At 37.7% G+C, this 71,449-nt stretch overlaps 5 protein-coding genes across 8 annotated transcripts in view; 4 read left to right on the plus strand and 1 right to left on the minus strand.

The window, feature by feature from the left end:
• Positions 1 to 1,925, plus strand: part of LOC136219859 (putative E3 ubiquitin-protein ligase RF298) — a 5,480-nt gene extending 3,555 nt beyond the window's left edge. The window contains exon 3 of one of the 2 annotated variants that reach the window (XM_066007417.1): positions 1,222 to 1,925. In XM_066007417.1, coding sequence (XP_065863489.1) covers positions 1,222 to 1,764 — 543 coding nt within the window. In that variant the 3' untranslated portion in view covers positions 1,765 to 1,925. Of the gene's footprint in view, positions 1 to 1,097 lie in introns of both variants that reach the window. The other variant, XM_066007418.1, reaches the window with a different exon arrangement.
• A 4,695-nt stretch (positions 1,926 to 6,620) lies between these two features.
• On the plus strand, positions 6,621 to 18,092 carry LOC136219860 (pyruvate, phosphate dikinase, chloroplastic). 2 transcript variants are annotated; one of them, XM_066007419.1, is made up of 21 exons: positions 6,621 to 6,636; positions 6,872 to 7,285; positions 8,063 to 8,119; positions 8,914 to 9,147; positions 9,283 to 9,420; positions 9,617 to 9,779; positions 9,908 to 10,143; positions 10,249 to 10,377; positions 10,560 to 10,739; positions 10,844 to 10,981; positions 11,115 to 11,279; positions 11,359 to 11,520; positions 11,612 to 11,701; positions 11,979 to 12,117; positions 12,349 to 12,526; positions 12,927 to 13,056; positions 16,633 to 16,761; positions 16,854 to 16,991; positions 17,090 to 17,167; positions 17,581 to 17,672; positions 17,766 to 18,092. In XM_066007419.1, exons 2-21 carry the CDS (start codon positions 6,980 to 6,982, stop codon positions 17,806 to 17,808), a joined length of 2,925 nt encoding a protein of 974 aa, XP_065863491.1. In that variant the 5' UTR covers positions 6,621 to 6,636; positions 6,872 to 6,979; the 3' UTR covers positions 17,809 to 18,092. The 2 variants fall into 2 exon arrangements, with proteins under 2 accessions (XP_065863491.1, XP_065863492.1); XM_066007420.1 differs by lacking the exon at positions 6,621 to 6,636 and adding an exon at positions 6,751 to 6,871 and having other exon boundaries at positions 6,966 to 7,285.
• Positions 18,093 to 22,032: 3,940 nt separating this feature from the next.
• Positions 22,033 to 24,931, plus strand: LOC136219863 (uncharacterized). The gene is made up of 4 exons (XM_066007423.1): positions 22,033 to 22,562; positions 22,634 to 22,735; positions 23,020 to 23,146; positions 24,188 to 24,931. Exons 1-4 carry the CDS (start codon positions 22,356 to 22,358, stop codon positions 24,394 to 24,396), a joined length of 645 nt encoding a protein of 214 aa, XP_065863495.1. The 5' UTR covers positions 22,033 to 22,355; the 3' UTR covers positions 24,397 to 24,931.
• Positions 24,932 to 25,055: 124 nt separating this feature from the next.
• LOC136219861 (uncharacterized) lies at positions 25,056 to 29,526 on the plus strand. 2 transcript variants are annotated; one of them, XM_066007422.1, is made up of 5 exons: positions 25,056 to 26,798; positions 26,879 to 27,086; positions 27,156 to 27,285; positions 27,372 to 27,479; positions 29,396 to 29,526. In XM_066007422.1, the coding sequence occupies exons 1-5, from the start codon at positions 25,918 to 25,920 to the stop codon at positions 29,419 to 29,421; spliced, it is 1,353 nt and encodes a 450-aa protein (XP_065863494.1). In that variant the 5' UTR covers positions 25,056 to 25,917; the 3' UTR covers positions 29,422 to 29,526. The 2 variants fall into 2 exon arrangements, with proteins under 2 accessions (XP_065863494.1, XP_065863493.1); XM_066007421.1 differs by lacking the exon at positions 29,396 to 29,526 and having other exon boundaries at positions 27,372 to 28,981.
• Positions 28,626 to 29,384, minus strand: LOC136219864 (protein DMP2-like). The gene has a single exon (XM_066007424.1). The coding sequence runs from the start codon at positions 29,361 to 29,363 to the stop codon at positions 28,806 to 28,808; it is 558 nt and encodes a 185-aa protein (XP_065863496.1). The 5' UTR covers positions 29,364 to 29,384; the 3' UTR covers positions 28,626 to 28,805.
• Positions 29,527 to 71,449: the final 41,923 nt, after the last annotated feature.

The following is a 71,449-nucleotide window of genomic DNA, read 5'->3' on the forward strand; positions in this document are numbered from 1 at the left end:
AACGAACTCACGCAATTTTCTTTTTTCTGTAGCACGCACATGTCACCTCATCTGTCAAATATGACAAATTAACGATTTTGTGTGCAGGAGTTCCAAATGAGCCAACTATAAGTGTGTAATAGGTTTTTAAAACCAAATATAGGTGTATTATAGGTTTCTAAAGCCAAATATAAGTGTGTGATAGGTTATTTTAAAAGTTCAGGATGCCAATAGGCAAAACTTGCAAGTTAAGGGTTTAAATATGCATTAAGCCAACAAATTGATATCCTAAGCATATGATGTGGAGCTATGTTATGTGGAAAAGGAAACGGATATGGAATGCGAGAAACGATATTTGTAAAAAATATAGGAGTAGATTACATAGAAGAGATTTTTTCATTTTGAAAGTTTGTAGAAGATGATCTAGAAACTATTAAAGATTTACTAAACATGTGATTAGCATCGATCCACTTCTTAAAACACATTACAGCTAAGGAAACAAGTTTCCAAATTTTAAGAAAAGGGTTTCTAATTTTTTTTAAATTATGGAAACGTGACCCGGAACGTTTTGTAAAGTTTCCGGGAGTTTCAGTTTCCGAAACGTTTCGAAAATGTGAAATGCTTTAAATTCAAAGTTCCATGCAGCACAGTTACTCAGCATGTGCAGTGGACAGACGGTATAATATACACCTTTTCGTAGAACAAATTGATAATGTAAGCATACACATCTGGAGTTTATATTGGCGACTGCTTACTGCTTCTTGCTCATATAGATATAGGAGACATTTGCTGGTAAAAGAAAAGTGACATATTTTTGTTTCTGTGTTTCTCTTTTTCTTCTTCTTCATAGTCTTTTCTTTTAGGTCTGTTCCTCTTGTCTGTTATTGCATATGCATTTCCAAAACCTATGAGGGGCATTAACAAAAACGAGTAGTGAAGAACACGGCTGCTTGGCTGGCTGCACCTTTTTCTCAGTCTTCACTTCAAATTAGATTCTAGGCTCTTTCGCAACATTTCGTCTTCATTTTCATCTTAAATGCATTAGAGAGCAATTTAAATTTTGTACTTTCTTCTTAACATGTGCTTACTATCAGTAGAATGAACCTTAAATCATGCAGTTTTGAGATACACTTTGTATTAAGGGCTCACTCTATCTAGCCTCCAATATATATACTTTCAATGATTCAGACTTTTGTTACTGGTTCATCATTCTCATTGAAAAGGAAAAAATATATATTATAGGCTAGATGGCAACAAGAAGAGAAGGGAATGGAAGAACTACTTTTGCAGGCCAACTCATTAAGAAAAGAAAGAGAACAGAATGATGTGTCAGCTAAATCTAAGGAGAATATGATCAGATTGAAAGCAGAAAAAAATCTGCACAAGTACAAAGAAGATATTCAGAAGCTTGAAAAAGAAATCTCCCAATTGAGGTTGAAGATGGACTCTTCAAAAATTGCAGCACTGCGGAGGGGCATCACCGAAAGCTATTCGAGTAGAGTCACGGATGTTAAAAACGGTGCTGACCAGAAGGAGTTCTCAACTGTTTATTTGTCGAAAATAGTTGCAGATCTTCAAGAATTCAGCGAAACAGGAGGCGTTAAACGGGAAAGAGAATGCGTGATGTGTCTTTCGGAAGAAATGTCGGTGGTTTTCCTCCCTTGTGCACATCAAGTGGTATGCACAACCTGCAATGAGCTCCATGAGAAACAAGGAATGAAGGATTGCCCTTCTTGTAGAAGTCCTATCCAGAGGCGTATTCCTGTACTTTTTGCTCACCCTTAATTCAAAATATGAACTTGAGTGGTCTAAATAATTAGCTATGGAGCTTTATTTGAGCTGAATAAATGGATTTGAGTTGTATCTCTTGAGAGTTGAAGACAACATTCATACTGTTTCCTTACAAAGAAAGATTAAATGTTCTATGGGTGCTTTTTTGATCGTTCTGTTACCTTTTTTACCAATTTTCTCTTTCAAGTTCACATGAGGTTTGATTGCACCTACAGCTTGTGCAAGTATTTGATATGTAATCAAGAGTTGTTTCTGTGTTGATTTTTCTTTTAAAATAGCTATCAATATTTGTTTTCTATTTCTAACTAAAAACTTTTATACCTACCAAGGGATTAAGTATCAAAATAGGCTTATTGTTTTTAGGGAAGTATCAATTTAAACTCTACGTATAAAATAACACAAATATGAGCTTAAAGTTTAAAAAATGGTACCAATTTAGGTCTCGATAACAAAATGCGATACGTCATTCATAGTATTACGTTAAGTTTTGTCTTCTTTCAGAATTTAATGGAGTAATATGAATGACGTGTCACGTTCCGTTATTGAGGTCTAAATTGGTATCATTTTTTAAACGTTAAACATATATTGGTGTTATTTTGTTCGTTGAACCTAAATTAATACTTTCTAAAAACTACAGACCTATTTTGGTACTTTATCCCTATCTACTAGAAGAACTATAAAAAAAGTGAATCCAACCCGTAATAATATTTTCATTTCCTAGTTTTCTGTTAGCCATAAAAACTATAATGCTCTTAAATTGAGAATTATGTTGTAACCACCAAGTAATGGTCCGATTATGCCACGTGTATGATTATTTGGTATCCGATTATGCCACGTGTATTTGATTATTTGGAAGAAGATCGGCACATGTCAAATTTATGTGGTTCATCACTTCTACTTATGTTAGACACAAAATACCAATTAAAACAAAAAAAAAATCCACGCTTTTCCAAAATGCATCAAACATTACAAATAAAGGCGATTTGACATAGTTAAGGCAACTCATCCTAATGATCTCACAATTATACTTTTCTATTTTTTTTTTATTCTCCATAAACTCTGGCTAATTTAAGCATCAAAGTGCATGCGCCAGATTTCAACTGTTCTTCTCTATCTTAATGCATGTCTCACTTACACAAGTCACATAATAAGATATCATTCTTAACTTTTAACTACACAAAATTAGTACAATGAATGTGGACTGAACATAGTATCTATGGCTCACAACCAGACCCCATCAACTCTTCTTTTACCTTAAGCCCATCCACAAATATCCTAAACATTCACGAGAATGGATAATCCCACTTGACGCTAATGGGCAACATGTTACCATCCAAGCCATTACCGTCGAGTTAGATGAACGCTTTAATGAATTTTTGGGCTCCTTGGACCTAGAAAGAAGATGATATTGACGATATCAAAAAGTAACTCATTTATAGTGTGGAAATAGTCCAAGAGACCCACAATGCTCTCTAGCGATAGCAACTCGAAAGATTCATTAGAAGAAGCAAACTTCTCCTAAGCCCCCACTGCGGTTAACGCCATGAATACTAACTATCACAAGAAGAATCTATTTAAGGAGCTCACCACATGGTGATTATAGTCCTTTTCTGATCTCATGCGATGGTCTTGAGATTTTGTAAAATAAGACATACATCGACTTATCCATTGTTGAACGATAAAATCCTAGAGGGAAACCAACATCACGCAACGGAAGACATGGATAGAAGGAGATAAAGGAAACATCTCGAATATGAGATGAATATTAATTTTGTAATTTTTTATTTTTATAATTTTACAATTTTAATTTGCGTAATTTAATTAAAATAATTATTTATTAAAATTAATTGACAAAACTTATCTAGATATATGAAGGAATATGAGATGAATATAATATAATCTTTGTCATAAGAAAGGGATGATGCTGACGCAGGGAAGGGACAGAGAGATAAGAGGAGAGAGCAGGGGAATTTATATTAGGCACCCGGCTCTCCAAATCATATAAAGACCTTCCATTTATATTTCGACACCTGTCACTTAAATAAATAATTTTATTTTATTTTGAGCATTTTTCTGTAAAAAAAAACTACCCACAGAGCAGAAACCAAGAACACCATCTCCACCGATCTCCATCACCACCATGCTCCATCACCGTCGGCCTCCATTCATTGTCGTTCCGGTATCCACTGTCTCCGGTGATATCCACCAATAACGATTTGTGTTGCTTTTTTTTAGATTTTTTAATATAAATACATAGATATATTTCATGGGTTGATTGAAGTGTAAAAATTACTTTTTTAATCTACAGAGAAGAAGATGGATACTGTTTTTCTTTTTAATCTATTAATTTCAAAGTTGTCTTTTGCCTTCCTTTAGAAATTAAAGATTGTATTTGAAAAAACCCAAAATTGTTATGAATGCGATTTCTGGTTTCCGATTCAACATATAGAAGAAGAAGAACAACAACAACAGAGGCGGCCAGAGGTGATAAAGAGGCGGCCGAATTTCTGGTTTCCGATTCTTTTTCTTTCACTTCAATTTTGGTGAAGAAAAAAGAGGCGGCCGGAGGTGATAAAGAACAGAAGCGGTGGATATTGGAGCGGAACGGATACCGGCGGTGAAGGAGAACTACTGTGTAGATGGTGTTTTTTATCTCTTTCTTTTCTAGTACTTTGTCGTTTATTTGATGTCAAAATAAAATAAAATTATTTATTTAAGTGACAGGTGTCGAAATATAAATGGAAGGTCTTTATATGATTTGGAGAGCCGGGTGCCTAATATAAATTCCCGAGAGCAGAGTCTCCTTTATGTGTTTAAGGTTAGGCCACGTGGCATAAATTATTGGATTCACAGTATATTCCATTACCAGTAAATTAGCCCCCTTCTGTCCCACCATTAATATTCTTTATTGTTTCCTCATGGAGTCTCGGCCTGCTTGAATTCGATGAGAAATACCGTCGAGTTTTTACATTAAGGACCGTTTAGTTCGGGGTCTTTAGGAATGAGAATGAGAATAGAAAGGTTTCATTCCCTTTGTTCTTGTTTGTTTTAAAAAAAAAACTCATTCCCTTTACCCATTTTAGATTATGAGATTACCCACTTTAGGTTAAGCCATTACCCCAAATCCTATAGGGAATTAGATTCCCTTTACCCTATTCTCTTTCCTAAACATATCCAAACACATAGGGGGATTAATGCTTATTCATTTCATTTTCTTTAGTTTCCCTTTCTTGATTCATTTTCTCTTACCCCGTGTGAACCAAACGCCCCCTAAATATTTGGATTTTTAGAACCGTGTATTTTACATTTAGATATATGTATTATAATTTTACTGAATGAATAAAATAATAAAACTCCTTAGAATAGACATAGAAAAATAAATCCGTATTATATATATTAAAATATATATAGATGGTCTTTCAATAGAAAATCCAATGTTTATAATAGTTTATCCTATTTATCTCTTGAATATCTGGTTAGTTTATTAAATATTTGTATTTTTTAAATTTATTGTTTTTTCTTCATTCCATTATAAGGTCTTTTCATCCATTATTAAACTCATTAATACAAAGTTTCAATGAAAAAAAGAAAAAGAATTACAGGAACAATGGAGGTTTACGGTACAAGAGGAAGAGGGAGACCTTTGGGTTTCCGGAGAGAAGAAGAAGAGTTTGTCAGGGAAGTAAATGAGTTTGGATTACCTAAACTCTTATCTTCCGTAAATAAAAAGCCAAATTGCTTGAAGGCAGTTTGGTCATTACAACAACAATAAGGGCGTCATGGTAATTTCCCATTGATAGCACATTCTAGAAGTATTCCACCTCCTTATGATGAACCACCCTTACTTAATCAAAGTCCAAGCAAATCATCACTATCCATTTTGATCAAGGTCATCATAGAGCTCTATTGTGGACACTTATCTTGTCCTTTATTTTCTTAATTACCAAGTTTACTTGGTGACCACACCTAGCAAAAATATATAAAACAATGATTGTAAATATTAATTCCTTAATGAGAATATGTTAATCTTGTGATTCACTCATTCAAATTATTATCAATCTTTCGAGTTTTTTCTATTAAAATGCTAATGTTGTACTTTCCAAAAAGACGAATTTACCCTTCCTACATTAATAATGAATTTAATGTGATTGTCTGGAATTTGATAATAGGAGTTCATGCACTACTCAAATCTATAATATACTAGTATTTATTTTCCTTTTATTGCTGAAAATAGTCTAAATATAGCTTTCATTAGTGATTTAAAATTAAGTCGCTAATAGATGTTTGTTACACTTCTGATAGTTGAAAGGTAGTTTTTTTTTGTTTATAAAAATAGGAATCTCAACTTTTTGAAAAATAGTAATTTAACAAACAATAAACCGTAACAATAGTAAAAACAACAATAAACAGTAAGTAAATCAAATTGTTTGATCAATAATAAAATACTCGATAAATCTACTACTGTTTGCTTGCTGCTACTATTTGCTGGTTTAACACAATGCCTTAAAGAATAAGACCTAAAAAGTTGGAACCACCATTAACAGCAATTTTTTTTTTGACTAGCAGCAGCCATTCTGAACATTATCAATCTTATCATAAACTATTTTGATTTTCGCTTGATTAATGAAGTACTGTTCCAAAAAAATCAAATTCTTCAATTAAACGACAAGACGTAGGCAAACATTCATTTGCGTGCCACTCCCACAAGGATAAGTTTCCGATTTTACCCCACAATACGAGCAATTCTCAAATGATAATAGTTTCATCAACCGTCAAGATATGCATATCCAGAATAACACGCGGCGTACAACGCTTCTATCAGCAGAGCCACTGATGCTGCTCGTAGCGGGAAGGAGGGCATTATGGGTAATCCACGTATTTCCTTTGACTTCATTTACTTAAAGGTCAAACTATTGTTTGGCTCCAAGACGAATCAGTTATAACCGTAGTTTCTTGTCCACTCATCAAAAAGTTTTCAACCCTGTTTTTCAAATTATTATATTTAAATTACCAAAAAACGCCAACCGCCATTTCTCTTTTCAAGAAGCTTTGATTGGCTATTCACCACTGTGCACACTCCATTTTCTTTGGAATTTTTCAGGTACGCAATTTTGATCACAGTCTCACGGAGACAACACTTCTGTATATTATCGTGATTTGGTGAAATAAATAAAGCAAAAGCTATACATAATCAGAGGTGTGAAAAAGAATGCCATCGACTATGGAAGGATTGCTTATCAGTACCGCACCGGATGTGTGCAATAATAAGCAGAGAGTGTTCAAAGGGAAGTATGTGGATCAGAGTGATGTTCTTTTTCGGGAAAACTGTTCGATCTTAAGCTTCAGTCGTGGTGGTCGAGTTTCCGGCGGTGCTGTTCGGAATCAGGATAGTCGTATCTTCTCTAATGGATTCGGTAATTCCAGGTCTAAGAGATACGCCGAGCCTTTAAGCGGGAGAATCCGAGCTCAGGTTCTCTCTCCAGTATCTGATCCAACCGCACCAAGCACCAAAAAGGTACCTCGGTCACTGGACAACTATTTGAACTTCTGAGAGAGAGTGTTTTTCTTTTTTCTTATCCTTCAGAATTTGTAGTATAAGTGAAAAAAAATTCAAAGTCGATGATATTGTTAGCTGCAGCAAAGCCATAGAATAGTAGCTGGAAAGTGGAAGGTGAAGATTAATCGCTTTGGCTTCGCTGATTACATGATCATTCGAGATCGTGGATGTTATTCTAGCTAGGAAAATCGGTTATGGTTTCCGAAATTTAAATAGCTTTCCGTGTTCTGTTTTTGTGTAACAGTGATCGGAGATGGCAAGCTGAATACCTTAATTACTCAATTGCCAAAAAAATTTAGGGCGTGTATAATTAGTCTATTAGAAAAGCAGTAGGAAAGGGCAATATCATTGACATTGATTCTGATAACAATTATATAGCATGGGAATTGGAAGGAGACTACAATAATAGCTTCCCTATATGTCTAAAACAGTTTGTTTTGATTTGAACGACTAAAATTATCTCAACATCAACTCTAAAATTTACGTAATCCAGATCAAACAATGATTTGTAGCTCTGTACTCATCTAGCCTCAAGAGTAGAAGCTGCAGTATCAAATTTCAAATGTTCAAGAAATGATATTTCAGATTTTTATTTTGTGATAGACAGACAGCCTCCTTACTAATTTGGAAACTCTACATAGTCGATATTTTCCAGCTGATAAGTGCCTTTGAGTGATCAGTGCGCAGCTAATACTTCTTAATGAAGACTTATACTTTTCACCTCTTTTTACACAGAGAGTATTTACTTTTGGCAAAGGAAGGAGTGAAGGCAACAAGAGCATGAAGTCCTTGGTAATTCTCTTTCCTCTCCAGATCTAAGATTCCGGATCAAATTCAAAATATTATAAAAAATAAAATATTAACCATATTGATGTATTTAATTTGTGTAATGGAAGAGAGGAGGAGGATTTTTGGTAATGAAAATCAAAAGAAACTAGAAAGACAAAAAGTAGAAAATCGGAAAGAATGGAGAGGAGAAGAAGAAAATAAGTTAATAGCAAATAAATAGAAGAGAAGTTATGAAATTTGTAAATAAAGAGTCATAATACATTTGAAACCTTTTCTATTTCATAACTTCTGCCGTTTTTTGTGTTTTATAAAAGTTGAAGAGTCATTTGTAAATACAAAAGTTCTTTCTATGTACGTTTTTCAGTTTTTTAAAATTGAATTTTTTTTAATGATTCTATGAATCGACCGAATCGGATGACTCAGCCGATTTGGCCGAGTCACCACCGATTCGGCTTCAGGAAGGTTTGGAGTCGTACCATAGATACGACTCGAAATCTTCATGAATCGTATGGAATCATACGAGTCGACTCGTGACTCGTAGTATTCTAACAACTATGGTGTTTGCTGATTTCATAAGTTTTGATTTTCTCTCCACTTTTGTCATGCTAGTCAATGAGTACACTGGCAGTAAGCAGCTTGTCCAAATGTCATAATTTCCATATCTCATTGAATAGAATGTGGTTGAAAGCAATTTTGAGTGTCTTCAACAGCTGTTCAATACTTGTATTAACTTGAAAATATATATAATTCAGAAACCAGTTTATTATTGATAAGTTGTGCATGCGTGATTTGTATAGTTGGGAGGGAAGGGAGCAAACCTGGCGGAGATGGCAAGCATTGGGTTATCAGTGCCTCCTGGACTTACCATATCAACAGAAGCATGCCAAGAATATCAACTGATTGGGAAGAAGCTGCCAGATGGCTTATGGGAAGAAATATTGGAAGGCTTGCAAACTGTGGAAAAGGACATGGGAGCCGCCCTTGGCGACCCTTCCAAGCCTCTCCTCCTATCAGTTCGCTCTGGTGCAGCGGTAAGAGTGTACAAATATATAGAGCAATGACTCCTGGTACCATATGGTCAAATTTGGTGGTTAATATGGACATATGTAACTTTTCGAGTGTTTAGACCGATGTGCATACTAATTGAGTTTTCGTCCTCGTTGTAGATTTCTATGCCTGGCATGATGGATACTGTCCTTAATCTTGGACTAAATGATGAAGTGGTTGTGGGATTGGCTGCGAAAAGTGGAGAGCGTTTTGCTTATGACTCGTACAGACGTTTTCTAGACATGTTTGGGGGTGTTGTAAGTGATTCTTATCCATGCTGCTCGTAGATAGGTTTAGATTTTTTCAACTAGTACTCTTCATTTCAATATAATTCTTCAGGAACTCTAGGTTGACAAAGCTTTCGAGTTGTACCATACATATTCTTTATATGAAGTAGACCTGTCGCCTTTATCACTGATCTGACTGTAGAAACTTTATTTTTCTTTGTTGAAGGTAATGGGAATACCACACTCATCATTTGAGGAGAAGCTAGAAATCATGAAAAGTACAAAAGGAGTTGAGCTTGATACTGATCTAACAGCCTCTGATCTCAAAGAACTCGTGGAGCAGTACAAAAGAGTATACGTTGAAGCTACTGGTGCAGAGTTTCCTTCAGGTACCTAGAACACAACCAATAACATTTTTTTTTTCTTTTTATATTCTTTTGGAGGTACAATCGATGATATCCTATGCATACATAAATGAAACAAATGTTAACTCACTGGTAACCTGCACTGTTTGTAGATCCAAAAAAGCAACTGCTGTTAGCTATTCAAGCTGTTTTTGATTCTTGGGACAGTCCACGAGCCAATAAATATCGGAGCATTAATCAGATCACTGGCTTGAAAGGAACTGCTGTAAACATTCAATGTATGGTATTTGGTAATATGGGAAATACTTCAGGAACTGGTGTTCTGTTCACTAGAAATCCCAGCACTGGTGAAAAGAAGCTCTATGGGGAGTTCCTAATTAATGCTCAGGTTATACATATTGTTCTTGTCTATATCCAACCCCCAATTTCTACATAAAATTCTTCTGATATTTTGGAGAATTTTCTAATGTTTAAACACTGTGGCTTTGTTTAGGGGGAGGACGTGGTTGCTGGAATTAGAACGCCGGAAGACTTGATTACTATGAAAAATTGCATGCCTGAAGCTTACAATGAACTTGTGGAGAACTGTGACATACTAGAGCACCACTACAAGGACATGATGGTACAGTCTTTGTCAGGAGATTTCTCTTTATCATTCAACCATCTGTTACTAATTATAGAAAATTAAGTTAAATCTTTTCCCAACCGCTATATAGTGCCTTTTGAGAACATTTCTTTTAACTTCTGTGTAATAATATTTAAAAAAAGAATAAAAAGAAACTAAGTCCTCCCTGCTATATACAGGACATTGAGTTCACAGTTCAAGATAATAGGCTATGGATGTTGCAATGTCGATCTGGAAAGCGTACTGGTCAAGGAGCAGTTAAGATAGCAGTAGACATGGTTAATGAAGGACTTGTTGATACTCGTTCTGCAATTAAGATGGTGGAGCCTCAGCATCTTGATCAACTTCTTCATCCCCAGGTGCATATTTTATTGTGACCAATATCTAACATGACAATATTAGCTCTCAAAAGACATGAGAAAATGAGATATCTAACTCAGGGGACTAAAATTTTGTTTGACAGTTCGAGGATCCTTCTGCTTACAAAGACAAAGTGCTCGCCACTGGTTTGCCAGCATCTCCTGGGGCAGCAGTTGGGCAGATTGTGTTCAGTGCTGATGATGCAGAAGCATGGCATGCACAGGGAAAAAGTGCTATATTAGTATGTTCATTCTCCTTAGAGTATTAATGTCTTAGGCTGATGTATTCCCACAAATTCTAGGCAAAAGCTAGCCCATTTTGATTGCTTATTATAAATGAATGAAAGAGGATACTTATGAATCTGTATGCTTAAGGTAAGGACAGAGACAAGCCCCGAGGATGTTGGGGGTATGCATGCGGCAGCTGGAATATTGACAGCAAGAGGTGGAATGACATCTCATGCTGCTGTTGTGGCACGGGGTTGGGGAAAATGTTGTGTTTCTGGCTGTGCTGATATTCGTGTAAATGATCCTGAGAAGGTGGTTCTCTCAACACATGATATTCATTTCACTAAGATGAATATTTCTAAATTGCAAGTTTACTGTTTTGATATTCCAGGTTGTTGTAATTGGAGATATGGTTATCAATGAAGGGGAATGGATTTCACTCAATGGATCTACAGGTGAAGTGATATTGGGAAAACAACCACTATCTCCTCCTGCCCTAAGTGGCGATCTAGAGATATTTATGTCATGGGCAGACGAACTGAGGCGCATCAAGGTGCTATATTCCCTCAGCCTATACAAGTTTGCATTGCATTAATGTTTCTTAATATGAATCCTCTCTTCTGAATACGAATATGACGTTATAGGTAATGGCGAATGCTGATACTCCTGAAGATGCATTAACAGCAAGAAATAATGGTGCGCAAGGGATTGGACTATGTAGGACAGAGCACATGGTAACTACTACACTTATGCGCATCCTTAGCGGTTTATCAGAACAATATTAACAGACACATTAGACTCTACTTTTTAAAATGTTGCTGAGCATGTCAAAGTCTTTCTCAAGGTTGACCAAAAGTCTACTTGCATTAAACACTTGTCAATAATGAGTCATTCTTGTCTTCCAATATCGTTTGTGCATTTTCAATCAAATCCTTTCCATAGCTTTAGTATTATGTATCTTGTTATAGAAAGTATGACATCTTTTAACAGTTTAGTGTTGGAACGTTTTAGTTCTTTGCTTCAGATGAGAGAATAAAGGCTGTGAGGCAGATGATAATGGCAGTAACACAAGAGCAGAGGAAGGCAGCACTGGACCTGTTGCTACCTTACCAAAGATCAGATTTTGAGGGGATTTTTCGTGCAATGGATGGTATGTACTGATATATAATTACTTTTGGAACCAGATGTAGGACATAACTTGGATAGTGGATCATTGTTTTTTTGTTGCTTAGAAATTGTTTGATTATCGTTTTCACCTTCTTATATGTAATTCATGGTGCAAAAGAGCCTATAAGGCTGAAGTTCGATCTCATCAGTATGATCCTATCTTTTGATTTCTGTTTTTTTTGTTCATGTGTAAGATTAATTTCTGGCATTGCAGGCCTCCCAGTAACAATCCGACTCTTGGACCCTCCTCTTCATGAATTTCTTCCAGAAGGTGACATAGAACAAATTGTAGGTGAACTAACTACCGAGACTGGCATGACTGAAGATGAAGTTTTCTCAAGGATAGAGAAATTATCTGAAGTAAATCCTATGCTTGGTTTCCGAGGCTGCAGGTTGGATGTTTTTCCTCTGAGCTTATAAATCTAGTGTTTTATCAAAAATCTTTAATGGATAACTTGGTGAGAGCAGTCCAAAACATTGGCATAAAAATTGGAATGCAATCGGTGAGAATGCATGGTAGATGTGAAACTGTAAATTGCATCTCCCTATTAAGCGCTCTTTGGCAATGCTTCAGACTGTAAATTGGTCCTTATACTAAAGCCAGTAACCTATACATAAACTATTTTAGTAGTATGTCCAGTGTTATGCTTACAAGAAAAGATAAGCAGGAATTACTTGAGCACATAAATCTACATGGATATCTAACCAAGCTTATGAGCTTGAATAATTAACCCACCGAATCAAATCATTTGCTTTTTTTAAATAAGTGCAATTCTTTCAATCTGTACACAGGCTTGGGATATCATACCCAGAACTCACTGAAATGCAAGCACGTGCAATCTTTCAGGCTGCAGTGTCAATGACCAACCATGGAGTTACTGTTCTACCAGAGATTATGGTTCCACTTGTTGGAACACCTCAGGCATGAGTCTATTATCTCTCCTCTTATTTGCCTTTGTGTTTATTTTTAACACTAGTCTAAAAACCTTTCAAGTGTAAGATTCTAAAGTCTCAGTAATTCAAGTTCCACTTCATAAATGTCCTGAAACAAGTTACATGTAGGGTAAATTACATTCATGGCCCCTGAACTATAACGCTACTAATATTATGGGTCCTACACCTAATTTTTTGACATAAAATCCTTAAACTTTACATCAACAACAACAACAACAACAACAAAGCCTTAGTCCCGAAATGATTCGGGGTCGGCTAACATGAACCATCATATAAAACCGTGAAAATCAAGTCGTGTCAGCGACACAGATTCGCTCCCTCCACTCCGTCCTATCCACTACCATATTTTCCTCAATTCCCAATAAACTCATATCACTCTCGATCACCCTCCAAGTTTGCTTAGGTCTTCCCCTACCCCTCACCACTACATCCCTTTGCCACTCTTCGGTTCTCCTAACCGGCGCATCAAGCGCTCTACGTCTCACATGGCCAAACCACCTTAGTCGGTTTTCTCTCATTTTATTCTCAATAGATGTAACCCCTACTTTTGTCCTAATTATTTCATTACGCACCCGGTCCTTTCTCGTGTGACCACACATCCATCTCAACATACGCATCTCCGCCACCGACATCTTATGGATGTGGCAGTGTTTCACTGCCCAACACTCCGTACCATATAACAATGCTGGTCTAATTGCCGTCCGGTAGAATTTTCCCTTCAATCTATTAGGCATGCCGGGATCACAAAGGAAACCCGTAGCACTCTTCCACTTCGACCAACCAGCTTTAATCCTATGGGCAACATCTCCATCTACTTCTCCATCCGTTTGGATAATAGATCCTAAATACCGGAAGCAATCCGAGGCCTGAACAACTCTCCCATCTAGGGTGATTGTCCCTGCCTCCCTACTCCTACGGCCGCTAAACTTACACTCCAAATATTCTGTCTTACTTCGACTCAACTTAAAACCTCTAGATTCTAGAGTTTGCCTCCATAGTTCCAACTTCATCTCCACTCCTTCTTTCGTCTCATCAACCAACACAATATCATCTGCAAACAGCATGCACCATGGTATACCATCTTGAAGTGAACTTGTTAGTTCATCCATAACGATGGCAAAAAGAAATGGGCTTAGTGCGGAACCTTGATGCACTCTAATCGTAATAGGAAACTCTTCAGTTTTCCCAACACTAGTACGTACACTCGTGCATACTCCCTCATACATGTCCTTTATGATGTCAATATATTTCCGCGAAATGCCTTTCCTTATCAAGGCCCACCAAAGTACTTCCCTTGGTACCTTATCATATGCTTTCTCCAAGTCAATGAAAACCATATGCAAGTCTTTCTTCTTATTTCGATAGTGCTCCATTAATTGTCTCCATAGTTGATCTTCCCGGCATAAAGCCAAACTGGTTTTCCGAGATCTTCACCGTCCTCCTTAGCCTTTGTTCAATCACTCGCTCCCAAAGTTTCATAGTGTGACTCATTAATTTGATTCCCCGATAGTTGGCACAATCTTGGACATCGCCTTTGTTCTTATACAAAGGGATTAAGATACTTTTCCTCCATTCTGATGGCATCTTATTGTTTCTCCAAATTTTGTTGAAGAACGTCGTCAACCATTCGATTCCTCTTTCTCCCAAACATCTCCAAATCTCAATAGGGATGCCATCAGGTCCTACTGCTTTCTTCAACTTCATCTTACTTAATGCCATTTTGACTTCACCCTTTTGAATTCTCCGCAGGCATTCATGATTTATCATATCGTGATGGATACTTATATCTCCAACATCTTGTTGGCGATCTCCATTAAATAAGTCATCAAAATAGGACCTCCATCGTTCCTTGATATCCTTATCTCCAACTAGGACTTTCTGGTCCACATCCTTCACACATTTAACTTTTCCGAGATCTCGCGTCTTCCTATCTCTCATCCGAGCAATTCTATATATGTCTCTTTCCCCTTCTTTCGTATCCAATCTTGTATACAGATCCCGATTCACCTTTGCTCTAGCATCTCGTATGACCTTCTTTACTTCCCTTTTAGCCTCTTTGTATTTTTCGTAGTTCTCGTCACTCCTACATTTCCCCAATAGTTTATAGGATTCTCTCTTACTCTTTACTGCTTGTCGTACTTCTTCTGTCCACCAAGATGTGTCCTTACCCGGTGGCATGCTACCTTTAGATTCCCCTAGAACTTCCTTCGCTACTTCCCTTATACTATGCTCCATCTTATTCCATATCGAATCTATATCTGAATCCATATTGCAAGTCCAAATATCTTTTTTGGTCATCTCATCCACAAATTTTTGTTGATTCTCCCCTTGCAATTTCCACCACTTAATCTTAGTCTCTACTTGAGGTGTTTGTTTTCTTATACATTTCCTACTTCGAAAATCTAGCACCACTACTCTATGTTGGGTTGTCGTACTCTCACCAGGGATCACCTTACAATCAATATAACTCTTTCTCCAAGCACTCCTTACTAAGAAGAAGTCAATTTGGCTCGCATTACCGCCACTCCGATAAGTCACTAAGTGGGATGTTCTCTTTATAAACCATGTGTTCATGATACTCAAGTCATAGGCTGATGCGAATTCCAAAATATCATTTCCTGCTTCATTCTTATCTCCAAAACCATACCCTCCATGAACACTCTCAAACCCATCTCGCCTAGAACCCACGTGTCCATTGAGATCACCCCCTAGTACCATTTTTTCATCCCTAGGAACCTGTTGCACCACTTCCTCTAAGTCATCCCAAAAAGCTTGTCTTATAGACACATCTAATCCTATTTGTGGCGCATATGCACTAATGACATTCACAACCTCATCCCCTATCACTAGCTTAACACTCATAATTCTATCGCTCTTCCTAGACACCGCTACTACCTCATCAATATACTCCCTATCAATAAGAATACCTACTCCATTTCTACCCTTATCCTTTCCTGAGTACCAAAGCTTATAACCCCAAGGAGCTATCTCTCTAGCCTTGGCTCCAACCCACTTGGTTTCTTGTAGGCATAATATATTTATTCTCCTCCTCTTCATAACATCTACAATTTCAGCTAATCTTCCTGTCAAAGAACCTATGTTCCATGTCCCAAAGCGTAACCTACTACCCTTACCCCTACCATTACCGTGGACTAGCTTATTTACCCGCAACCCTTGCATATTTGACACCACCCCTGGGTCCTGGGGTGGCGCGCCGCTTCGGGGCGACGACCTAGCAACCCTTGCACATTTATCACTACACCCGGGTCTAGGAAGTGCAGCGCGTCGCTGAGTAGGGAACGCCCCAACGGTATTTATATTATGGTTCATGTCATAAGATGTGGCTAAGTTTTACGCTGGCCGCCACAAACCTACCGCAACCCTCCTCCTTTGTCCGGGCTTGGGACCGGCTGTAAAGGCCACCAAGTGACCCTCAGAACATTTTTTTTTTTTTGAAGAATTACTAATTGTATTATATGTCTTACATGTATTCCTAGTTGGCTTCTTGTGATAAACTATAACAACTGGCTTTTACCATTAGCAGGAATTAGAACATCAAGTGGCATTAATACGTAACGTTGCAAAGAAAGTATTCTCTGAGATGGGTGTTACGTTGAGCTATAAGGTGGGAACAATGATTGAGATTCCTAGAGCTGCTCTGGTTGCAGATGAGGTATGTTAAGTTGAAGGTTACAAAGGAGTAACCGGCAGACCAATGAAGCAAAACAGATTTTCCTTACTATTTCTTCTATTTGATAATTATAGATTGCGAAAGTAGCAGAGTTCTTTTCCTTTGGAACCAACGATCTAACGCAAATGACATTCGGGTATAGTAGAGATGACGTTGGCAAGTTTCTTCCTATTTACCTATCCCAGGGCATTTTGCAAAGTGATCCATTTGAGGTTAGTAATAGTGTCATACAAGTCATTTAAAGGAAAAAACAACGAAAGCCGTTTGCTTAATAGCTTAAACATTAACAATACTGAAATTTTGTTTGCAGGTGCTTGATCAAAAAGGTGTAGGTCAACTCATCAAGATTGCTACAGAAAAAGGCCGTGCAGCTAGGCCTAGCTTGAAGGTTAGTACTTCAAAATATTGCATTTGCAAGTAAGGGTGTCAAAATGGATTGTCATATCATACTTAACATTGCGTACTCATGTTAAGTGATATATATATATATTCATGATATATATGTATATTTCATACGACTATATATGATATTAATACAACAAATGGATCGTGTGTTCATCATGTCATAATCGTGACCCTCTATAAATCGTGTTGTGGTAGGTAGCCTTATTTGCAAAGATTTATTAGTGCTGGAGCAGACACATTTCTGCCATCAGTGATGCAGAGAAAATATATGATAGAGATTCCCTGACAATTGATGACAATTCATCACATTTTATGTAATTAGGCATGGATAAAGTAGCAGTCCTAGCAGCTAAATAGTTCGAGTCATATTTGATTGACATAATGCAATGACAATAGGTTGGAATATGCGGAGAACATGGTGGGGAGCCCTCGTCTGTTGCATTCTTTGCAGAGACTGGACTGGACTACGTTTCTTGTTCTCCTTTCAGGTCTGAATTTGCCATTTGTGTAGTTAGAGCTGATACATATTATAGACAGAATTAGGCCAAAATCCTGATTTCTATTCACTTGATTCTGGACAGGGTTCCTATTGCAAGGTTAGCGGCGGCACAAGTTGCTGTGTAGAAGAGAACTGAGGAGTAGCTTCTCAGCCAGGTCACTCGTCTCTTTGTGCAGTTGTAAATATCTATAATAAAAGCAACTATAGTTGAATAAGAAAAGTTATATATATATGTACAAAAGAAAATAAGAAAGAGAAAGGAAGTGAAAATAAAGATTTGACTCCTCATACAGGGCCAGAGAAAGCCCTTATTCTTCTGTATATTTATTGTCAATGATGTGACAAACTGATAATTGATGTTGAAGAGAGGTATGTATATGTAATGTAAAAGCACTCTGCATTTTGTACATATTGTTGTTCATCATTTCTCTGTAGTTTTGAAAACCAAACTGGACTGGGTGGGTTTAACTAGATTTGACTCGAATTGATCACTGGTCCCGAGGATATAAATCCGTTCAATCCTTTCCAACAAAACCAAGTGAGTATTCAAGGCGTTCCAGAGGACCCGAGAGGATGAAAGGTGTCATCAGAGGAACATCGAGAAGCAAAACAGGATCCCAACTGACTGGTGCCGACCCGCCCACATTCTGCCTTCTGCAGAATGTTTGAGATCACCGATCTCAACCTACTCCAACTGGTGGGAATTTTCAGCCCAGCCACAAGGCCTCCATTTGTTCTTCCATTGAGTTAGAATTTCATTATCTTCATGTGGGCTCAACTTTATTTTACTTTCTAAAATTTACAAGTCCGCCGTTAAGTTATATTTTTAAGGGTAAATTCCAAAAAAAAAAACTCTTGTGGTTTCACTTATTAATAAAAAAGGATCTGTACTTTTTCTTTTGATAAAATGGAGATTATGTTTAAGACCGTTAATCAAAACGCGGAAAAACAGTTAACCCCGTCAATTGGGCTGACGTGGCAGAGGGTATTTTTGTCCAATTTTTTTTTTCTTGGATAAATTAAAAAAAAAAACTCATGTGGTTTCACTTATTGACAAAAAAGGATCTGTGTTTTTTCTTTTGACAAAATAGAAATTGTGTTTAAGACCGTTAACCAAAACGCGGAAAAATAGTTAACCCCGTCAACTGGACTGACGTGACAGAGAGTATTCTTATCCATTTTTTTTTCTTTCATATAAAAGGCCTCCCTTCCCATCAACAATCAATCATCAATTCAATTTGGGGTTTTTCCCTAATTTCTTCATAGATTGGACAACCCTAGAATTCAAATCCTTAAAACCATTCATTCTACTGCATTACAAACCAAGATCATGAGTTCAAGCTCTAATTCATATAACTGCAAGCACTTCGTGGATCAAGGGCATGAAGTTAAATGTTTTTGCGGCTTCAGAACTCCAATACGAACGACATGGACGAAGAAGAACATCGGAAGAAGGTTTAGAGGATGTGCAAGATATCCAGACTCATGTTCAAGTTGAAGGAAGGCCTTTTATATGAAAGAAAAAAATGGATGAAAATACTCTCTGCCATGTCAGCCCAGTTGACGGGGTTAGCTGTTTTTTCGCGTTTTGGTTAACGGTCTCAAAAACAATCTCCATTTTGTCAAAAGAAAAAGCACAGATCCTTTTTTTGTCAATAAATAAAACCACGTGGGTTTTTTTGGAATTTATCCAAGAAAAAAAAATTGGACAAAAATACCCTCTGCCACGTCAGCCCAATTGACGGGATTAGTTATTTTTCCGCGTTTTGGTTAACAGTCTTAAACACAATCTCCATTTTGTCAAAAGAAAAAGTACAAATCATTTTTTTTTTGTCAATAAATGAAATCATATTGGTTTTTTTTTTTTGGAATTTATCCTATTTTTAATGCTATCTTTCCTTTAAATTTCTTTTTATATCTTTGCTTTTCTTTGGGAGTCAAGAGTTTTAATGTAGGTTAGAGTTGGGGGAGGTAATGAAATAGAAGGGGAAGTAATGGAGATGCACTTTAAAAGGGTTGATGGAATGCAAATAAAAGTTAAAAGGCTAGCTTTTAAAAAGTTTCTATTATATCCATTAACTCATTCTAGAGGTGTTTTTTTTTTCTTCAAATAAAACACTTTCTAAACAATTTTTATTTTAAATTTTATGTTGTCCTAAAATATTGTTTCTTTTTTTTCCATTTGAACTAAACTCAACTTCGTTTTTAATTTTTTAGAGACATAAACTATAATCGACATTCTTTTTATTTTGAAGCAAATAATTTTTCAAAGTCTATACGATAAGAAAAATAGCATTAAACTATAGTCGAGTCTTAGGAGCGGTCTCTTGCCAAATAAATTGGTAGGGGAAGGTTTGCTCCCAGTACACCCTTGTGGTGGGACCCCTCCTCGGACCCTCGCTCAGCGGGAACGCGTAGTGCACCGAGCCGCCCTTTTTTTATACGACAAGTAAAATTTCTTCCGGAAAAACATGTGGTATATGGTTGTTATCATCTGGATATTGATTATCATCATCTTCCATACTTTTTTTTTGGTAGAAAAGGAAAGGAAAGCAAAGCAAAACAAGCAACTACACCGGGATTAGCTTAGGAAAGCTAACCCCAATCTTCCATACTTATTACTCCTTGACAAGATTAATAAATTTAAATAATAATACACAATCATTAATTAATTGTTTATTTATTTTCGTTACGAAAAAAACTAATTGTTTAATTTGAGAAATATAATATACAAAATAAAATAAAAATTATTCTATAAATTAATAAATAAATTTATCAATAAATATTAATTTATCAATAAATTAATAAAATATTCATTTATCGATAAATTAATAACTCTGTATCAGACAATAATATCCATTTATAGAGATTTTACTGTACTAATAGATTTTATTGGAACTGACAATTATCGTGTTGGAGTCGTGTTCGTGTCGGTTCGTGTTAAAAAGAGTAAACCCAAACCCAACCCAAAAACTTTCGTGTCACAATCGTGTTAACATGTTCGGGTTAAATGTCAATTTCGTATTGTGTTTTGTGTTTTCGGGTTATATGCAATTTTATTATATATATTAATGATAACTTTTAAAAATATAAAAAAAATATGGTACTATTTTTAAATACTTTATGTCATTTTTAGATTAGTATGTTAACACTAACTATTAAAAGTCCGTTATATCATATTATGAGATCATGTAAAGTGTTTATAACAATTTAGGAGGTTGGAATCATATTTGCAAATAATAATTATAATTTTATTATTTTTATTGATAAAGTGACATATAAAAACACAAGAGAATATAATTTTAAATATTCATGTTATTTCATGTCATTTTCGGGTTAGCATATCAACCCTTACCCAATCCAAAAATTTGTATGTCTGTTTCGCGTCAACAAAAAAATGACACATTATCTACTAAACTAAAACCAAACACTGAAATTACGTGTCGATTTTGCGTCGTGTGTATTTTTTCCACCTCTTAAAAGTTTTACTATACTATGGTAGGTTTTAATGTACTATCTTTTCTATTAATAAAACAATTTACATTTGTAGTTGCTCGAGCCTTGATGATATGGATGATGGGAATTGGCTGGTGCAGATTATTGGTATTGCTGGTGTGAAATATGTGAAGGATCTGGCGCTGGTGTTTTGGACGGTTTGGACTTAACGGAACCGTATTATCTGGGAAGGCAGGTGTAGTGACCCGCAAACAGCTATGACAACAACCTGACTTATATTTTCTTCCAGTGAACATGCGAGGGTGGTCAAGAGACTTCAGTTAAGCAGGTCTACTTTTCCGAGACGGAACAACTAGACGGGATGGCAGCGACCAGATGCGAGTTGGTGGAAGTGCAATCTAGACGGGTTGGTTTTTGCTGAGACAAGCAGGTGCGGCCTGGGTGCTATTATCAGGAACAACGAGGGTGAGGTGGTTTCGTTTTGCAATGCTCACTACAATGGGGTTTTTGATCCTGGGATTGTGGAGGCCATGACACTTAGACGCACTTTGATTTGGCTCGCCTCATTGCACCTTCATCAAGTGGTGGTGGGGATGGACGCACAATTTATCATACACAAGTTATAGTCGAATCAACAGGATATCTCTGATTTGAGAGGTATTATCAAGAGTGTAGGGATCTTTTAGCTCAAAACGGTGATTTTCATATAGTTTTTATTCCTAGACCTGCGAATGAGACAACTTATACAATTGCAAAGCAAGCCTGCAGTTGCAAAGCAAGCCTTATCCTATATTAGCTGCTATTCCTCCTCTTCTATCCTATTTGGTTAGAAGCAATTCTTTGTAAGGATTTATCGGGTATTGATGAATAAAGTTGTATTTCTTTACCCAAAAAAACAGTTTACATTTTTTCTGAAAAACTAACACTATACGACATAGTTTAGAAGGTCAAGTTACGAGGGTCACGGCTTCAACAACTGGCAGCCTGTTGATTATTTGGCCACTTCTGATCTAGATTCTAGCATACCATCTTGGCATTTTCCACGAAAACGATGTCGTCCCGTCTGTGATTTCGTCCTCTACCTGCTTCATATTTGAACACTAAACCCTAGAAGACGAAGAAAACAGCAAACCCCTTTCCGCGCATCTCTTTCCTCCAGTTTTTACGGGGGTGAAGACTGAAAGCTAAGAACAAAAACTGAAAACGGAGAAAAAGAATGGCGATTGAAAGTTATGTAGTGGTGCACAATATAGCAAAGAGGCACAACGTTGGCACATTAGCGCGAAGCGCCACTGCCTTTGGCGTGACGGAGCTGATACTTGTAGGCCGCAGGGACTTCAATGCCTTTGGTAGTCATGGTTCCACATCTCACGTCCGATTCCGCCACTTCCACTCTCTCCTCGACGCCCGCAATTTCCTCAAGGTTTATTTAAACTTGCAATTTCTGGTTTCTACTTTCTTATTTCGGATTGTGATTGTATGCGTTATTTACAGGAGAAGGATTGTGATATTTGTGGTGTGGAGATCGCTGATGGTGCTTTGCCTGTCAATGAACATCCTTTCAAAAAGAGCACAGCTTTCCTCCTTGGAAATGAGGTGATCAGATTTTGGATCTAATAATGATTTCCTTGTTTTCTGTAATAATGTCAATTTTGTTCTTCATTACTCCAGAATACTTCAAAACTGAATGTTTGATCTTGGTTGGTTTGCTGCGCTGCAAATTTCCCATTTTCCCATTTTATTAAAGAAATGCACTTATGCTACTTGTCTGACTTAATGAATGACAATCGCACATTTGAATCTTTCATTTGAATTTTTGTTGAAGAGGATATTCTGTTTCAGACTTTCAGTTACACCATTTGTATTATTCACTTCTTCAGGGATCAGGCCTATCTGCTAAAGAATGTGAGATATGCGACTTTTTTGTGTATATCCCACAGTATGGGTGTGGCACAGCCTCATTGAATGTTACAGTGGCAGCTTCCATTGTTTTACATCAGTTTGGAGGTAACTTACTGATTAGAGCTTACTAATATGACCAAGTTATAAGAAATTTGTATATTTGTTTATGCAGTCAGTAAGAAAATTGACTTTTGCATTGAATTTATGAGACTGCTTCATATAACTTGCTGAAAGAAGTTGCACTCCATTTATGAGGTTTTTGTTTGTCTTGTCCAACTTACCCGTGTTTGTTTGGAGTCTTTTTTTTTTTTCTGTAAAATCTAGTCCTGATTGCTATGCTTTTGTTTTATTGCTCAGTGTTTTCATTTTGTAAGCAGAGTTGTCTCAGATTATTGCTACTGCATTTTTCGCATTCAAAAGTTTATTGCTCTCTTAATGTAATGGCATGCGATGCTTATTCAGAGTAGTAAAAATTATCATTTAGTTGTTAATAACTTAAAAACCAAGTTTAATGCCAATGTAGTTGTGATCAACTATTAGGATCCCTTTTCTTGATTTTCACTATTTTTTAGTTCCATTCTTGGGATCCCTTTTCAATTATTTACCCGAGTCAAATAAGGTCGTCCTTTCATTCTAGTGTAAGTGTGTAACCTGTAAAATCTCCTACAGAACTTCCATGGTCTTGTGAATTATTAGCTATTTTGCTGTTAAGAACATGGATATACATCTGATAGCTGCTTTTGTTTTGAGGTACGATAAATATCCAAAAGGATATTCAGTAAATAGTATAAGTAACACTTAATTTCTAAAGACAATTCAATAATTTATAAACCATTCCTGATGTGGCATTTGTAGAAGTTCTTTATTACCTATGTTAGGCAGTTTGTACATTTGGTACAAGTTTTTGAATTTTACTCTCCAGTACAAGTTCATGCCTTGTTACTTGTGTATTCAGTTGCTCATGTCTACATTTAGGCTTTGCCTTCTGTATCTGTTTTTTTTTTCCTTTATATTTGTTAAATATGTTTTGAAATAATCATACACATGTAGTAGGCAAGAAGCTTAAAGAGAAATAAATAAAGGAAAAAAATAAGATTATAGTTCTGTATGTAATTAGTCTAAAGTCTAACTCATGGTTGCATTCAGTTTGGGCAGGGTTTTCTGAGAGAACCCGGGAGGGAAATAAGTTCATTGTGGCAGATAGACCTATGAAACAGGGGAAATACTGCACAGAAACAGAGGAATCAATCATTGAGGAGAGAAAATCTAGAAAAGAACATGACGGATTCTTTGATGAATTGAGAAATGGGGATTCAAACTCTAATCTTCTAGATGTTTTGTTTACTGATGAGTAATTGAGTTCATAGACGTCATTTCCAGCCTGATAGAACTCAACAATGTTATAAAATCCTGGTGTTGTGAAACCGGTTGGTAGATCTTGAATTCTCAGTTGTTATGGGGAAGCTGTGAGTAGCAGCACAGCCAGTCAGTGGGGAGAAAAGCTCAAGTTTGGTGAAATGCCATTGATTTACCCCAGTTAATGGAATTTTGATCATGTAGTTTGAATCTTACAGATTAGCTTGTCAGGAAGAAGAACCTTAATTGTAGCAAACGGTAGAAACTGTGTATAATCATGAATATCCAAAGAAAGTATTAACAAATCAATGTGCATGTGCAAGGGAGCATTTCAAAATATCTCCAACTCAGTAGACTGAACTTCATTGTTTTCTTCCTTCTCATCTATTACCAATAAATTTTGATAAGTGTCTCGCCTGTTTGTATAGCCTGCAAATTAGACACCATTATAAACACACTTCAGTATATTTTAGGGGGGAAAAGCCTGATTAGGCACCTGTATTTGTGCATTTTTAGTGTACTTTTATTTTGTAAGATTCATTTTCTGCAGTTTTATTTATAAGATTTCCCTTTGTGAACATTGCCCCTCTTATTAAAAGGGAACCTTTTTTTTTTTGACAATTTATGTTTTATAAAGGTGTAATATCTATATCTGGTTACAATGAGACTCACCTGTGAAGAAATGTCTTTATCACCCGTAGTTGAGGCTACAATAGTGCACGTCTTATTTTTTATTAGCTTGCCCATAAATAAAGTAAAGCATGTGTACTTATCCCCCTTCAAGAGAGCAGTCTAATTCCACTATTGCATGCCAGCAAAAGTTCAAACAGTTGTAAAATTTTTATGGATGTATTGCACTCAATATCCAAAAGACATGTCACTGTCACTCACCTGTTCTCCATTGAAGATATAGTGCACTTGTAGTTGGGCCCTCATTCTCATTATGGACAAAAATTCTATTAAAGGTATACATAAAATATTCTTAATTATTGTTCATTTCTTCATAGTCAACCTGGTTATGTATTATTGCTTCATCTTTACATCCCAAGTCAACATTTTAAATTTTAGGTCTTTAGGATTTACATCAGATCTAGACCTACCAAAGAAAATTTATTCAGTTGTATTCATACGCAAAGCAATTGTTAAGTCATTATAGTCCAAAGAGACTATGAAAAAGTCCTATTTGATGTCTCCTTCCACATGGTGGAATCCAATTATAAGAAAGCAAAAATTTGAGATTCATTGGTAGCAGTTAGGTCTACTTTGGAAATGAAGCTCATTAATGTTCTTTTTCAACCTCTACCCCACTTTTTGGAGCAGTTGGAATCCATCGTTGTCATTTTAACTACTTTCTCACTACAACTTTGTTTCTTTTTACACAATTAATCTTGTTTTTTCCTGTCTATCTACCTAGTTCTAAATTGACTAATCTAGGATCAAATTATGGTGTGGTGAAACAAAACTAGTAGCCTGGAACTTGTTACCATTTTGAGAAAATATCCTGATTCTTGAGATACCAAATGTTAAGTAGAGTTGCCAAGAAATTGCAGCAGCTGTGCTCTGGAATAAGGCGGCTATTTTCGAGACGACCTAGAGCAAAAGTTATAATAAGAAGGTTTGGAAAATCCCCGAAAGATCGATGTAAATGGAAACCAGGAATCCATCAATCTTCTCTTCATTTGAATGGCAAACAGGGTCATTCTAATTCCGAAAGGCGGATTCGAATTGCCACATTCAATGTTGCCATGTTTTCTCTTGCTCCTGCAGTTCCCAAAGCTGAAGAAGCAATTGTTTTTGGCCAAGAGAATGAAGAGTATGTGATGTTCAAGAATGCAGTTGAATTGGATACTAAAGCCAAGTCATTGAACTATCATCCCAAGAGTATACTCAAGCAGTCTCCATTGCATTCCAGCCTGACAAATGATGACAATCTCTTGCCACAGAAGAAGGCCTTAAAACGGAAGGTTTCGATCAATCTTCCCGACAATGAGATATCATTAGCACATAGCAAATTACTTGGGTTTGTAGGAGACGAAAGAGAAGGATCGTCCAACATTATAGCCAACAGAAATTATAGAAGTAGTGTTGTGTTACGGTCACCTGTGTGCCTGCCTGCCAATTTTTTGAGTCAATTTGCAAGCGAAGATGATGACTTGAAAAGCAGCAGCAGAAGAAGCATATTGGAAGTTCTTAGAGAAGTGGATGCTGATATATTAGCCCTGCAAGATGTCAAGGCAGCAGAAGAGAGAGGCATGAGACCTCTGTCTGATTTGGCTGCTTCCTTGGGGATGAATTATGTGTTTGCTGAAAGCTGGGCACCCGAATATGGAAATGCCATTCTATCCAAGTGGCCTATTAAGAGGTGGAGAGTTGAGAAGATTGCCAATGATGAAGATTTCAGGTTCTCATTCTGTTTACTCTTACTGAATCAAATCAAAATCAGTTCTCTTATAATAGGAAATGTTTTTTTACATGATGCAGGAATGTGCTAAAGGCCACAATTAGTGTTCCATGGGCAGGAGAATTGGAATTGTTCTGCACACAACTTGACCATTTGAATGAAAACTGGAGAATGAAGCAGATGAATGCAATAATACAATCAAGCAACTCTCCACACATATTAGCAGGCGGCCTCAATTCACTGACCGGATCAGATTACTCTCCGGAGAGATGGATGGACATTGTCAAGGTAAAATCTTTCTATAAACCTGATTAAAATTCCTTGTTATCTTCCTCTAATCAGATATGGGTATTTCAGTACTACGAGGACATCGGAAAGCCGCGGCCTAAAATCGAAGTAACCAACTTTCTCAAGGAGAAACAGTACATAGATGCAAAGAATTTTGCAGGGGAATGCGAACCAGTAGTCATCATTGCCAAAGGCCAGAGTAAGTATGCAACATTTTGTTTGTCTATAATCTCTTGCTTCCTTCCTTTTGAGATCTCAAGATTGATTGTTTATGACTTAATCTAGATGTTCAAGGAACGTGCAAGTATGGTACACGAGTAGATTACGTTATGACATCTTCAGACTCACCATATAAGTTCGTTCCAGGGTCATACTCGGCTGTTTCATCGAAAGGTACCTCTGATCATCACATAGTTAAAGTTGAGATTACAAAAGAAACTAAGGATCATCAAGGAACTAAAACTACACGAACCCAGAAAGATAAGCAGCAGAAGGTTGTTAGAATAACCAGTTCTTGCCCTTCTAATGGTATATGGAAATTGAACTGAACACCTGAAAATTCCTTCATTCTTTTCATTGCTATTGTCTTTTATTGTAAATCATAATACGAAAATTCCGGTAAAGATGAATAGTTTATATAATATTAGATATATGTTTCCAAACAGAAATTAACTAATTTGTTTGTTAATCCTGATATTGCTTCTTATGAGAGCAGTAGTGTAATAGTTTAAGACCATAGTTTTCAAATTGAGATTCGACTCGTGAATCGAAATCCACATCGGTTCAGTTCAAATTCATAATAATATTGTAAAAAATAAAATATTTACCATGTTGAACTGGAAATATTAGTCTAGAAATGCAATTTTAATATTAAAAAAAATGAGATCAACCAAATAGTTACAATTCAAATCTAATGCAAATACAATCCTAATAAAACTAATTCACAAACCGGACTCTGTTTAATAATTTAGTGGAGATGGAGAGTTTGAGCTTCTTACTCTTTTTTTTTCTTTGCTGTCAACTTGTTAATGATGGATTGCAACTAATTTGAGTTGTTGGTAACTCAATAAATAACAATCGAATTAGAGAATAGTGGATTTAGTAGTTAGTGTTGTTTGAAGTTTTTGGTGGACACCGATGAAGATCGACTTGAAATAGAGCTAAATTGAATCGTATGATTCAAATCGCAAATCGTAAGATTCTATTACAATTAGATTCACCCTATAGATTCGGTTCGGAATAGTATTGAATTGAATCGAATCATACAATTCGAATTGTGTGAATAGTAAGATTCTAACAACAGTGTAAAGACACAAAAAAAAAAAAAAAAAAAAAGGATTTCGTGCCATTTCTTGCATTATCTTTTTTTTTTTTTTTTTGATAGTAATTTCTTGCATTATCTTTGAGGCTAACCATACGTCAATGACTTCATTTGTATCTTTTGCTTGCATTTACAATCAAGCAAAAAGAGTTGTGTCGTTTTAGTGAAAAAAAAGCATAAAAATTGCATGAACTTCAAATCAAAAAATGAAACACATATTCAAAGGAGATTGATTACATGATATTCATTATTCCTTTACTTTATGAATCAATATTTCACACTTTCCTTACAAACTTTCTGTAACAAACTAGAAAAACATACAAACAAACAAACACAAAGGTCCTTAAAACATTGTCAAACAATAGCCTAATGAGTAACAAACTATACAATTAAACACACTAAGAGTCCTTAGAAGATTCATTCGCAGGGTAGCCAATTCCATGTCTTCTATTAGGGAAAATCATGAAAACAGTACCGGAAATCGCACCGATAACCGGAGGCAAAACCATGAGGAGAGTCTTCTCAGTAGATTCAAAAGAAGGGTAAAAACACTGAACTGTATTAGAATCCAAAAGAGAGACAACAGCAAACACAACAACAGTTAAGAAAGAATGAACAAAGTCACCAAACTTAAGCTTATAGCTAGACATATCAACCGAACCACCGCCATTAGAACCCGGCCATAACCCTTTCTTAGTTGCAATCCCATAATGAACCTTTCCATCACTCCCAACATAGCTATCTGTGAAAGTAGAGAATGCACATGAAAAGCCACACAGACCAATCAAAATCCCACTTAAGTACTTATGAACTGTGGTGCAGTGTCCATTGTTGGTTAATACAGGATTGAGGAACTGGAATATGAAAACAGTTCCTGTTGGAAGGAGCTTGAGGAGGTTTCCAATTCCTGTAAATGTCTTCTCTTTCATTGAGTTGTTTGAGCTTGATTTCGCCATTTTTGTGTAATTTGGAGATGGTTGAATTGCAGGGGTATATATAGGAGAATTGAATTAATGTTAGTGTGGATAAAGAGAGGAGAAAGTGTTTGCTTTTACGTGAAATCGTGTGCAACTGAAAATGGGTTTGCTTTCACTCTTCGAAAGAGATTGGACTTGCTTCTTGTGTAATTTAAACTGCTAATTAGAATGTTAACTAATTTAAATCAGTTTTTTTCTTATTTTGGTTCTATTTTAAATGTATTTGAGGAAATCTATAAGTTATATTTGTTATAAATTAGAGGATAATCCAACTAAAAATGAAACAATAAATGATATATCAAATTGCTTCACAAAGTCAATTTGGTGTGAGTCTAACTGCATTCATCTATTACGGTATGAAATTGACACCAACCTGATTCGGTTGATAAGAGTATGAGACATAATTTTAGAGTTGGGATGTTAGAGTTGGCTCATTTGACACTATTATGATAATTAACATGAATGACACTAACCTAATAATTGTTACCCCTACTGTAATTAACCGCAGGTAAACCAAATAGACCGTTAGTTGCATCTTCGTTCTTTTAAAATTATATGAATTAATTAAGGGTTGATTTGGCATTTAATTAAGAAGTGATAGATTAACATACAGTTGCTAATTAGCTGCAATTTCCAATAATATATGGTTTCATCAAACGTGTGGGAAACTTCTTAATTTCTGCCCACATTATAATTATATTGCAATTATCTGTATTATGACCTTAATACTATTTCTGATTTTTCATAACAAAATTAGTATTTCTGAATCTTCAACAAATTATTTTCTTGAAATGTATAGTCAATTGGATCAAAATTAGACTTTACTCAATGAATTTTTATATGAAAAAAGGTTATATCAATACCTGATTATAGAAAATTAAGTAAAAGCATAATTTTAAGTATCGTTTACTTTTGCTTAATAATAAATTTTTGTTTCCAAATTATTTAAGGTTTGAGTTTTATTATGACCTTCCATTTTTCCTTTTGACAAAATACATTAATCGAGCTACCTCTGCAAAGACTCATTTATGCATATACTTTAATAAAAATATTATTATAATTAAGAAATTTTGATTAGTTTCTTAACTTGTATGGTAAATTTTAGAATGTTAATTCTACAAAAGGCATGTACTATGTAGTAAATTTATAATAATTGAGCTATTATAGTAGATCATTTCCAATAAAATATATATTTTAAAGTACTTGTTTTTTTATTAATCTTCCGGTCTGAAATATATGTCGTTTTAGAATGAAGAAAGTATGTGTCTCCATTTCAATGTCTCCTTCCATGTTCCTCTCACAACAAGTGGTTCTTTTTATTGGGATTAAACCTCTGTTTGGGGTTAAATTTGGGAATAATTTTAAACTTGGATGGGGTTAGAAATTAATTCTTAGGAAGGGACTGTTTTTTTTTTATCATGGTTAGTTTAATTATCATTACGGTGTACTTTTAACCATAATGGTTACATTTTCGTAGAGTTGTCCTATTACGGCGCCATAGGCGCCGTAATGGGCTAGTGGACAGGAATCCCCGGGATTCCTGCCTACTAGTAAAATTGTATATTTTTTATAAAAATAAAAATAAAATTTATAAAAAAATTAATTTATTAATTTATAAAAATAAAAATAGAATTATATATAAATTATACTAATGTTATTAAATTTGTATAATTTTCAAGCAAGATCAAATTTGGTCACACACTATCGAAAATTTAAAAGACTTGTTTAATTGTTATTTAGCTACATCGAACCTTCTAAACCAGTTTGTCGATAAACTGAAACAGTTTCATACATTTTTTTTATAACTGTATTAATAAGATAGTAAAATATTTTAGACAGTTTCAAAAAAATAAACCTGCTATATATTTAATAATCATAATTTTTTAAAAATTGTCTAAAATATTTTACTATGTTATTAATGTACTAAATATATTTTTTTTATTAGTAATGCACTAAATATTTAACCGTAACATTTCAAGCGAAGTGCATATTTAGCCCCAATGTATGAAATTATGCAAATTTAGCACTAACGTTTCCAAGGAAGATCAATTTTAACCATACGCTACCGAAAATTTGAAAAAAATTTGTTTGACTGTTATTTAGCCACGTCAGACCTTCTAAACCAGTTTGTCGATAAATCGAATTAGTTACATTTTTTCGTAACTATATTAATAATATAGTAAAATATTTTAGACAGTTTAAAAAAACTAAACCTGTTACGTATAAATTAATCACAATTTCTTTGAAAATTTCTAAAATATTTTACTCTATTATTAATATACTACATATTTTTTTTTGTTAGTAATACACTAAATATTTAACCGTAACATTTTAAGTGAAGTACAGATTTAGTCCTAAGGTATGAAATTGTACAAATTTAATCATAACGTTTTCAAGCAAAATTAAATTTTATTTTTAATCAAATTTTACAAAATACAAATTCAATAACATTATTATAATAATAATTTTATTTTTATAAAATGATAAATTAATTTCTTTTTATATTTATTTTTATAAAATAATAATTTTTTTTAATATTTATTTGGGGCAGTGGCGTGAAGCCATTGCGCCACTTGTATACTAAACTAACTATGGTCAGAGAAATAGCCTCTTCCTAAGAATTATTTTCTAACCCCACCCAACCTTGAAATTATTCTCAAATTTAACCCTAAACAGAGGTTTAATCCTTTTTATTGTGGTTCTCTTAACTCATAAAATAGATTATTTTAATTAAATGGGAATCACTTTTTGTAAAGAGACATGGAATGAGACAATGAAATAAAAACAACATATTTTCTTCCGGAAAATCCTATATATTGTAAGCCAAAATTAGTTTATCTTGGACCATTTAAATGATATTCTAAAAAAATTTCAAACATTCAACTCTATAAAATCATCAATCTTCAATTAAAAAGGTTTCTTAAATTGTCCTTTTTTTTGTATGAAGACATACTATTGAATAGAAAAATGATAACCCTCCAAACAACATTTAGGGATGTTTGGTTACTCATTTTCATGCTCATGTTTGACTTTTTCAAAATTGAGAGTTTTAGGTATTTGATTAATGTCCTCATATTTGCTTTTTACACCTGAAAAGCAACCTTCCACAAAAGCAGAGAATCCCGCTTTTTGGAAAAGCAACATTTTCCAACAATAAACCATAACAGCAAACAGTAAACAACAACAACAAACAGTAGGTAAAACAAACAGACTCTTAGTTCAAAGACACCTTCAAACACTCCCCATTGGAGATAATTTTATTAGCTATAAAAATTAGAATTATACTATACTATAGAACTTATAAAAAGTAATTATATATATGTCATTAGTTTCTATATATCATAAATAAAAGGGTAATTAATTTATTAGTCCCTATATTTTGACAAAACACACTGTTTAGTTTCTGTATTTTAAAAAACACACAGTAAAGTCCCTAATCTTTTTTTCAATGAACTGTTTAGTCCCTAACGTTTTTCTCGGTGAACTGTTTAGTTCATGCCGTTAGAATCTCATGAAGATTCTGTTAGTCAATTTGGATTTGCGTTCTTCTTTTCCTTTATTTTCCTTTCCTTTAAACTCTACTGCATCTGAAATCAACTTTGAGTGTTCTTCTTCTTGATTTTCTTCTTAATCGTTCAAATTCGTAAGCATTGGGTCTGTTCTTTTTCTTGTTCTCCATACAAATAGTTTCTTCTTCTAAATTGAGTTTCCTCTTCTGAAATTTGAAGGTAAATAATAAAGGGTAATGTAGTCATTTCCGAATTCATAAACAGTAAAAAATCTAACAAACAGACGGAATGACTAAACAGTTCACTGAGAAAAAGGTTAGAGACCTTACCATGTGTTTTTAAAAATATAGGGACTAAACAGTGTGTTTTATCAAAATATAGGAACTAATAAATTAATTACCCTAAATAAAATATGCTTTTATATCTTAATTTATAAATTCTAAATCTCGATTCATAAATCTTAAGCTCTAAAAAATATATCATTAAATCCTAATTTGTAAACCATAGTCTTTAAATTATATTTAAAATAATTATTTTCTTGATTTTATATAATTCAAGTTAGGGTTAATTTCAAATAAAACTTATGTGGTTTCACGTTTTTGCGGTATCTATGGTTTTTTATTATCATAAAACAAATCATGCCGTTGGTCTCGTTAGTCATTTTGAGTTGACTTTACCAAATTTGGCCGATAGCGGCCTTAAAATTATAATTTTCAAGAATTAAATGATATTTTACGCAATTTTAATTCTTTAATTTTTAGATTTCAAATTATTTATGTGTTATTTTTAAAGAGAGCGAAAATTAATATTTATAGAGAGAAAATTAATAAAATGATTATTTTTAAAGAGAGCGAAAATTAATATTTATAGAGAGAAGATAAAATGATGATATTCTCTCTTTTAGATCTATCTTCTCTTTTTCAGATCTGTCTTCTCTCTCTCAGATCTGTTGTCATGGTGAAGAATTTTTATGAAGATTGAGAGTTTTGAGATCTATCTCTTCTCTTTCAGATCTTTCTCTCTCTTTTAGATCTATCTTCTCTTTTTCAGATCTGTCTTCTCTCTCTCAGATCTGTTGTCATGGTGAAGAATTTTTATGAAGATAGAGAATTTTGAGATTTATCTTCTCTCTCTCAGATCTATTTCTCTCTTTTAGATCTTTTTCTCTCTTTTAGATCTATCTTCTCTCTCTAAAACACATGATCAATTTTATAACTCAATTTTCTCTCTCTCTCTCTCTCTCTATTAGTTATAACTAAATTAACTATAACTAATAGTTGAATTTAAGACCTAAATCCTAAAATCAAACGGGCGATTCTTTTGGCGATTTTTCATGGCGAATGAACGGGAGGCTAGGTCTAGGGTGACGATGGGAGGAGCGGGCGGCCGGGCTGCGAAGGAGGCGGCGACTCGTGTGGCGGCGAAGGGGCTGGGCGTGGATCTGGATCCGGATGGAAGATTGGCGGAGGAGGCTAGGAGATCGGCGGATATTTCTCCGCGGGTTAGACGGTTCAGTACCGACCGTATCCGTGAAAGGTCGAGGGAACGGGTTTCTGTTCCGGAGGAAGGCGTTGCTGGGGCGGGGCTTAGTGGCTCGGAGTGTGGCCAGATTACGGCCGCGGTTTCGGGGGCGCTGGGACTGGTTGATGGTGTAGGCGGGAGCGCTGGCTCCATTTCTCTGCCGGTTGCAGGAGAGGGAGAGCATGAGCGGGGGGCGGGATCCTTGGCCTGCGTTGCAGATTTTATCGCCCCGGCTGGGGAGGGCGGTAGGCCTTCGCCTGGCGCTCCTACAAGTGTAGTCAGCGATGCGGGGTTGCCGGCACTAAAGGTGGATGCCCAAGGCGAGGCCCCGAAGGATGGCACGGAGTTTAGGGATGTTGGGGATTTTGTGGCTCCCCCGTTGAGCGGGGCTTTGGCCCAGGGGGCTACTTGCCTAAAAATCTCAGTTCCTAGGTCTAATCCCAGTATTCATGGTAACCCTGGATTAGGGCTGGGGAATTTATCCTGGAAAGACAAGGTAATGGGGGTGGTAGAGGAAGAACCCATGATTGAGGATGACATTATAGAGGAGGTTTCTGAGGGAGATGTTTTTGACTCAGATATTGAGGATGGTGAGCAAGAGGACCTTTTGTGTCCTGTTATCCGGCTTTCATCGGAAGACAAGCGGGTTCTTAGATCCAAATGGAAACTCTCCTTAATTGTCACTGTTCTTGGGAAAAGGATAAGCTTCAATTACTTTGCCCAGAGGATCCAGGCCCAATGGGCAAAGAAAGGGAAGGTTACCATCACGGATCTGGAGAATGACTATTATGTCATAAAATTTACAAGGGCAGAAGATTACAATTCAGTGATTAATGGTGGACCTTATATCATATCTAATCATGTTTTAGCGCTGAGGCCTTGGGTACCAAATTTTAATCCGCATGATTGCTCTGTTAATAGGATCCTTACTTGGGTTAGATTCCCAGGTCTACCCATTGAATACTATAATGAAAGATTTCTGAATAAGATTGGTGGCCTGGTTGGAAAAGTTCACCACGTTGACAAGACTACCGTGGGGGCAGAAAGAGGCAAGTTTGCCAGGGTTTGTATTGACATTGATCTTGCTAAGCCTCTTCTGTCTAAATTCTCCGTTCAGAATAAGGTCTTTTATATTGAATACGAAGGTATTCACAATATCTGCTATGAATGCGGTATGTTTGGCCATACCTATGATGGCTGCCCCAGAAGAAGGAAAGTGGTCGAGGAGGTGGTGGTGCCTATCATAGGCAGAGATGAAGGTAGCAAAGGTGAGGAGAAGAATTTTGGGCCATGTATGTTGGCCAAAAGGTCAGCCCGAAGGAAGCCACGTGCTTATGCTTCTCGGAATCAAGTTCCAGACATCAGCAAGGAGATGACCTCTCTCCAAATTGCTCCTGAGATCAAGGCTAGGCCTCTTGATACTAAGAGTGGTGTTGGTAGGGACTCATCTTCCGGTTCAGGATCTAGATTCGGAGCCCTGTCTATTGTGGATGGTCAGGATTCGGAGTTACCAACTGAACACATGGAGTTAAGTATGCCAAGCCTGGAATCTACTGAGCCAGCTACCATCCTTGGTGACTCTATTAATCCTCTCTTCGATCCCAAAGCTTATGCCAAGGGGAAATCCCAGATCACTGGCTCGACAGGGAAAGCAAAGCTTAATGAGGTTAGTGTCCTGAATCCCCTTGTAGACCCCCTAATTGGGAAGTCTATAGGAGTTAATAAGTCTCTTTTGAAGAAACCTAAGGCTAACCTTAAAAAGAACCTTGGTTCTTTGGATTCTTGGGATAAAAGAGGGCCGGCTGGCACCTCTTCTAGGCTCTCAGGAGCCCCGAATAAATACATGCTCTAGGGTGTGTGCCTGTGATCAGTTGTCTTCCTTCTGATGGACTTCTTTGTTTGGAATGTTAGAGGTGCGGCTAGCAAGGAAACCCACATCCATGTTAATGATCTTATTAAGCAATTTAACCCTTCTTGTTTTGCTCTTCTTGAAACCAAGGTTAGTGGTTCTAAAGCAGATGAGGTGTTTAAAAAGTTTAAGGATTGGAAGTGTGTCAGGTCGGAGGCGACTGGTCGAGCAGGGGGGGATCTGGCTTTTTTGGAAGCCAGGTCGTGTAAGTATTGATATTATTACTATTGATAACCAATTCATTCATAACAAGGTGTGTTATCCTGGCAACAAACATTTCTTTGTGTCCTTTGTCTATGCCGATCTGATCCTGACTAACCGAAAGAGGCTTTGGGAGATCATGTTCTCTATTAGTACGAATATGATGGATCCTTGGTTGGTCGCTGGTGGCTTTAATGATATTTCCCGGATGAGTGATCAGAAAGGGGGAAGGGCAATCATTATATCAACCGGTGCCTTAACCATAAGCAGAATATGGATCTTTGCGGGCTATCGGACCTTGGTGCGGCTGGCCACAAGTTCACCTGGAAAAGGAACAACGTGTTTGTTCGGTTGGATAAAGTGTATGCGAATGTAGCGGCGATCTATAGATTTCCTGAGGTAAACGTGATGAACCTCCCTTTTCGCCACTCGGACCATAGTCCTATCCTCGTTAAGCTGGTTAAAGGTCATCGGCCCAAAGGGAATAGACCGTTTAGGTACCTTGTTGCTTGGGACACCCATCCTGAGTTCAGGAACTTTGTTAAGGATAATTGGCAACCCCATTCTAATGTTCTCCTTGCTGCTGAGGAGTTTAGAAGAAATATGGTGGGATGGAATAAAAACATCTTTGGCCATATTATTCGAAGGAAAAATAAACTCTTAAGGAGGATGGAAGGCATTCAACGCTGTTTGGAGATCCGTTTTGACCACAGTATGAATTGTCATCTTAGATCTCTCCAGAATGAGCTGGAAGCGGTCCTTAGACAGGAAGAGCTCCTTTGGTTCCAGAAATCTAGGAAGGCTTGGATTAAGGATGGTGACCGGAACACCATATTCTTCCACCTTTCTACTATTATTAGAAGGCAAAGGAACCAGATCGATGCTATTAAAGATTCTAATGGTGACTGGATTTATGAGGAAGAAGATATTCGTCGCCTTGCTCTTGAGTTCTATGAAAACCTCTTTAAAGAGGAAGTTGTGGATCTGTACAAAGCCCACTCTGGGGTCACCTTTCCTAGGCTGGAGGAGGAGGTAATTGTTGATGCCTTTCATCCTATCGACCGGAAAGAAATTGATCTTGCCTTCACCAGTATTGGAGCTACTAAAGCTCCAGGGATCGATGGTATCACTACTAGTTTCTACCATAAACACTGGGACTCGGTGAAGGAAGGTGTCTATAATTTTATCTTTGGAATCTTACGCGGTTCCAACGAGATTAGCCTGGTGAATAAAACCATCCTGGTTCTGATCCCTAAGGTTGAAAAGCCCTCCTCCTTTTTACAAATGAGGCCGATCAGCCTATGTAATGTTTTATACAAAGCTATCACTAAGATTGTGGCGAATAGGATCCGGCGGATCCTTCCTGAGATTATTAGCCAAAATCAAGGTAGCTTTGTTCTTGGTAGGCAAATGATGGACAATGTGGTAATTGCCCAGGAGATGGTCCATTCCATGAAAATGAGGAAGGGTAAGAAAGGGATCGTGGCTCTCAAGCTTGATCTGGAGAAAGCTTATGATCGTTTAAACTGGAGCTTTCTTTTGGATAGCTTAAGTAAAGATGGTATTCCTGAGAACTGGAGGAGTTTGATTAAAGGTTGTGTGTCTTCTCCTGTTTTCCAGGTTCTGATCAATGGAGATATGTCTGATGAGTTTTCTCCTTCTAGGGGTATCCGTCAAGGAGATCCTATGAGCCCTTTCCTTTTTGTGATAGCAATGGAAAGGCTGGCTCACCTAATTCAAGAAGCTGTGAATAAGGGGAGTCTCCATCCTGTGTCCATTAACAGATTTTGCCCTCCTATTTCCCACTTGTTCTTCGCTGACGATGTGATGATCTTTGTGGAAGGGAATGAGGAGTAAATTGGTGTGGTCATGAATATCCTGGAGTGCTTTTGCGTTGCTTCTGGCCAGAAGATCAATGTCCACAAGTCCCGGATGCTTTGCTCTAAGAACATAGATAGAAGCCTCTGTAATAAGCTTAGCGATCTTTCGGGTATCCCTCTTACCCAATCCTTGGGAAAGTATCTTGGGATCCCCCTTCATAGTGATAGAGTTTCCAAAGCCTCCTTTAAGGAGACTCTGGACAAAACTAATGGGTTGTGTGCTAGTTGGAAGGCCAATTCTCTTTCCTTGGCTGGCCGTCTAACCTTAATTCAGTATGTCAACTGCGCAGCTCCCAATCATATCATGCAAGCATGTAAGTTGCCTGAGCCGGTTCTCAATGAGCTTGATAAAATCAACCGGCGTTTTCTTTGGGGTGAGTCTAGAGAGGGTAGGAAGATTCACCTAGTCCGTTGGAAGGAGGTCTGCCAGCCTAAAAGCAGGGGGGTCTTGACATCAGACAAGCTAAAGATAACAATAAGGTCTTGTTGATGAAGCTCCTCTGGAGAATGTGGCAGAACCCTTCTTCTCTTTGGGTTCGATTGCTTTGTGGCAAGTATCGAAAGGACAAAATCTTTGGGGGCCCTAAAGAGAGGATTGGCAATTGTTCTTTCCTTTGGAAAGGGCTCAGTGCTGTGTTTGCTGAGTTCTGCACGGGGGTTGGCCTGGAGGTGGGTAATGGTAAGTCCATAAGCTTCTGGTATGACACCTGGATCGGAGATAAACCTCTTATAGAGGTTTGCTGCTCTCCCCCGCCTAGCAATTTCCGCAACTAGAGGATTGCCGATGTGGTGGACTCTGATGGGGACTGGATTTGGTCTATGTTTGGTTCCTTCTTGAGCCTTGATTCTCTCCTCAGAATCAGGGGAGTGAAGATTAGTAACCTTGAGGAGGACAAGGATAGGCATTGCTGGGCCCTGACAAAAAATGGAGCTTACTCTTGCAAGTCTGCCTTTGAAGCTTTTACTCTTGACAGATCTGACCCTCTTTCGGACACTTAGAAATCCATTTGGGCTCTGAAAATCCTTTACCGAATGAGGAGCTTCCTGTGGCTTGGAGTCAAGGACAGGTTGCTGACTAATTCGGATAGACATAGACGTCACTTGGCGGATTCAGGTGCTTGCAGTAGATGCAGAGGCCAAGTTGAATCTTTGTGCCATGCCCTTAGGGACTGCCCTAAGAGTAAGGAGGTTTGGCAGAAAGTTCTTCCGCACCACATTATCCCCTCCTTCTTTGCCTACCCTGAGAATGACTGGTTCTCCAATGGGGTTAAAGGTAGCTTAATGGCTAGCATGGAGCAGGGAGACATTTTATTTGCTATTATCTGCCACCACCTTTGGAAGTGGAGAAACGAGGAGATCTTTGGTGAGAAGACTGTTTTTATTCAGAACTTACCCGAGTTCTTCTCTAAAAAGCTCCTGACCATTACGGGAAGCTTCAAAGGGGACCCCCTTGCCAATTCTACCCAGAATAAAGAGGTTCTACTCGTTGGATGGTGTAGGCCGAAGGATGGGGTGGTTAAGTTGAACACAGATGGCTCCTATCTCAGCAATGGAAAGATCGCGGCTGGAGGCGTGCTCAGGGACACGGGAGGTGCCTGGTTGTCTGGATTCACCCATAACCTGGGTTTGGGCTCATCCTTTTCAGCGGAACTTTAGGGTATTCTTTCTAGAGTCAAGCTTGCCAGAAATCTGGGTATTAAAAGGCTTGCTGTGGAGTCTGATAATATGGAGGCTATTAGTATGATCTCTAATAATCATGCTTTTTGTCTTAGTAGCCAGAACCTTATCAAAGCAATAAGAAGTCTTGGCTCCTCCTTTGAGTCCTTAGAGTTCAGCCACATCTACAGAGAACAAAATCGAATTGCGGATCGCTTGGCGGCGGCTGGGCACGAGGGGATGTTAGGTGTTTCCACCCTTTCTGATCCCCCTATCTATCTTTCTTCTCTCCTTTTAGAGGACAGAGTTGGGGTTAGCTTTCCTAGGCTGATCTCAGGTTAGCTTTTGTCTCGGTGTTGGTTTGTTTTCTTTCCTGTTTCTACCAAAAAATAAAATAAAATGATGATTTTGAAAAATAAAAAATATGGTTTATAATATACAAAAGACTAAACAACTTCTTGTAAATTTCCCTTGAAAATACTCTTATGACTCATTTATGAGGTTTCGGCATTACACATCATTTATGATGCTTGGTTAGATCTTAAATCACTTTTCTAAATAATAAGAATTCCGCATCCATAGCTCAATACATATATTTAAGGGTAAATAATTTATTAGTCTTCTTATTTTTACCTAACACGATGTTTAGTCCTTCTATTTTAAAAAACACATTATAAGATCTCTATCTTTTGTCAATATTAACCATTTGGTCTTTCCATCTATTTTTTTTTAGATTTTTAGCTATTATATTTCTCATAAATAGAGAGACTGAAAATAACAGAGTAACATGGTCATTTTGTATCTATTATGACTGTCCTGAAAGCTAAGATATGTTCGGTTAAAAATCTAAAAAAAACTAGATAGAATGACTAAATGGTTAATATTGACAAAAATATGGATCTTATAATGTGTTTTTTTAAATAGAGGGACTAAATAGTGTGTTAGGTAAAAAGACGGGGACTAATAAATTATTTACCCTATATTTAATGGAGAGCCAGAATGTGGAGCATGCAACTCAGATCAACATTATCAGAGTGGAGCATGCAACTCAGATGGAGGTCATGCAGATTGAGCTGAAGGAGGCAAAGGAAGCTAGCAGGTATGGAGATAGGCAGGGATCAACGACTTGTTCTACAAGACATATGACATCTGAACTTATCAGAAGAAGAGAGGATTCTCAGAACAATCTCAACCTAAAATGATCCATGGAAGATCCAAGGAGAAACATGTTAGTTCTCCATACCGAAGGCGTTATCAATCACCTTCACCTCTCAAACATATTCTAAAACCTGAAGGTTCAAGATCTCTATAGCGGCGAAGAGGCATTCATCATGATTCTACTGAATCCTTTATTCATCATTACGAAGCACACAGAAAAGACCAGAGGTTTCTAGATCCCTAGATCAGAGAAACCCAAGGCAAAAGCCAAAACCGAAGGTGGAGGAGAGTTCTTTGAAGGATGAGGTTTACAACCTCATCAGAAAGCAGCTTTGACATGCTATGAAGAATGAAGGGTTAGAATTAAGAATGCCAGAGACTGTAGATGTGGATACTCCTCTCAGCACAACATGAGTCAACCCATGCCAAGAGGATTTAAGTATCCACTTCTCAAGGATTACAACAGTATGACCGACCCTACTCTTCATGAAAAAAAAAATTCTTAGGGCTCTTCAGACTACAACGACAACAGACGCCCTTATGTTCGGCCAAACAATGCATGCCATTTTTTAAGAGCCTCAACGGTGCCAATAATCTTTACTGGATGGCAGAATGCCAAACGTCCTTTAAACAATTAAAACTCTTTCTATTTTCACCACCATTACTTAGCAAACATCTACCTGGCAAAACTCTACACTTGTATATAAGTGTAGCAGAATATTCGGTGGGAACGATACTGATTCGGGAAGAGAGGACATAGCAATTCCCAGTTTACTACATTAGTAGGGTTTTAAGGGATGTGAAATTCAAATATCTGAAGTTGGAAAAATTGGCATTCAGGGTCGTAATCACAGCGCAGAAACTACGATATTAGTTTCAAAGTCACTCAATTATGGTAAGAATAGACATGCCTTTGAGGAAAGTATTACAAAGGCCTGAAACTTGGGGAAGGATAGCGGAATGGGTTTCAAAGTTAACAAATTTTGATATTCATTATGAGCCGTGAAAAGCTTTTAAGGCGCAAGCACTATCTGATTTCATGGTAGAAATTTCAGAGAAAGTTGGTAAGATTCAAAAACTCTCTGAAGTTTGGGAAATATTTATAGATGGAAATTCAAATAAGGATCGCACTAGAATTAGGGTTTTTGGGCAATGCCCTCATGGTATAAAGCTCAGGGTGATCCACCCAACATCCCAAGTGACCAAGGACTTCCTGTGAAGATATGCCTTGAGACCTTCCCTACAAGTCTAGAGGTTCATGGGTATATATCGATGTACGGTTATAAATGCCTCCTCTCAATAGTCTGTTTCTCAATAACATTTTATCTCCTTTTGTTAAAATTCCAAAAGAAAAGAAAATTCTCTGGATAATTTATATTCTTCTTCAAAAAGAGATAATATTTCTTCCAACGCTTCATGGAGCAAGGTTTGTTGTTGTTATAAAAGCCATTAAAGTAACGATGAAAGATATCAAAGAAAGTTGTATGGTGTTTTTATTCTCGGATTTTTGGATAGTAAAGTTTGCTGAAGATACAACAGTTCAGGGAACTACCCATTACCTCACAAAGCCATCGGGAATAATCTGACCAGGATATGATGCGCCCCGAGCTGACGCTTAAAGGCTCACTAAGGGATAAGTGTACCCCGTAGTTATGAACTAGTAATCTGGACAAGTTCAGGTATCGAATCCACAGGATTTATACAGCGAGTAACAAACTACTCCTAGGGTGATCTTAAGCCAGACAATTAATCAAGCAATGGAATGAAATGATACGATAATTTAAGATTCAACCTAATTAAATAATTAATCATTTACCTACTCTGAGTTGCTTAAGCCTAAATCGATTAAACCTACTTATCCTTTTATGGTCCCTAGCCCGCTATTCCTTTGTTACAGGCTGAGCTAGCTCTAAGATTCAGGAATTTGGTTCTTATCAACTATGAGGTTGTCAATTTCACAGGTCTTTGATTACAGCCAATCAAATTCGACTCGCAATATGAACCTAGTTAATCTTTGGACTTTTGAATGATTTAAACCAATTAAGCAAAGTATAAACAGATTGAATGAGAAATCAAATACTGAAAACTTATATTAAAGATGGAATAGTAATTGTCACAGATACAACCAACCCACAATTCATAAGGATCTAAAGTAAACAAACAAACTAAAGAGACCTTTGGGGTCCCTATATCCACATCATACACTTGTCTTGCATCGAGGTGTTATCAAAGCTTTAAAAGACGTTGTTGCCCTTTCTGTGGGGTGAGTGAGCTTCTAATAACATGCAAATATCACCTTTAAGACTAATCTAAGGATGTCCTGACTAGTTGTCTTGAGAACGTATATAGAGGGTTCGGATTATGATTGATGAAGCGGACACCAGGACGTTTCAGATTCAGATGTTTGACATTCGATTGTAAGCTAATACAAGGTTAGTCTGAATGTCTAATGACCAGAAACCGGAGATTCAGACAAAGACAATATTAATGGCTGACGGACACGAGCCTACATGACATACATCTAGAAAATGCTAATGTGAATACAATTAAGGAAAGTTGATACACGTGGAGGTTCCTTATTTGGGAAGAGCGATCTTCCAATAGAAAAACAACACCACAAAATCTTAATAGGAGTCGCAATAACCTATAAATAGAGAATTTATAAGAATCTTTTAGGTATATATGCTTAAAACTCTAGTATCTATTACCTTTTTATTATTTTTAGAGTAACATTGACTTGACTTAAGCATTATTATTATTTTTAGAGTAACATTGACTTGACTTAAGCAACAAAATGCTTATGTCCATTAATCGGCACCTCTCTTATTATACAGAAAATCACTTAGAAAATAATGGATAAAGTCTAAAAAAAACTTTCTTTCACGTTTTGTAATACTGCTACCTGTTCTTTTTTTTTTGTCCAAACAGGGATTGAGGTTTTCGTTTTGTAAAAAACGATGATCGTTTAGTTTGACACTATAAAAATGACAATTAATGACCTCAAAATGAAAATTTTCAAAGATTAAATTTGTTTGGTAACACATTTACTATGGAACCATATTTTTTTATTTTCTAAACATTATTTTCGGTGCTTTCTCTCCTCACCAAATAACACCTAAATAACCTCAAAATTAAAAAGTTGAAGAATTAAATTGTTTATAGTTTCATTAAGTCTTTGAATTTGTCAATTTTGAGGTTGTCAACACTCATTTTAATTTTGAGACCCATATTTTTAGTAAAACGGAGAAGTCTCGGTCATCTCTTGGTCGCAAACGAAAACTTCAATTCTCATTTGGCAAAAAAAATTACAAATACTAATTAGGCAAAACGTAAAAGCACATGCATTTTTTTTACTTTATCCAAAAATAAATGTCACATGAGAACTATCACATTGGAGAAATACAATAAATGAATCGGAAAGATTGCTTAGCCGACTAAAAGTTTATCTCTAATATCAATTAAGGTTGGATTGAGTAGTTAAGGGGGTGTTTGGTAGCGGCTTTTCGACCTCATGTTTGCCTTTTCACTTTGAAAAGGAGAGTTTAAGGTGTTTGGTTAGACACCTCCTGTTTGCCTTTTGTAGCCGAAAAGTAGCTTTTTGGAACAGCAGCCTTTTCAAACAGCAAACAGCAAACCGTAACAGGAAACAGCAAACAGCAACAGCAAACAGCAGATAAAACAAACGGACCCTAAAAGTTTCAAGTTGCATAAATTAGATTTCGAATTTGAATCCTATCATACGTAGAAATTTTTAATTTGGAGATGATCCACATAAAAAAAATACAATGACAAGTCTAATTGAGAAAGATGACAAATTATAAATAAATAAATAAAATGTAACATTAAAAAAACAAAAAAAAACAAAGGGTTTATCTGTGATATGGCGTAAATCATGTTCTCTGAAATGACTAAACTTCTTGTCAAATCTTATCAGCTCTAACTTGAATCTAATTCTTCATTGATGGACATCTCAACTTAACTTTGAATCTTTTCAACAATAACGTGCACGTGATCATATTATCTTTGTTATGTTATGTCTTCGTCAATATACCTTCATCCAAGGGTAACCTTATTTATAAATCCTTATCGAACTTGGTCACATGCCTAAACTATGTTGATGATCTTATATCGTGTTTGTACCTACAAAACAATGTGCAGGTCAGATGAGTCAGAGTCCGGCAAACCCACTCTGATACCTAAGTCGTTTCTGAGTTAAGACCGAATGGAATGATATATAGATAGTAGTTAACGTACCGAACATTGTGCTTATACATGTGTATTTATAGTGCATGATTAGGTTTAAGGTTGTCATTTTCTTTGGGAATCTTTATAGAGTTAGGATTCCTGATCCCTTAACGAGTCCGAGCCCTAGGAAGAATCCTTTATCTCGTAGGATTCTAGAAGGTCTTTGAGACGCTAAGGTTAGAGGTTTGGGCGTTGTGATGGGCCGCTACTCGTTGGGCTTGGACCATCTTGGATGTGTTTGGACCCTTAACATTCTTTGGTCCGAGACCGCAATGAGGATAGCGATAACGTCACGCATGTGATATCATTTGGTCTGATATCACGTATCATTAGAGAGAATTTACCTTAACATTATAAGTGGTAAATTGAGAATTTAATGTTAACCAACTGAGACAACTTTAAGAAATTATTTAGGTTTATGTTATATATCGCTCGTTAATATAACAAATTAAAGATACGTATATATGCACATATGTTTTATAAATTCTTATCACGTGTTTTGCACAGTTAAAAAAATAAATTAAAATCCAAACATTTTTTTCAAGTTTAAAGAGATTTCATCTTTGAATCTATTCTGAAATCCGATAATAAATTAAAAACGTAAAACCATTACTTTGTGAAGCATCTATTATGCAATTAGTATAAAACATGTGACACAATATTTTTAGTTTTTTTTTTATCCTCACATGTCTTTTTTTATTTTCTCAGTTGGGTAATAACCCAAGTTTAGTTTGGAGAAGTATTTGGTGTTTCTTGCAGGTCATTAAAGATGGAGTAAGGTGGAGAATTGGGCGGGGTGATCAGATTTCCATTTGGAAAGATCCTTGGCTCATTAATGATGAGAAGAGAATGATCGAGTCAGCTTGCACGGAAGAGAATCAGCTGGCGGTTGTGGCACCCGTCTTTGGGATAGGGAAAAGATTGAGCGATGGTTCGACCTGGGGGAAAGGGAGTGTATTCTTAACATGGTGGTGTCGTTTAGCAATAGAGATGACTCGATTCTATGACATTTTAATTCTAATGGATCCTATTCGGCCAAGTCAGGATATAGGAGGTTAGCTTCTCTCCACTCGGGTACTGCACAACATTTGGGATGGCGGAAGATTTGGAGGATAGATATTCCACCTAAAATTCGTCTATTCTTGTGGTGGTTTTGTGCTAGAGTTTTGCCTTTGCGGCTTCGTCTGTCACATAGGCGCTCCGGTCCCAATTGATTGTGTGGTGTGTAAGGCTGACGTTGAGCATGGATGGCATTTGTTCGTGGGATGTGAGTTTGCTAGAGCGTGCTGGTAGAAGGCAGGGCTTATGAGTCCAGGGGTCGAGTCGGAGTGGGAGGAGGATTGGGCTCTAGAAATGGTTAGGACGGCTTCTGTAGATTTGGTGGTTAAGATAGTTGTTTTGCTTTGGGCTATTTGGGAAAATAGAAACATGACTCTTTGGAATTCCTAAGGTGAATACATTGAAGGGGTGGTTCGGCGGGCAAATATGATGGTAGCGGAATGGCAGGCGGCCAATACTAGAGTCGGCAGGGAGGGGAGGAGACATGGAAGTGCGGTTGCGGGTCAATGGCAGAGGCCGCCGGTGGGATTTGCTAAGTGCAACATGGATGCATCTTTATTCGCGGACGTGGAGCGGTATGGTGCAGGGACGGTCCTCGGAGATCATTTGGGTAAGTTTTTGGCTTGCTTTAGTAGTGTTGGGGCGGATGTTATTTTTGTCCCTCTTGCTGAAGCTCTTGCAATTAAGAGTGCTTTGGATTGGTGTGAGTCTATGCACTTTAGTAATGTGATCTTTGAGAGCGATGCGAAGGTTGTTACTGACAAATTACTTGGTACTGCTTCAGATCGCTCAGATGTGGAAGTGGTTATTGATGATATCAGACATATTCTACTTAGACGTCCAGATTATTCTGTGACCTTCATCTCGAGATTAGCGAACGGAGTGGTCATGCTATGGCTAGCCATGCTCGGTCCAATGCTAGTTTCTTTAGTGATTTTTCTATCCTTGATTTCTTGGTTTCTATAGTTTAATGAATCTTCTTTAATTTCTTAATATCATTTTATTTGGTTTAAAAAAAAACATACCTTATCTCATAAATTTAGATTTTTTTATTCAATAAATATTTTATTAAAAAATATATTTTAATTTTAATTGTTTTTATTTACATTTACTGTTTATTTATTTTAAAATAAATATTATAAGATTCACATATATATTCTAATTAAACAATATGATATTCACATATAAACAACAACATGATATAAATAAACAATGTGACACATATCTCGTTCAGTGTTATTTGCAATGTTAAACAAATATCCACGTAGGGTTGTAAACACGACGGAGATGGGGATTTTTTGTCATGTCCTCCCGGGGTGTTTGTTAGAAGGGATATAGGAGGTGGGATAGGGATAAAAATACGAGATAAGTTATCCCGTGTTTGTTTGGGAGATAGAAGGGTGAGACGGATGAGAGATAAGCTTCTTATCCCTCAAATCCTATACCCAGGAGGGGGGTGGTATAAGGAGGTGGGATAAGCTCCTGCAATTTTAATAGGATGGAAAAGTTCATCTTATCCCTCAAATTAATGTTATGTAGTTTAAATATGGTTAAAATAGTAAAATGTATTATTTTATCCCTATCCCTATCCCACGTACCAAACATTGAATAATAATTCTCGACTATCATATTTTATCCTTATCCCAACTATTTATCCTTATCCCTATCTCAATCTTTATCCATATCCCTATTTCAATATAATACCAAACACCTCGACCGGGTTTTCAATCTCATCCCTGATATTTCTCCAGGAAATCTCTCAGGATTCTCCAGATTTTTCTTATTCTTATTATTATTTTTTGCTAAATTAAGCCTGTAGTCACAGAACTTTACTCATTTTCACGAGTTCTTATATTAAGCACCACGTCTTCCATGTCACTCGGAGGACCGCCAATTCACATTTGGACATGTGTATTATGACCCCACGTAATAATTAAAATAATGAAGCCTTTTATAATATAAGTGGGTCCATGTTACACGTGTCAAAATATTTATGGAAGGTCCTCCATTTGACATGGAGAACCAGATGCTTCTAATAATTTGCCCATTTTCACACTATGACTATTAAACTTTAAAATATAACATAAAAGTCACTTAATTTTACATTTTCTAACATTATGGCCACTAAACTTCAATCAATACAAAATGACCGTTGAAGACTTCAAAATAAAATATTATAAGAATTGATGATATTCTAAGGTGGTTTGGCCATGTGAGACGTAGAGCGCTTGATGCGCCGGTTAGGAGAACCGAAGAGTGACAAAGGGATGTAGTGGTGAGGGGGGGAAGACCTAGTAAACTTGGAGGAGGGTGATCGAGAGTGATATGAGTTTACTGGGAATTGAGGAAAATATGGTAGTGGATAGGACGGAGTGGAGGGAGCGAATTTGTGTCGTTGACACGACTTGATTTCACGGTTTTATATGATGGTTCATGTTAGCCGACCCCGAATCTTTTCAGGACTAAGGCTTTGTTGTTATTGTTGTTGTTGTTGATGATGATAATATTCTTGTTGGTCCCGTGTGATTAGTTCCAAGGGGGGGGTTAGGAACTAATATAACTTTTTCGTTTAATTGTATGCTGACTTAGTTATTTTGTAGGTTTGTCAAGTCAGCTTTTGGTCAGCTTGGCCAGATATGCTATAAGACAGCTTTGGACGGATATTGACTAAAGCTGTTTTATTTATAAGTAGATAATGCCACTCTTGGAGGTCAGCTTCTAACTCAGCACTTGAAACTACTCAGAGTCAAGTTTAAACAATTTTATATGCTGAGTAAATTTCACACACAACACATGCACATATATATATATATATATATATTGAGAGAGAGTTTAGAGATTACTCAGTATCACTTATCCTGGTTTGGCCTCTCCGCCTACGTCCAGTCCCTAGAGTCCTCCGAGCTTTTAGAATCCAATACTAAGCTCTTTAAAGGTAGAGCACAAACCAATTACAAGGCAGTTGAATATGCAAGAGTACCTTCCTCTATTCGTCTACTCAACTCCTACTAAGTGCTACAACCCAGCACCTAGATTTCTCTACCACTGAATGTTTACAACCAAACACTCAGCACAACACTCTCGATTTTACAATTGATAAACACTTATTCCTTTTCAAGTAAAGAACACTTTAGAAGATTACAAGTAATCACTCTAGCATTTACACAAAGAATGAAAGATAGGTGTAAGATATATTTTTGTAACCAAGTGCTTTTGTATCTTTTCTCTCTTGTATTTTTCTTTTTGTGATCCAGCCATGATCCAAGGATTTTGATTGTCCTTATATAGGAGAAAATCTGGAATCGGATCATTTTGAAATGATGTAGCCGTTAATGTTAAAACGGCTCTTTTAGGGGACAGATTCTGGTCAGCTTCAGACTGTTCCAGCCATTCCCTTCCTCTGCATTCCTTCAGACGTCTGTCTTGTCTTCTTGCGTCTGACTTGTCTTTTTGCGTCAGTTGTCCTTTACCAATAATTCATTGACCCATACATCTCGGAATGTGTCTTCTGCGTATTTCCAAGGATTCAATTATTGGTGCAGAGGGGCGGTAATCATTGTCTTTTAGCAAACGACTTTTTCATGCTGTCCTGAAGAATCACTCAGCTTCTACTTTGTCATCGGCAATTTTCAGGCTGAGTATATCCTTAGTCAGCTCAGCTTTGTGAGACAGTTGTTGTGGGTGTGTATGTCTTTGTTTTTTGATGCTAAGTTTGATTCCACTCAGCTTGACACTTTAGGCTTCTATGCTGACCTCTTCCTGTCTTACTTTTTATATTTATATTTATTTATATTTATACTCAACATTGAACAACCGGATTAGTACAATTAAAATAAAGCACTTAAATTTAATTGTCTCTTAATCATGGATGATTTTGTCAAATCAAAATCTTGTGGAAAGGTGTTTCAACAAACTCCCCCATTTTGATGTTGGCAAAATGCATAATTATGGAACTCAGAATTGAAATTCCCCATGATTGATTTATTTTTCATATTTCTGAAATTTCTCCCCCGTAAGGGTTGCATCTGTTAATTTACCTCTTAAACCTACCAAGATTTATTTGAGATAAACTAAGGATGTGTGTACTGACAATATTTAGTTCTAATTTATTTTGAGTCAAGTCAGCTTTCAGAAATGCTTGAATACTCAGTTTAGTTTACTCGTTATTATGTATACTGAGTATTTGTTTGTTCAATTTGTTTATGTTGATGTGTATTGACAAGCATGGCATTTGAACAGAAGAAAAAACAGTTCATTGGATGAAACATAAAAATACATAATACTTAAGTTTCATATTTCTAAACACACACAAAAACAGTTTCACACACAAAAACTTAAGTTTCACTTCTTCACAGTTTCACTTCTTCACACAGCCTTACCCTTTCCTTTCACTTTGCTTCCAGATGCACCAGTCTGTTGTTGAGTTCCAGGTTGAGTTCTCTCCCCCCGTTTTGCCAGCATCGGGTTTGTAGACAAAGGTGTCATTTCTTGCAGCTGAGGATAGAACATTCGAATAGCGTTGTAAATGCTTCGTGCTCTCACTCAAGCCGTCTATTACAGGAACGCAATCATCACGAACGTTTCGAGGAACGAGGATGGATCCAGTGATCAGGTTGACAATACACTCATGGGACTTGCTAAGCCAAGTAAGGGAGCTGGTGATCTGAGCAAAGGATTGATGATACATCTTCAAGAGGGCAGAATCATAGAAGATGCGTTGAGCATTGTCATAGCGAATGGCCTGTAGAATACCTTGTGAAAGTTTATCATTGATGGGTTCAACATCCATCTGAGCTTTGTTGACACTGAGAAGACTCACGGCTTCACTGAGTTGATCAATTGTACATTGAGAAGTGGAGGAAATGAGCTCTCGTGTACATGTGAGATCGGCAGTCAGCTTGGCAAAGCATCCCTTCAATTCAGCAGATATGGCATACTCAGGATTGGCCATTGGCCCAAGGTTGGGTAGTTCTGCTCTCAATTTGGAAAATTGTTGATCTAACTCAGCCGAAGTTGCATATCCTTGATTAGGGACAGAGAGATTATTGATTTTACCTTCAAGGGAGTTCATGTGGTTTATCATCAGAAGGAATAGCTCAGTCAGCTTGGCAATATGATCTTGCTTAGGTTGCTGTGATTGGATGGTGGTCACAATACTAATAAGATCCTTGAGTCCCTTAATTTCCGTGAGAAGTTGAGTGATTGCAGAGATATTTGTTGACTCAGGATGAGCAGACCTAGCAGCATCAGAAGTGGTGAACTCCTGGAGAAGAGATTGATCCGTTTCGATGATGCGACGGCCAGACTGAGTTGCACTAAGATAGGCATGTTGCTCAGTGGAAGTTGGATCAAACGCAGGAATGGAGGTGGAGCTGGATGGTGGTGGAGTTGGCTGCTTACTAGCTTGAGGAATTGGGACTTGTTGAGGTGCAGTACCAGGATGTTGAGTTTGAACAGGTGGATCCATAGCTTTCTCCCCATGTTGAGTGGGTGGATCTTCGAGCTCTTGCTCGGTAGGATTTCGATTTTGTGGAGTCTTGGCATGTTCCTCACTGCGAGTAACAGAGGCTTGATTTTGCTCCGATTCTTTGGGAGGAGACTCAACATTGTGGGAAAAATACTCAAAATGGATATTGGATGGATCCATAGTTTGCTCCAAAGAGGGAGAATCCGCTAGGAGATCAATGAGAGGAGTTTTGACAACTTTCTTTTTCAGCCTTCTGAGGGACTTAGTTTTTGGAGGTGACGGGTCAGTTTGAACATCTACATCCTCAACCTCAGCTTCAATATTCAGATCCTCTCTTTGGTGTTCCTCTTCTACTTGGTCAACATCATGTGCCTCTTGAGTTTCCTCAATATTATCCTGCTCAGCATGATCATTTCCTTCAGCATTAAGCTGAGTATCATCCTGTCTTTGTTCTTCACCTTCATCAGCTTGCTCAACTGGAGTTTTTTCAAGATCAATCCCAATGTTCTGAGTGCAGTTGGATTTGGGTGTCACAACCCAATCAATGGGATCAGCCTCAACTATTTTCAACCCAGAATTTCTACTTTGCTTCTTTAGCGGCTGTTCTGGGGATTCTTCATTTTCTTCCTCGGGCTCAGCTTGCCCTTTCCTTTTCTCTACTGACTTAGGTGTAACCTGAGGTAGGTCAGCATCAATATTCTTTCCTCTTGTCATAGCCCTCTTCTTCCTGGGCACAGTTTCAATATCCTTTGCACAAGTGGCAAGTGTCTTTCTCTTCTTTTTTGCTTTGGGGGAATCGGCAGGAACTTCCTCTGGTTCAACTTCTGGCTCAGCATCATCTGCTGCTAGCTTAGTTTCAATTTCTTGCTCATCATCATTTTCTTCCTCATCCTCCTCAGCATCTTCAACTCCCCTTAAAGGTTGGTTAAATAACAACCCAAATAACAGAGCTGCAGTTATTTCTGATCCCAAACCCTTAGTCTCAGAGATTGTCTCGATCTTGTGATCTTCGAGTATTTTGGAGATTAGAGAACCTAGTCGAAGTTTCTTACCTCCTGTTGGAGAGCACCAATAAAAAACACAAGCATATTGAGTGGGCAATATGTTAGCATGTGCCATATAAAGCACTGCTCGAAATTGGAGGCAGACGAAGCTGAGTTGAGTTTAGGGAAGATGAAGTTTGTTAAGATGTAGTGCACCATCTTCTGGTTTTGCCCCATACTCGTGCTGGGTATTTCTCCTTTGTAATTTTTTGGTTTGCAGAACCCCTTCATCTGGTCAAGCATTTCCATTGATACCTTTTCTTTTGTTGTTCTAAACTCGGTTCCTTTGTTAGGCAAGTTGAGTAAGGTTGCTAAGTAGGATGGAGTGATGACAATTTTGTGACCTTTAACGTGCGTCTCCAAATAATCAGCATCATCCTTGTCAACATGGAGACCGGAGTAGAATTTCCTAACCAACCGCGGATAGGTGGTTCCGGGGAGAGAGAAGAGGCCTGACCATTCGTTCTTCTCAATCCATTCATAGAATGGCTTTTCGGCAGTAACGAAGCTGGGAGAGAACCAACGGCATTTGAGGACTTCCAGATTGTGGACTTTTGTGTGAACCTTCACCATGGTTCTAGCCTTGGGTTTCTTCTACTTTGAGGAACTTGCCGGGTCCGTTTGACGGCGTTTGCTCGGAGTTAGGTTAGGAGTAGATTTGGGGCTTTCATCGGTGATCAATTTTCCAGAATTTTCACCGGAGATTTTCTGAGTGTTGGTCATTTTCAGAGATTTTTGTGGAAAATTTGAGAGAAAGAGAGATTCTGAATACCAAGGGATTTACGCGTGAAGAGATTTGAAGAGTAATTCATCCATTTTATATATACCTAAAACGGTCCTATTAATTGAACTAGCCATTTTTCCTAGGGGTGTTCAACCGACAGAGATTCTGTCATTTATGACATTTCCGGCGCATGGGTTGTCTCATAATTGTTTGCCTCTCCTAGGTGCCTTTTATTACACGTGTAGGCATTTAATGGTGCAAGTGGGTTTAGGCGCAGTTTTCCTAGAATATGAACCGTTTGCGATACTGAGAACCGAGTTCTTATTGAGGTGAATTCCTACCTTAGTATATGATAATTGCTCAGTATATGTACCTACTTAGGATAATCATACCACATGTATGTCAACTCAGTATGAGGTGATTTTTCTACATTTTGGGCATAGTAGTAGTTTATTTTACTCAGTATGGCATTTGCATGGCAGTCATACAATATTTACTTAGAAATTTATTGAAGGGGATTAGACATACCGATAGCTTCCCTTAGTATGTTGAATTGTTCAAGTGCCAAGGGCTTGGTGAAGATATCTGCAAGCTGTTCATTTGTTGGCACATAGGTCAGCTTGATCTCATCTTTTAGTACGTGGTCTCTGTTGAAACACCTTTCCACAAGATTTTGATTTGACAAAATCATCCATGATTAAGAGGCAATTAAATTTAAATGCTTTGATTTAATTGTACTAATGTGTTTGTTCAATATTGAGTGCAAAAATATATAAAGTAAAGACAGGACAAAAGTCAGCACAAGCAAAGCTGAGTAGAATGGAACTCAGCATGACCGAATATAAGCGGAGTGGAGTAGAACTCAGAAGCAAAACGAAGCTGACTAAAGTTAAAGATTTCTTCAGAAACGGTTAAACAGAACGAATCTGACTAAGAAGCAACTCAGCTCAGAAGATTGAAAATCCGAAGATAACAAATAGAATTGAGTAACAGTCAGGACAGCATGAAGGATCCGTTCACTAAGGGACAAAGTCTGCAAATCTTCTGCACCAATAATTGGAACCTCGAAGACATATAAAAGACTAATTCCAAGAGTCATGGGTCATTGGATTATTGAAAAAGACAACTGGAACAAACAGACAAGCCAGACGCAAGAAGACAAATCTGACGCCAGAACAAAACAGAGAAAGGGAATGGCGGAGCAGTCTGAAGCTGACCAGAAATTGTTCCCCAAAAGAGCCGTTTTGGTGTTAACGGTAACAACAATTCAAAGATCCAAATTTTCAATTTCCTTCTATAAAAGGACAATGAAGAACCTTGGATCATAACTGAAGCATCAAGAGAAAAATACAAAGAGAGAAAATATTGAAAGCACTCAAATACAAAAAGATCTTACACCCACTTTTCTATTCTCTGTGTAAATGCTAGATTGATTGCTGTATAATCATCTAAAGTCAAGTCTGTGATCAATAGGAATATTGAGAGTGTTAAGCTGAGTGCTTGGTTGTAAGCATTCAGTGGTAGAGAAATCTAGGTGCTGGGTTGTAGCACTTAGTAGGAGTTGAGTAGACGAATAGAGGAAGGTACTCTTGCATATTCAAATGCCTTGTAATTGGTTTGTGCTCTACCGTTAAAGAGCTCAGTATTGGATTCAAAAATCCCGGAGGACTCTAGGGACTGGACGTAGGCAGAGAGGCCGAACCAGGATAAGTGATACTGAGTAATCTCTGAACTCTCTCTTATATTGTATGTGTTGTTTGCTATATTTACTCAGCATATAAATTGCCTAAGCTGATCTTGAGTAAATAAGTGGTGTTGAGTTAGAAGCTGACCTCCAAGAGTGTCAATTCTCAACTCACAAGAAAACAACTTTAGTCAACATCTGACTAAAGCTGTCTTCAAACATATCTCACCAAGCTGACCAAAAGCTGAGTTAATAAACTCTCAAAATAACTTCCAGTCAGCTTAATTAAAAAGCGAAAAAGTTATATTAGTTCCTAACCCCCCCCCCTTGGAACTAATTACCAGGGACCAACAAGTGGTATCAGAGCCTAAGCTCACTACTCAAAGATTTAACAATCTTGAGCTGATCCCTAAAAATGGGTGAGAATAGCACTCGGTTCCTTTCAGGAAACCAAACAACACAGATACTCCCTGAGGGACTATCAATCACTAGACCTCCCCTATTCTTTGGGTCAAATTATACATTCTGGAAGAATAGGATGAAAAACTTTATTCAAGCCACAAACATGAGTGCATGGCTTGCAATTGTTCAAGGTCCACATGTGCCATACAAAACTGTTAACGATGAGAAAATTGTTAAAAGTGAGGCTGAGTGGACAGAGGATGACCTCAGAAAATTACAAAATAATTCTTCGGCTATAAACATGCGTCACTGTGCATTAGATGCTGCAGAATACAATAAGATTTCAGGTTGCGAGTCAGCACATGATATTTGGAAGAAGCTTGAAGTAACCTATGAAGGCACAAGCAAAGTTAAGGAGTCTAAAGTCAATCAACATATGAGACTCTACGAGCTGTTTGAGATGAATGAGAATGAAGACATCTCAGAAATGAACTCAAGGTTCACAAATATTATAAACGAGCTAAAAAGGCTTGGAAAGAACTTCACTGAAGAGGAACATGTGAAGAAAATTCTGAGAAGTCTGCCTAAGAGTTGGCAAGCAAAGAAAACAGTCGTAGAAGAAGCTCAAGACTTGACTACCTATAAATATGATGAGCTGATCGGATCCCTGCTGACCCATGAAATCTGTATGAAAAACTTTGAAGCTAAAGAGAAAGAAAAATCAGAAGATAAGAAACAAAAGTCACTTGTCATGAAAGCTGACTCGACTGAAGCTGAGTCAACTGATGATGAGGAAATAGCCATGTTCACCAAAAAAATGAAAAAGCTGTTCAGAAGGAATGATAGAAACGGCAAAAGGTCACTTAGAAGAAATGGCAAGTATAAAGCCGAGTCAAGTGACAAGTACAAGAAGGACAGCTCGAAGTCTGTCACATGCTTTGAGTGTCATCAAACTGGGCACATCAAGTCAAGCTGTCCCAACCTCAAAAAGGAGAAGAAGGGAAGCAAAAAGGCTATGGTAGCCACATGGAGTGACAGTGATGTGTCAACATCATCCGAAGCTGAACAAAATGAAACAGCCAACATATGTTTCATGGCAGATGATGGAGCTGACCAATCCCAATCTGAGCAAGCTGACCTCTCTGAAGATTCCGAGTAGGAGGAAAACAACAATGAGGTAACATCCTTACTTTTGCTTAGAAATGAAATGGTAAATGCCCTGAGTGACCTATATACACTAACTAAGAAGTGTAACAAAAAGATTAAGGCACTCAGCAGGCGCTGTGATGAGATTGAAGAGGTCAAACTGAGTGACCTCCGATATCTTCTCCAGGACAACTCTAACTTGCATACCAACATGCAAATCTTACATAAGTTTGTCACGGAGGTTCAATCTGAGTCAAAGAAACTTAGAAAAGATATCACAATGTTACAGAGTCAAGGGAAGGGCTCAAATAGAAATAAACCCCATGCTGAGTACGCAAATACTAGTCAGCATAAGCAATTTACTCAATGTGAGTGTTGTGGAAAAAGGGGACACACAAAGGATGTGTGTTGGCATAACAAGCGGATTGTCCAATGTGACTTCTGCGGAAGAAAAGGGCATACCATAAAAGTATGTTGGCATGCCCAATACAATAATGCTGACCATACTCAGTTCAACCCACAAAGGGTATCTTTTTGTGATTTCTGTGGTAAGACAAGCCACACCATAAAAGTATGCTGTCACAAGTTAAAATATGCTTTTGCACCTGTTTATACTAACAAGAAAGGACCCAAAAGGAATTGGGTACCTAAAAATGAATAGTTTAAACTGCAGGTCAGCTTGACATGCGTGGAGAAGTCAAAACTATGGTATATAGACAGCGCATGCTCAAGGCATATGACAGGTGATGAAACTCAGTTCATCACACTAGAGCTTAAACGAGGTGGAAGTGTAAGCTTTGGAGACAATAAGAAGGGTAAGATAGTCGACTCAGGTACTATCGGAGGTAACCCAACCATTGAGTCTGTCTCCTTAGTTAAAGGTCTAAAATCAATCTGCTGAGTGTAGCTCAGCTTTGCAAGAGCGGCAGAAAGGTTGTATTTGATGATACTAAGTGTCAAATACTCGAGGGAAATACAAATGAATTGATTTTAACTGCCCCTCGTGTAGAAAATGTATATATGTTAAACTTGGAAAAATAGTTTTCTAAAAACATATGCTTAGTGTCTAAAGAGGACAACTCCTGGCTATGGCATAGAAGACTTGGGCATGTCAGCATGGACCTTCTTGCCAAGTTAGCTAGAAAGCAATTAGTTGAGGGATTACCCAAATTAAAGTTTGAAAAAGATCAACTGTGTAAAGCGTGTCAGCAAGGCAAACAAACTAAAAAGTCATTTCATAGCAAAAATATTGTCTCAACCAAAAGACCATTGGAATTACTACACTTGGATCTTTTCGGACCTATCCAGCCACTCAGCTTGGGAGGTAAGAAATTCTCCTTGGTTATTGTAGATGATTTTTCTCGGTACACTTGGATCATCTTGCTGAGCAGCAAGGATGAAACTTTTGAGATGTTTACCACACTGATTAAAAAGCTTGAAAATGACAAAAACCTAAGAGTAGCTCACATTAGAAGCGACAATGGTGGAGAATTCAAAAACCAACAGTTTGATGAATTCTGTGAAACCAGTGGTATTGACCACAACTTCTCTGCTCCTAGAACACCTCAACAAAATGGGGTCGTTGAAAGAAAAAATAGAACCATTGTCGAAATAGCTAGGACAATGCTGAGTGAAAATAGGCTTCCAAAGTACTTCTGGGGTGAAGCTGTTCACACGGCTTGTTACATACTGAATAGGGCTCTAGTTAGACCTATACTTAAGAAAACCCCATATGAGCTTTGGAAAGGATGAAAGCCCAACATTGGATACTTTCGTGCATTTGGGTGTAAATGCTTTATACTCAATACAAAAGACAACCTTGCTAAATTTGATGCTAAAGGTGACGAGGCGATCTTTTTGGGGTACTCAACAAACAGTAAAGCATATAGAGTATTTAACAAAAGAACTCAGGTTGTAGAAGAGTCTGTACATGTTGAGTTCGATGAAACTGACCCTACAGGTAAGTCAGCTCAGCCTGAAGAAGATGAACCAAGCTCAGCTTCCGCTGATCAACCAGAAGCCTCTGTGTCATCCATACAGGAGCTGGCCCAAGGTAAGCAAGAAATTGAAATATCATTTGCTGACCAATCTATTCCTGTAGAGATTGTAGAAACACCTCTTCCAAACAACTCAACATTGCCCAAGGAAATAAGGATTCTAAGAGGACACACAGAACATGCCATTCCTGATGCTGCCAACAACAAGTTGATGACCAGAGATCAGCTTAGAAAATACCTTAGCAATGTTGCCTTCATCTCAATGCTTGAGCCAAAGAATTTTGCTGATGCTGAGCAAGATGAATATTGGATAAATTCCATGCAAGAAGAACTTGATCAATTCACCAGAAATGAGGTATGGGATCTAGTACCTAGACCTAGGAATCAAAAGCCCATAGGAACCAAGTGGGTCTTTAGAAATAAACTAGATGAGCATGGAAATGTGATTAGAAACAAAGCTCGACTTGTAGCCCAATGCTATAGTCAGCAAGAAGGTATAGACTATGGAGAAACATTTGCACTTGTTGCTAGGCTAGAAGCTATACGTATATTGTGTGCCTATGCTAGTTTCATGAATTTTAAACTATACCAAATGGATGTGAAAAGTGCATTTCTTAATGGCTTTATAAACGAAGAGGTATATGTTAATCAACCTCCTGGGTTTGAAGATTCAAAGTTTCCAAACCACGTTTATAAACTCAAAAAGGCCTTATATGGCCTGAAACAAGCTTCAAGAGCTTGGTATGAGAGGTTGACCAATTTCCTGCTGACCAGGAACTATGTCAGAGGAAAAGCTGGCACAACTTTGTTTATTAAGAAAAAGGGTAAACATACCCTACTTGCACAGATATACGTAGATGACATTATATTTGGTGCTACTAACGAGTCTTTGTGAAAAGAATTTAGCCAACAGATGCAAACTGAGTTTGAAATGTCAATGATGGGTGAACTCAACTTCTTCCTTGGACTTCAAATCAAGCAAGGTAAGAATGGCATCTTTATAAGTTAGTCTAAGTACACCAAGGAAATGCTAAAGAAATTCAGCATGGTAGATTGCAAACCAATATCAACCCCCATGGGTATTGATACTGTCCTATGCAAGGATGAGAAGAGTAAGTCAGTTGATAGTAAACTCTATCGAGGTATGATAGGTTCTTTACTCTATCTCACTGCTAGTAGACCGGATATTCAATACTCAGTATGCTATTGTGCTAGATATCAAGCTGACCCCAGGGAATCTCATCTAACTGCTGTAAAAAGAATTTTTAGATACTTGCAAAGCTCAGTTGATGCAGGTCTATAGTATCCAACCTCAAATGACTTCACACTCATTGGATATACTGATGCTGACTATGGACGAGATAAGCTAGAACGGAAGAGTACTTCGGGAGGATGTCATTTCCTTGGAAGCTGTCTCGTATCTTGGTTCAGCAAGAAGCAATCATTTGTAGCTCTATCTACAACTGAAGCTGAGTACGTGGCTGTTGGAAGCTGTGTTGCACAAGTCCTATGGATAAAGCAACAGCTTGAGGATTACGGAGTCAAAACAAAGACAATAGAGATCAAATGTGACAACAAAAGTGCCATTGATCTATCTAAGAATCCAGTCCAACACAGCAGGATGAAGCATGTTAGCATAAGGCATCACTTCATCAGAGACCATGTACTAAAAGATGAGATCAAGCTGACCTATGTGCCAACAAATGATCAGCTTGCAGATATCTTCACTAAGCCCTTAGCACGAGAACAATTCAATATACTAAGGGAAGCCATTAGTATGTCAAATCCACTCTAAATAATTCTGTATGATTGAATGATTGCTATACTGAGTGGAAATTTGAATGAATGTGCAAATGACATGCTAAGTAAAATAACAATAAATATCTACTCTCTATTTAAGTTTAAAAATAGAAAAATAGCCTCATGCTAAATAGACATAAACATTGAGTGGTTATACTGAGTAGATACAAATGTTGAGTAAATATCCTATGCTGAGTAGATAGACATATTGAGTCTTCATCTTATGTTGAGTAGAAGCACATACTGAGTGCTCAAACGTATGCTGAGATAGACAAAACATGGGCACTCAACATCACGAATGCTTCGAATTCTAGAAAAATCAAAAAGAAACCCACTTGCGTAAAATGAACCTACACGTGTAACCTCTGGCACCTTGGAAAGACGCACATTAATGGCAAATCCCATGCGCCGAAGATGTCATAAATGACAGAATCTTTGTCGGTTGAACGTCCCTAGGTAAGACGGCTAGTTAATGAATAGGGGCCGCCGTAAATCTATATAAAAAGTGGAAGAATCCCCACTCTTCACTCTTTACGCTTGTAATCTCCTGCAATCGAACTTCTCTCTCTCCTTAAAACCTCAAAACCTTCAACAATGGCTTCCGGCAAAGACAAAACCCCTAAAACTCAAACCTCAAACAAACCCACTCAGGCTGACCTCGTCGGTTCCTCACAACCAGTGAAAAGAACCATGATCAAGGTTCACAAAAAGATTGCCAATCTGGAGGTTCTAAAATGCCGATGGTTTTCTCCAAGCTTTGTCTCGTCTGAGAAACCATTCTATGAATGGATCGAGAAGAACAAGTAGAAAGGTCTCTTCTCTCTTTCAGGAACAACCTATCCCAGGTTAGTACGGGAATTCTACTCGAATCTACATGTTGATGCAGATGACTCTGACTATTTGGAGACCACAGTTAAAGGTCAGAAAATCATCGTAACCCCTGCCTATCTAGCCACCTTACTAGATTTACCAGACGAAGGAATTCAGTTTAGAACGACGAAGGAGAAAGTGCCATAAGAAAAGGCTGAGAAGCTCAAGGGGTTCTGTAAACCCAAGGATCATAAGGGTGAAATACCCAGCACCTGCATGGGTAAAGAACAAAAGATGGTCCACTACATGCTGACCAACTTTATCTTCCCCAAACTCAGCTCAGCTTCATCCGCCTCCAACTTCGAGCAGTGCTTCATCTGGCATATGCTGACCTACACTCCACTCAACTTTCCCGTCTTCCTAGTTGGAGCTCTTCAACGAGGTGGTAAGAAACTCCGATTAGGATCTCTAATGACAAAAATTCTCGAAGATAAGCAGATCGAGACAAAAAAATGAAACAAGTAGCTTGGGGAGTGAAATCACTGCAGTCCTGCTGGATGGACTGTTATATAATCAACCCTTGAAAGGATATGAAGGAGCTGGAGATGCTGAGGAAGATGAAGAAACTGAGCAACCAGAAATTGAGCTCGAAACTGAGCCTGCAAGAGATGTTGAGGCTCATGCTGCGTCACCTAAGACAGCTCAGCCTGAGAGGAAGAAGAAGAGGAAGGCTATAGAAACCTGCTCAAAAGACATTCATGCAGTCCCAAAGAAAGTAAGGCTATTATCAAAAGAAAAAGCTAAAGCTGACAAGGCTAAGGAGCAAGCTGAGTTAGCTGAGAAAAGAAACTGAGACACGGCGAACTGAGCAGGAAGAATCTCCCAATGTTGAGAAATCTCAGGATGATGCTGAGCAGAGAGAAAGAGAAAGTAATACTGTTGAGGGTCCTGTTGAGCAACTTGTAGAAGAGGAAACAGTTGCTACTGAGTCCAGTGAAGGTATTCGAACTGACCATTCACCGCCAAGAGCTGAGACACGGCGAAGACTAAAAAAGAAAGCGCAAAAGCAAATTGATCTCATGGACGACTTTCCCATTGATGAGCTTGAAACTGGCCTCTCTACAATCCAGTTCCAGTACTTCTCTAATGAGACTGAGTCACCACCAGAAAATCCAGTGGAAAAATAAGCCTCTGTTACTCAGGATGAGGAACAAGCCAAAAACCCTGCAGATCCAATCCAAGCTGCTCAAGGTGGCACACTTCCTGTTTCCACTTCACCTATTTAAGCTGAGCAGATTAACTTGTCTAATCAAACTCCACCTCCAACTCAATATGTTGATGACTCAGCTCCAGAAACTCATCAAAGTCCAGTTACCACTCAAGGTACTCAATCTGGCAAAGAGCCACCTCCTCCACCACCATCAAGCTCAATACCAGCCTCTGAGCCTAATGCTGCTCAATTTGCATACTTGAATGCTACTGAGTCAGGACGCCGTGTGATTGCTTCTGCTCAGTCCCTGCTTCAAGATTTAAACACTACTCAAGCTGATGCACACCAATCCACTCAAGTTGAGTCCACCCAACTATCAGGTATTACTCAGCTTCTAAATGAACTCAGAGGATTGAAAGATCTGGTCAGTATCATAACTACGGTTCAAACTCAGCAACCCAATCAAGGCCAGATAGCCAAACTGACTGAACTGATGCTGACAATGGCCACCCATATGAATTCGCTTGAAGGCAAAATTCACCAACTGTCAGAAGTCAATCCAGGGTATGCCACTTCCACTGAGCTTCAAAGCTATTTTGCTAAGCTAACAGCGGAACTGACCACCTCTAGCGCAACTGCCAATCCTGAGTCTGCTACATCTGCTGAGTTGCAAGATTGCTTTACCAAGCTGAATGCTGAGCTGACCAAATCGAGTCCACCCGGCAATGCTGAGTTTGCCACCTCTGCCGAACTTCAACAATGCTTCACCAAGCTTCATACTGAGCTGACCAGTACACGTGACTTAGTATCCTCCTCTTCTCAGTGTACTATTGACCAACTAAGTGAAGCAGTCAGACTCCTCAACATAGACAAAGCACAGATGGATGTTGATCCAGTCTCCAACAGTGAACTCATGAGCTTTTCACAAGCTATCATGAAGGCAATGCGCATCAACAATGCTCAGCGCATGTTCTATGATTCTGCCTTGCTCAAGTTGTACCATCAATCGTTTGGTCAAATCACCGCTTCGCTCACCTGGCTCAGCAAATCCCATGAATGCCTCTTTAGCATGATCAGCAGCTCCCTTCGGGTTCCTAGGCATGTTCAGGATGACAGTGTACCAGTCATTGATGGCTTGGGTGAAAGCACTAAGAGGCTTCAGCGCTACTCCCACTATCTCTCATCTGCGGCTCGAAATGAAACCTTCCTCTACAAACCCGATGATGGTAAAACGGGGGAGACAAGTCAAGGCGGAACTCAGACTCAGCCTACAGGTACAATTCAAAGAGGAACTCAGCCTGCAGGTAATGCTTCAGGGAGTAAAGAGAAAGGCAAAGGAATTGATCAAGATGATCACTCGGCTCAGAAAAAGAAGAAGTAGAACTAGCTTAGTCAATGTCTAAGACTTAGCTCTATATCCTGTCTTTGAATGTAAGTATTAATTTTCTTCCTGACCTGACTAATAAAATTTGAACAAACAAATCAAGAAGTTAAATACACTCAGTATGCATTAACACCAAAACAACTTATGCAATAAACTGAGAGACAACATACTTCTAATATTTTTGAAAAACTGACTTAAATCCAAACAAGCTCAAATCTAAAACCAAGTCAATATACACAAATGTCTTAAGTCTAATTCAATTAGATCTTGGAAGGTTTAGAATTATGTTAAGACAATATGTGCAACCCTTACGGGGGAGTCATTTCAAAAAATATCAATCATGGGGTAACTTATAACTGAGTTCCGTAATTATGTATTTTGCCAACATCAAAATGGGGGAGTTTGTTGAAACACCTTTCCACAAGATTTTGATTTGACAAAATCATCCATGATTAAGAGGCAATTAAATTTAAATGCTTTGATTTAATTGTACTAATGTGTTTGTTCAATATTGACTGCAAAAATATATAAAGTAAAGACAGGACAAAAGTCAGCACAAGCAAAGCTGAGTAGAACGGAACTCAGCATGACAGAATGTAAGCGGAGTGGAGTAGAACTCAGAAGCAAAACGAAGCTGACTAAAGTTAAAGATTTTTTCAGAAGCGGTTAAACAGAACGAAGCTGACTAAGAAGCAACTCAGCTCAGAAGATTGAACATCTGAAGATAACAAATAGAATTGAGTAACAGTCAAGACAGCATGAAGGATCCGTTCACTAAGGGACAAAGTCTGCAAATCTTCTGCACCAATAATTGGAACCTCGAAGACACATAAAAGACTAATTCCAAGAGTCATGGGTCATTGGATTATTGAAAAAGACAACTGGCACAAACAGACAAGCCAGACGCAAGAAGACAAATCTGACGCCTGAAGAAAACAGAGAAAGGGAATGGCGGAGCAGTCTGAAGCTGACCAGAAATTGTTCCCCAAAAGAGCCGTTTTGGTGTTAACGGTAACAACAATTCAAAGATCCAAATCTGCAATTTCCTTCTATAAAAGGACAATGAAGAACCTTGGATCATAACTGAAGCATCAAGAGAAAAATACAAAGAGAGAAAATATTGAAAGCACTCAAATACAAAAAGATCTTACACCCACTTTTCTATTCTCTGTGTAAATGCTAGATTGATTGCTGTATAATCATCTAAAGTCAAGTCTGTGATCAATAGGAATATTGAGAGTGTTAAGCTGAGTGCTTGGTTGTAAGCATTCAGTGGTAGAGAAATCTAGGTGCTGGGTTGTAGCACTTAGTAGGAGTTGAGTAGACGAATAGAGGAAGGTACTCTTACATATTCAACTGCCTTGTAATTGGTTTGTGCTCTACCGTTAAAGAGCTCAGTATTGGATTCAAAAAGCCCAGAGGACTCTGGGGACTGGACGTAGGCAGAGAGGCCGAACCAGGATAAGTGATACTGAGTAATCTCTGAACTCTCTCTTATATTGTATGTGTTGTTTGCTATATTTACCCAGCATATAAATTGCCTAAGCTGATCTTGAGTAAATAAGTGGTGCTGAGTTAGAAGCTGACCTCCAAGAGTGTCAATTCTCAACTCACAAGAAAACAACTTTAGTCAACATCTGACTAAAGCTGTCTTCAAACATATCTCACCAAGCTGACCAAAAGCTGAGTTAATAAACTCTCAAAATAACTTCCAGTCAGCTTAATTAAAAAGCGAAAAAGTTATATTAGTTCCTAACCCCCCCTTGGAACTAATTACCAGGGACCAACAACCTCTGATGAAGTGATGCCTTATGCTGACATGCTTCATCCTGCTATGTTGGATTGGATTTTTGGACAGATCAATGGCACTCTTGTTGTCACATTTGATCTCTATTGTTTCAGTCTTTACTCCATAATCCTCAAGTTGTTGCTTTATCCATAGAACTTGAGCAACACAGCTTCCAGCAGCCACGTACTCAGCTTTAGTTGTAGACAGGGCTACGGATGATTTCTTCTTGCTGAACCAAGATACTAGACAGCTTCCAAGGAAGTGACATCCTCCCGAAGTGCTTTTACGTTCTAGCTTATCTCGTCCATAGTCAGCATCAGTATATCCAATGAGTGTGAAGTCATTTGAAGTTGGACACCATAGACCTGCATCAATTGAGCTCTGCAAATATCTAAAGATTCTTTTTACAGCCGTTAGATGAGATTCTCTGGGGTCAGCTTGATATCTCGCACAATAACATACTGAGTACTGTATATCAGGTCTACTAGCTGTGAGATAAAGTATGGAACCTATCATACCTCGATAGAGTTTACTATCTATTGACTTACTTTTCTCATCTTTGCATAGGACAGTATCAGTACCCATAGGGGTTGATATGGGTTTGCAATTTACCATGATGAATTTCTTTAACATTTCCTTGGTGTACTTGGACTGACTTATGAAGATGCCATTCTTACCTTGCTTGATTTGGAGTCCAAGGAAGAAGTTGAGTTCCCCCATCATGGACATCTCGAACTCAGTTTGCATCTGTTTGATAAATTCTTTGCATAAAGATTCGTCAGTAGCACCAAATATTATATCATCTACATATATTTGTGCAAGTAGGGTATGTTTTCCCTTTTTCTTAATGAACAAGGTTGTGTCAGCTTTTCCCTTGACATAGTTCCTGGTCAGCAGGAAGTTGGTCAACCTCTCATACCAAGCTCTTAGAGCTTGTTTTAGGCCGTACAGGGCCTTTTTAAGTTTATAAACGTGGTTTGGAAATTTTGGATCTTCAAACCCAGGAGGTTGATTAACATATACCTCTTCGTTTATGAAACCATTAAGAAATGCACTTTTGACATCCATTTGGTATAACTTAAAGTTCATGAAACTGGCATACGCACACAATATACGTATTGCTTCTAACCTAGCAACATGTGCAAATGTTTCCCCATAGTCAATTCCCTCTTGCTGACTATACCCTTGGGCTACAAGTCGAGCTTTGTTTCTTATTACATTTCCATGCTCATCTAGTTTGTTTCTAAAAACCCACTTAGTTCCTATAGGCTTTTGATTCCTAGGTTTAGGCACTAAATCCCATACCTCATTTCTGGTGAATTGGTCAAGTTCTTCTTGCATGGCATTGATCCAATATTCATCGTGCTCAGCATCAGCGAAGTTCTTTGGTTCATGTATTGAGACGAATGCAACATTGTTGAGGTATTTCCTAAGCTGATCTCTGGTCATCAGCTTGTTGTCAGCAGCATCAAGAATGGACTTTTCTGAATGTCCTCTAGGGATTTTTATTTCTTTGGGCAATGTTGAGTCATTTGGAACAGGTGTTTCTGCAATCTCTACAGGAATAGATTGGTCAGTAAATGTTATTTCAACTTCTTGCTTACCTTTGGTCAGCCCTTGTATTGATGATTCAGAGGCTCCATTTTGATCAGCAGAAGCTGAGCTTGGTTCATCTTCAGTGAGCTGAGTCGACTTTCCTGCAGGGTCAGCTTCATCGAACTCAACATGAACAGACTCTTCTACAACCTGAGTTCGTTTATTATAGACTCTATATGCTTTACTGTTTGTTGAGTACCCTAAGAAGATCGCTTCGTCAGCTTTAACATAAAATTTTGCAAGATTGTCCTTTGTATTGAGTATGAAACATTTACACCCAAAGGCACGAAAGTAACCAATGTTGGGCTTTCGTCCTTTCCAAAGTTCATATGGGGTTTTCTTAAGTATAGGTCTTACTAGAGCCCTATTCAGTATATAGCATGCTGTGTGGACAGCTTCACCCCAGAAGTACTTTGGAAGCCTATTTTCACTCAGCATGGTTCTAGCAATTTCGATAATTGTTCTGTTCTTCCTTTCAACAACCCCATTCTGTTGAGGTGTTCTAGGAGCAGATAAATTGTGATCAATACCACAGGTTTCACAGAATTCATCAAACTGTTGGTTTTTGAATTCTCCACCATTGTCGCTTCTAATATGAGCTACTTTTAGGTCTTTGTCAATTTCAAGCTTTCTAATAAGTGTAGTGAACATCTCAAAAGTTTCATCCTTGCTGCTCAGCAAGATGATCCAAGTGTACCGAGAGAAATCATCTACAATGACCAAGGAAAATTTCTTACCTCCCAAGCTGAGTGGCTGGATAGGTCCGAAAAGATCCAAGTGTAGTAATTCCAATGGTCTCTTGGTTGAGACAATGTTTTTACTTTGAAATGACTTTTTGGTTTGTTTCCCTTGCTGACAAGCTTTACATAATTGATCTTTCTCAAATTTCAATTTGGGTAATCCCTCAACTAATTGCTTTCTAGCTAATTTGGCAAGAAGGTCCATGCTGACATGCCCAAGTCTTCTATGCCATAGCCAGGAGTTATCCTCTTTAGACACTAAGCATATGTTTTTGGAAAACTGTTTTTCTAAATTTAGCATGTATACATTATCTACGCGAGGGGCAGTTAAAATCAATTCGTTTGTGTTCCCCTCGAGTATTTGACACTTAGTATCATCAAATACAACCCTTCTGCCGCTCTTGCAAAGTTGAGCTACACTTAGCAGATTGTACTTGAGACCTTTAACTAGGGAGACTGACTCAATAGTTGGGTTACCTCCGATAGTACCTGAGCCGACTATCTTACCCTTCTTATTGTCTCCGAAGCTTACACTTCCACCTCGTTTAAGCTCTAGTGTGATGAATTGTGTTTCATCACCTGTCATGTGCCTTGAGCATGCGCTGTCTATATACCACAACTTTGACTTCTCTACGCATGTCAAGCTAACCTGCATTTTAAACTATTCATTTTTAGGTACCCAATTCTTTTTGGGTCCTTTCTTGTTAGTGTAAACAGGTGCAAAATCATACTTTAATTTGTGACGACATACTTTTATAGTGTGGCCTGGCTTACCACAAAAGTCACAAAATTTTACCCTTTGAGGGTTATACTGAGTGCGGTCAGCATTGTTGTGCTGAGCATGCCAGCATATCTTTGTGGAATGTCCTTTTCTTCCGTAGAAGTCACATTGGACAACTCGCTTGTTATGCCAACACACTTCTTTTGTGTGCCCCCTTTTTCCACAACATTCACATTGAGTGAACTGCTTATGCTGGCTAGTACTTGTGTACTCAGCATGGGGTTTATTTCCATTTGAGCCTTTTATTTGGCTCTGTAAGGTTGTAACATCCTTTCTAAGTTTCTTTGACTCAGATTGGACCTCCGTGAGAAACTTATGCATTATTTGAATATTGTTATGTAAATCTGCATTGTCTTGGAGGAGATATCTGAGGTCACTCAGCTTGACCTCTTCAATCTCGTCACACCGCCTGCTGAGTGATTTGATTTTCTTGTTGCACTTTTTAGTTATTGTGTATAAATCACTCAAGGCATTTACCATTTCATTTCTAAGCAAAAGTAGGGATGTTACCTCATTGTTGTGTTCCTCCTGGTCAGTTTCATCAGAGAGGTCAGCTTGCTCAGATTGAGAGTGATTAGCATCATCGGCCATGAAGCATATGTTTGTCGTTTCATTTGCATCAGCTTCGGATGATGTTGACTCGTCACTGTCACTCCATGTTGCTACCATTGCCTTCTTGTTTCCCTTCTTATCTCTTTTTAGGTTTGGGCAGCTTGACTTGATGTGCCTAGTTTGGTGCCACTCAAAACATGTGACGGACTTGGAGCTGTCCTTCTTATATTTGTCACTAGACTCAGCTTTGTACCTATCACCTTTCTTGTATGGCCTTTTGCTGTTTCTGTCATTTCTTCTGAACAGTTTCTTCATCTTTCTAGTGAACATAGCCATTTTCTCATCATCAGTTGACTCAGCTTCTGTGGAGTCAGCTTTTATCACTAGTGATTTCTGTTTCTTATCTTCGGACTTTTCTTTAGCTTCAAAGTTCTTCATAGAGATCTCATGGGTCAGCAAGGATCCGATCAACTCATCATATTTGTAGGTAGTCAAGTCCTGAGCTTCTTCCACAGCTATTTTCTTTGCTTGCCAGCTCTTAGGTAGACTTCTCAGGATTTTCTTCACATGTTCTTCTTCAGTAAAGTTCTTTCCAAGTCTTTTGAGCTCATTTATGATGTTGGTGAACCTTGAGTTCATTTCTGAGATGTCTTCGTTTTCGTTCATCTCGAACAGCTCGTAGAGTCTCATATGCTGATTGACTTTGGACTCCTTAACCTTACTGGTGCCTTCATAGGTCACTTCAAGCTTTTTCCAAATCTCATATGCTGACTCACAACCTGAAACCTTATTGTATTCTGCAGCATCTAAAGCACAGTGAAGCATATTTATAGTCGAAGCATTATTTTGCAATTTTCTGAGGTCATCCTCTGTCCACTCAGCTTCGCTCTTAACAACTTTCTCATTGTTAACTGTTTTATATGGCACATGTGGACCTTGAATAATTGCAAGCCATGCACTCATGTTTGTGGCTTGAATAAAGTTTTTCATCCTATTCTTCCAGAATGTATAATTAGATCCAAAGAATAGGGGAGGTCTAGTGATTGATAATCCCTCAGGGAGTATCTGTGTTGTTTGGTTCCCTGGAAGAAAACGAGTGCTGTTCTCACCCATTTTATGGGATCCGCTCAAGATAGTTATTTCTTTGAGTAGTGAGCTTAGGCTCTGATACCATTTGTTGGTCCCGTGTGATTAGTTCCAAGCGGGGGTTAGGAACTAATATAACTTTTTCGTTTAATTGTATGCTGACTTAGTTATTTTGTAGGTTTGTCAAGTCAGCTTTTGGTCAGCTTGGCCAGATATGCTATAAGACAGCTTTGGACGGATATTGACTAAAGTTGTTTTATTTATAAGTTAGATAATGACACTCTTGGAGGTCAGCTTCTAACTCAGCACTTGAAACTACTCAGAGTCAAGTTTAAACAATTTTATATGCTGAGTAAATTTCACACACAACACATGCACATATATATATATTGAGAGAGAGTTTAGAGATTACTCAGTATCACTTATCCTGGTTCGGCCTCTCCGCCTACGTCCAGTCCCCAGAGTCCTCCGGGCTTTTAGAATCCAATACTGAGCTCTTTAAAGGTAGAGCACAAACCAATTACAAGGCAGTTGAATATGCAAGAGTACCTTCCTCTATTCGTCTACTCAACTCCTACTAAGTGCTACAACCCAGCACCTAGATTTCTCTACCACTAAATGTTTACAACCAAACACTCAGCACAACACTCTCGATTTTACAATTGATAAACACTTGTTCATTTTCAAGTAAAGAACACTTTAGAAGATTACAAGTA

The sequence above is a fragment of the Euphorbia lathyris genome, chromosome 2, assembly GCF_963576675.1.
Source record: "Euphorbia lathyris chromosome 2, ddEupLath1.1, whole genome shotgun sequence".
NCBI lineage: Eukaryota > Viridiplantae > Streptophyta > Magnoliopsida > Malpighiales > Euphorbiaceae > Euphorbia > Euphorbia lathyris.

What these genes read in the sequence shown, in the direction of transcription:
- LOC136219860 (XM_066007419.1), top strand. Translation starts at nt 6,980, where the DNA reads ATGCCATCGACTATGGAAGGATTGCTTATCAGTACCGCACCGGATGTG. An exon ending in GTGTAAATGATCCTGAGAAG is followed by an intron (nt 11,280 to 11,358) that starts GTGGTTCTCTCA and finishes TTGATATTCCAG; the next exon opens with GTTGTTGTAATTGGAGATAT. An exon ending in CACTTGTTGGAACACCTCAG is followed by an intron (nt 13,057 to 16,632) that starts GCATGAGTCTAT and finishes TACCATTAGCAG; the next exon opens with GAATTAGAACATCAAGTGGC.
- LOC136219863 (XM_066007423.1), top strand. Translation starts at nt 22,356, where the DNA reads ATGGCGATTGAAAGTTATGTAGTGGTGCACAATATAGCAAAGAGGCAC. An exon ending in CTTTCCTCCTTGGAAATGAG is followed by an intron (nt 22,736 to 23,019) that starts GTGATCAGATTT and finishes TCACTTCTTCAG; the next exon opens with GGATCAGGCCTATCTGCTAA. An exon ending in TGTTTTACATCAGTTTGGAG is followed by an intron (nt 23,147 to 24,187) that starts GTAACTTACTGA and finishes GGTTGCATTCAG; the next exon opens with TTTGGGCAGGGTTTTCTGAG.
- LOC136219861 (XM_066007421.1), top strand. Translation starts at nt 25,918, where the DNA reads ATGTTAAGTAGAGTTGCCAAGAAATTGCAGCAGCTGTGCTCTGGAATA. An exon ending in GCCAATGATGAAGATTTCAG is followed by an intron (nt 26,799 to 26,878) that starts GTTCTCATTCTG and finishes TACATGATGCAG; the next exon opens with GAATGTGCTAAAGGCCACAA. An exon ending in GATGGATGGACATTGTCAAG is followed by an intron (nt 27,087 to 27,155) that starts GTAAAATCTTTC and finishes TGGGTATTTCAG; the next exon opens with TACTACGAGGACATCGGAAA.
- LOC136219864 (XM_066007424.1), bottom strand. Translation starts at nt 29,363, where the DNA reads ATGGCGAAATCAAGCTCAAACAACTCAATGAAAGAGAAGACATTTACA.